The 71,405-nt window shown below is 49.3% G+C and overlaps 1 protein-coding gene and 1 pseudogene across 1 annotated transcript; both read right to left on the reverse strand.

Annotated features, from left to right (window-relative positions):
- Positions 1-23,725: 23,725 nt before the first annotated feature.
- Positions 23,726-25,940, reverse strand: LOC127215274 (E3 ubiquitin-protein ligase TRIM56-like; annotated as a pseudogene).
- Positions 25,941-45,164: 19,224 nt separating this feature from the next.
- Positions 45,165-54,354, reverse strand: LOC127215275 (mucin-17-like). Its single transcript, XM_051175649.1, has 9 exons — positions 54,168-54,354; positions 51,212-51,333; positions 50,902-50,960; positions 49,947-50,098; positions 48,873-48,913; positions 48,573-48,772; positions 46,430-46,591; positions 46,151-46,245; positions 45,165-45,238 (listed from the first exon to the last, which is right to left on the reverse strand). The coding sequence occupies exons 1-9, from the start codon at positions 54,352-54,354 to the stop codon at positions 45,165-45,167; spliced, it is 1,092 nt and encodes a 363-aa protein (XP_051031606.1).
- Between the last annotated feature and the right edge of the window lie 17,051 nt (positions 54,355-71,405).

The following is a 71,405-nucleotide window of genomic DNA, read 5'->3' on the forward strand; positions in this document are numbered from 1 at the left end:
GGGTGGAGGGATGGAGGGGGTAGAGGAATGAGGATGGAGGGGTGAGGGATGGAGGGGTGAGGATGGAGGGTGGAGGATAGGGTGAGGGATGGAGGGATGGAGTGGGGGGGGGGTGGGGGGGGTGAGGGTGGAGGGGATGGAGGTGAGGGATGGAGGGATGAGGGATGAGTGGATGGAGGGGTGAAGGATGGAGGGGTGAGGGATGGAGGGGAGGGATGGAGGGATGGAGGTGAAGGGGTGAAGGGATGGAGGGGTGGAGGGATGAGGGATGAGGGTGAGGGATGGAGGGGTGAGGAATGGAGGGATGAGGGGATGGAGGGATGGAGGGGAGAGGGATTGAGGATGGAGGGATGGAGGGATGAGTGGATGGAGAGGGTGGAGGATGGAGGGGTGAGGGTGAGGGATGGAGGGATGGAGGGGGTAGTGGGTTGAAGGATGGAGGGGGGAGGGATGGAGGGATGGAGGGAGGAGGTGGAGGGGTGGAGGGTGGAGGGGTTGAGGGATAGAGGGATGGAGGGGGTGGAGGGATGGAGGATGGAAGGATGAGGGATGAGGGATGGAGGGGGGTGGAGGATGGAGGGATGAGGGGATGGAGGGGTGGAGGTGGAGGGGTGGAGGGATGGAGGGGTGAAGGATGGAGGATGAGGATTGAAGGAGGGGGTGAGGGATGGAGGATTGATGGATGGAGAGGATGGAGGGATGGAGGGGTGGAGGGATGGAGGTGTTGAGGGATGAAGGGAATGAGGGGTGAGTGGGTGGAGGGATGGAGGGGTGGAGGGATGGAGGGGTGGAGGATGGGAGGGGTGGGAGGGATGGGAGGGATGGGAGGGGATGGAGGGGTGGAGGGATGGAGGGATGGAGGGGGTGGAGGATGGAGGAAGGAGGGGTGGAGGGATGGAGGATGAGGGATGGAGGGGTGAGGGGGTGGGAGGGATGGAGGGATGGAGGGGGTGGAGGGCTGAGGGATGGAGGGGTGGAGGGATGGAGGGATGGGAGGGATGGAGGGGTGGAGGGGTGGAGGAGTGGGGTGGAGGATGGAGGGGGTGGAGGATGGAGGGGTGGGAGGGGGTGGAGGGATGGAGGGATGGACTGAAGAGTAAGAGAATGAAAGAGCAAGAGAGAGTGTGAAAGAGGGGGAGAGAGGGGGAGGGGAGGGGAGGAAGAGAGAGGAAGAGAGAGAGAGAGAGAGAGAGAGAGAGAGAGAGAGACAACAGGGGTATACTTATGGGAGTTTGGTAATGTAAGGCAGACCCACTTCTCTGTTTGAGTGTGTGGCCATCTCCTTCAGCTGGAGGGTTCTCCACCAAATTAATAGCAGACCATGGAAGAATGAAGCCTGAAGTGGGTAGGGCTCAACTCCCTCTGTGTGTGTGTGCATTTCCCCACTTCTGCCCACCCTGGTCTTGGCCCCGCCACACTTTCCCGCTGCAGAAGGGGATGACTTTCGGCTCAGGGGAACACACCGCCCAAGGTGGACAGCAAAGGGAGGCTGTGAGTTGCAGCCCATCCTGCTTCAAACTCTTCACTGTCTTCAGCACCAGGTTGCTCTGCCAATGGTCAAGACTCTGGCTCTTTGCACAAACTCTTGTCTGGACAGGAGGAAATGGAGATATGAGGAGTCGCATAATCGTGTCCTCAAGAGCAGAAATCTCCACCGCAGAAACATTGCCGAGGAGAGTCATGTTCCAGAGAGTAGAGGTCCAGGACACAGTAGGACCTTCCTGCCTCGGCAGGGTAAACAAGCCCACTGGGAAAGCTCCCAGCTGCCATACCTCACTCCTCGGTGTGCCCATGGAGTCTGGAGCAGGGGGGTGGTTGCTTGACACCGTGGGGAGAAGTTCTCTCTTGCACTGCATTCTAGCCATTAGGGAGATGAACTAGCAGGAGAGGTAAGATCAGAGGGGCCAGTGAGATGGCTCAGCCAGTACGAGTGCTTGTGCCAAGCCGCGCACAACCTGAGTTGGATCCCGAAATCCACACGGCTATAGGAGAGTTCAGCTCCCTCAGAATTGTTCTCTGACTTCTACATGCATGCTGTGGCACACATCCCTTTCCCCACACAGAATGTAAACATACTTGTTGAAGTAAAGTTGTGTTCAGGAAGATTAGAGTAAAGGACAAGCAAGACCAAAGGATTGTCTGGTGACAGTCTCAAGTGTGGAAGCCAGGCAAGTCATAGACCTCAGTTGACAGGTGCCTTTTAAGGACCAAGACCTAGGTTTTAAAGAGGGAATTCAGATAACTCTATGGGTAGAAGGGGTAGATGGATAGATGAGTTTTGCCCAGAGTCACTAATCTGGGGAACCAAAAGGACAACTAACTTTCTGTCTCCCCTCTGTCCCCCTCTTTCTCTCTAGACAAGGCCTAGCCATGTAGCCCAGGTAGACCTTGAATGCCTCCGCGCCTGGCCTGCGATGGCACTACAGGGTTACAGGCATGTCACCATGCCAACTTTTTCTTCCCAAAGCCGTTCCGCAGGAAGAAAGAAAGATCCTCGAAACTGAAGAAGCCAGCATGGAAGGGGCAGAAGAAGTCTACAGGGTACACTGTCCCAGGATTCCCAACCCAGCTGGACATGTCCAGCAAGACTGGAAAAGAGAGGCTTAGGGCCTGGATCGGTAGTAGAGCACCTGCCTAGAATCCCCCAGTGAGCCTCCACTTCCTTTTTTGGAGACATGGTCTTCACTGAACCTGGAGTTTCTTGATTTGGTTTGGGTTGGCTGGCCAGCATACTCTGTGAGACGTCTGTCTGCTTGCCCAGAAAGTGTGAGTATGTGTGTGCCATTTCACCTGCTCTTTAGGTGGGTGCCAGATCATCAAATCCAGGTCATCACGTGTGGATAGCAAGTGAGCATTTTACAGACTCAAGCCATCTCCCCATAACTGTTTACAAGAGCTCTTTATATCTGGAGCCCCGAGCAACTGTCTCACATCAGGATCTAGGGACACGGGTGTTTGGGTTTTGATTTTGTTTTTTATTAGTTGCTCAGACGCATCTAGGATAGAGATGACGGCAAACGGTTTGGTATTTTTGTGTCCCAAGGCCTGAGGCAGGTGTTGAAGTCAGAGTCCTCTGTCACACCGGGAGGCCCAGGGCCAGGTTCAGCTTAGGACCTCAAGGTACTGAAAGAATTCAGTCAATTTCATAGGAATGTCAGAGCTGGGGACACGCTAGGAAGTAGACCTGGGACAACACGTGGTCATTAGTGCGTGATTTCATCCGGCAAAATTTCCCTTCGCCTTGGGGCCCAGAGAAAACAGACGCCAATCTGTGGAGGGAGACAGATAGGCATTTAGATTAGATATATTGCTTTTATTTTTTAAAACTTGTTACTCTTTTTCTTTTAGTATCTATTCCTGTTAGTGTGTGTTTGCCATACATGTGTACAAAAGAATGTAAAGCCCAGAGGGTGACACTGGTGTTTCTCTAGCACTGAACACCTTAACCTTACTTAGTATATTTATACTTAGTATATTTTTAAACTGATTAGTGTGTATGCCTGCATGTATAAAAGGGAGGTGAGGTTGGTTGTCATTGATCAGCCTCCATCTTACAGAATCTCTCATTTGAATCCAGATGTTGCTAATTTTGATAATCTAGCCAGCCAGCTCACTCCAGGGATTACCTGTTCTTCAGCGGTGCTGGGGATCTGACCCCTAACCCTCACATTTGTGCCAGGCAACGTTTTACTGGCTGAGGCCTCTCCCCCAACCATCCATCTTATTTTTTGACACAGGATGTCTGATATGGTCTCCGAACTCACTGCTTTACTATGCTGGCTAAGAAGCCCAGGATACTCTTTACTCCTCCTCGGAACAGGGGTTATAGGCTCCCATATACTACTGTGCACAGTTTCCCCGTTGGTCCTCGGAATTGAACTCAGTCCTCCTTACTTTAATGACAGTGTTCTCTAATCCACCCTACCAGCTGCCTGCCAGCTCCCAAACAGAAATTTTAAAAAGGGAAGAGGCTTCTCAGCGGAGTCTATGACAGTTGCCTCTTAAAACTGGGGATCCAGCAAGGAATATATGGGGTTTGGAGCAAGCAAGAAAAGTCTAAGACTTGACCTATGGGTAATAAGAGTGTGGCATGTGAAGAGCAGAAAAGGAATAGAAGGGCTTGGAAACAGGGTGGGGGGGAACCCTACTGGAGGATTGGCACACCCAGGAGCTTGCTGAAGCCTCTCTGTTCCCTGCCTGTCACTCACCTGCCCCGACCTGCTGTATGAGTCAACATCAGCACCAGGTGCTTCCTCCCCTGCAGTTCCAGGGCAGCCGATGAGGCCCCCGTATTCACAGACTGAACCTGGACTCCCAGGGTGCAGCCTGGCCTGCCAGCTCACTGGCCCCAGCTCCAGACAGCCCAGGGTGTGCCCAGGTCAGGCCCTGAAGACAGAGCCCTCAGCTGGCAAGAGCTAATGTCCTGAAAGAACAGGACCTGTCTGAGGAAGCTGAGGAGGATAACTGTTTCTGAGGCCTAGCTACCTCCTTCAGAGTGATCCCCAAGGCAATCGCAGAAACCAGTAAAAGCAGACTTCGAGGTTCAGGAAATATAGAGTCTTCCTTCTCATTATGAGTCCTGCTTTTAAAAAAAATTATTCATTATTAAGTGTTTATGCATTGTACAAAATTCTATTTCTTTTAATTTAATGTTATTTACACGTGTATAGGGTGTTTGCCTGCATGTATGCCTATATACCACATGTGTGTAGTTCCTACAGAAGAGGGCACTAGATCCCCTGGAACTGGAATTACAGACAGTTGTGAGCTGCCAGCCATATGGGGGCTGGGACTCAAACCCCAGCCTCTGGAAGAGCAGCCAGTGCTCTTAACCACGGGAGCCATCTCTCCAGTCTCTGTTGGTGGTTTTTCTTTTTTGAGATAAAGTCTTACGGAATCCGAAATGGCTTTTAATTCACTGTATAGCAGAGAACAACCTGAACTTACGACCCCATCTCTCCAAGTGGTTGGAGGTTACAGGCTTGTATAGTCACATCCACGTTTTGCAGGATTGGGGACCGGATCCATGAATCATGCATGCGAAAGGGAGCACTCTACCAACTGAGCCACATCCCCAGCTGCACCCTGACGGGGGTGGTGGGTGTGTGTGTGTGTGTGAGTTTCATCATGACATTTTCATATGTGTATCATGTGCTTTGGCCAGTTACTATTACTCCTTGTTCCCCCTACACTGAGCCCTTTTCTTGCCAAGCATCCTCCTGTTGTCGTGTTTGATCTAAAAAGCACCTGGATTCCACATCTGTGGAAAACCACATAGCCTTGGTCTTCCGAGACGGCCCTCCTTCACTTCAATAGTACTCTCTAGCCCCACCCCTATTCCTGAAAATGGCATGGTTTTGCTCTGTCATGTGTCCTTTCAAGACAGGGACTTGCTATGTAGCATAGGTTGGCTTTGAAACCATAATCCTCCCGCCTACTCTCCGAAAAACTGGGACGATAGGAATGCACCACCCCACCTGACTTATTTTTCTTTCTTAAAACAATTATGTATTACATTACTGTGTGTATTGGGGGGAGCACACTGTGGAGGTCAGGGGGCAACTTTGGGGGAGTTGGTTCTTTCCTGTCACCATGTGGGTCCCAGAGAGTGAACTCTGTTTGTCAGGCTGCCATCAAACACCTCCAGCCACTGAACCAACCCTTCATACCTTCATAAAACTCCACTGTGTAGATACAATGAGTTCTACTGTGGACTAGCACAGTAAACTACTGACCACAGATCTCAAAGCACTTTAGTTCCCAGCAGTTATTTCTTCAGGAAATGGCTTGCCAAACTTTGTTTTGCTCTTTTGTCTGGTGTTGGAAGGTCAGAGTGGCTGCGCTCGTGGTGTGGGGTGAATGAGGCCATGGGAGGAGGGCTTGAGCTCGAAGAAAGTTCTGGAAACCCCAGTTACTCTTCTGAGAATCCTGATGGGGTTACAGTGGGAGAGGTTATGTTGTGTCTAGTACCTGACTGCCTTTCTGAGTTGATTCAGGGCCACGGTCAGCGGCCTCGCAGCAGGTGAAGGCCATAAGGATTTGGCTGACAAAGCTTTCCCACCCTGCAGAGGCAGTTCCAGTAGCTGTACAGATGTGTGTGTGTGTGTGTGTGTGTGTGTGTGTGTGTGTGTGTGTGTTGAGAGAGAGAGAGAGAGAGAGAGAGAGAGAGAGAGAGAGAGAGAGACGAGCCATGCTGGCTCCGGTTTTCTGTTTTTGTTTTTATGAGACAGGATCTGACTTCATACCCAGGCTGGCTATAACTCATGATCTCCTGCCTCAGCCTCCCGAGTGCTGGGATTACAATTCCAGGTGTGTGCCGTGTTAATTATAGGGAATCCCTTGAGTAGGACAAGGTTCTTGGAAATAAATATGGCGGTGGTGGTGCAGTAATAGGGACTGAACTGAAGGACTTCCACAGGCTACAAAAGCACTCAGAGTATTGTATGTATGAGCATGGACACACATGTTCCTTGCATGCGTCATGAGTCAGAGGAAAACTTCAGGGAGCAATTTCTCTCCTTCCACTGTGGATTACAGGGATGTACTTTTGCCTGATGAGTTTGCTTGTCAGCCAGCATAAAGACATTCTTAATGTTCGTTTGCTCCCTGAGTCTCATTATATGTCTAACAGTGTTCGCTGACAAATGTAGCACAGTTCTGTAGAGGTTAACACCCCTAGTTCATAGCGGGGTGAGTAGTGAGTCAGAACTCAGGCCAGTTGTTCTCTATGCTCTCCCTCCAAAGAGAAGAGGGAGGGTATTAGTGTTGCATCACATCACTAAGACAAAACACCAGACGTGGCAATTTAAAGGAGAGAATATTATTTTAACTCACGGTTGCAGGGAGATGTCATCCATGGTGGGTGGAAGCAGGGAAACGAGGCCAGCCAATCACATTTCATCTGAAAACAGTCAGCGGAGACAGGAAGTGGGGGCTGGGTTAGAAAATCTCAAACTGCAGGGCAGTGGTGGCACAGGCCTTTAATCCCAGCATTCAGGAGGCCGAGGCAGGCAGATCTCTGTGAGTCCAGCCTGGTCTATAGAATGAGGTCCAGCGACAGCCAGGGCTACCCAGAGAAACCCTGTCTCAAAAAAAAACAGAACATACAAACAAACAAACAACACAAAACAAAACAAAACAAAAACACAAAAAAAAAAACACCAAACCCCAGCTAGGTTCCATCTCCCTAAGGTTCTGTAACCATCTCAAACAGCACCGCTACCTTGGCACTAAGTGTTGAAACACATGAGCCCATGGCATTCTTTTCTAAACCATCGGCAACACTGCCTTCTATGTCGGGACTGAAGTGTGGGAGAGCGATGGCTAAGATCAGCTTGAAGGGACCTAGAATGTCCTGGAAGGCAACCCTCTGACATGCCTGTGGTGATGATCTAGGTGAGACTGAGGTGGGAAGACCCCCCACAACTGGGGGTGGTTCCAAGTCATGGGCTAGGGGAATGGATTGCATAAAAAAGAGCAAGACCTACCTTCCCAACTCAGGGTGCAGTGTGGCCAGCTGCCCGAGGCTTCTTCTGCCATGGTGTCCCTGCCACAGTGACCTGGACCCTGGAACTGTGAGCCCTTCCACTCTGGTCAGGCATTTATTATATTTTTGCTATGTCTTATTTATTTTTGTGTGAATGAGTTTATGTGTCTGTGTGTATGTGTCATATTAAATGACAGCTTTCTACCAAGTGGGTTCCAGGGATCAAACTTGGGTCATTAGGCTCAGCATCTTGCTGGCCCTTGGTCAGGTATTTTGTTGTAGTAACAGAATAAGTAATTACTACTTATGGGGACAAGACAGGAGATGCTGTGGAGGAGCCCTGCTCCTGGCGCATACCCAGTAATCTGCCTCGGAAGCTGACCTGGCAGCTGTGGCCCTTAGCTGGATGAAATGGTAGGAAATGAGTTTTAGGGGAAATTCCAGTCTTGTTTATTTGAAGAGGTGAGATCTGGCATCGTGCCCTGACTAGGAGTACTCTCATAGTCCAAGTTTCATTTCTGTGGCTGTGAGATAACAAACAGAAGGCAACTTCAGGGCTAAGGATGTTAAAAAGCTGGCTACATCACATCCACAATCAAGAGTAAAGAAATGAATGCAGGCAAGCTTACAGCCAGGTTCTCTTGCCTAGGGAATGGTGCTTACAGCCAGGGTCTCCTGCTTAGGGAATGGTGCTTACAGTCTAGGGTCTCCTGTTTAGGGAATGGTGCTCATAGCCAGGGTCTCTTGTCTAGGGGATGGTACCACCCATGGTGGGCTGGGCTATGTCTCCCACATCCACTAACATAAAAGGAAGTCCCCCACTGATATGCCCAACTTGATTTAGACAATCCCTTGTTGAGACTCTCATTGTTAATCTCACGCCAAGAATTAAGATCACCACTATAATTTGAGCCCAAATTTGAAGCAGCTTGATTTGTAATTGGGATGACCTCAAGAGCGGCCAGGGACTGCCTCCTAAATCAGGTTACAGAGAGTAACCCAAATCCACCTCTTGGGCCCCTTTTTTTAAGTGGGTAAAACTATGAGAAGTTTTACAGGAGAGAGACAATGGGGGGAGACTCTCCCAGCCTAGGATAATTGGGGAGGAAAGAGGGCCTAGGCCCTTCCCCAATGATGTGGCAGACTTTGATGATCCCCCATGGGTGCCCCCACCCCTCTGGGGAGTGGGATGGGGAGTTGGGGGGCTTGTGGGGGGGATGGGAGGATGGGAGGGAGAGGGAACTGGGATTGATATGTAAAATAAGATTGTTTCTAATTTAAATAAGAAACCATAAAAGAAGAAAAGAAAGAACAGCCTTTACTGGTTGAGCCATCTCGCTATCCCCACCTTATTTATTTAAACAATTTATTTATTTGTTTTTATATGTGTGTTTTGCCTGCACATCTGTCTAGGCACCGCTTATCGTCCCGTGTTTGCAGTCATATATTATTGTGAGCCACCATGTGGGTGCTGAGAATCAAACCTTGGTCCTCTGGAAGAGTAGCCAGGGCTCTAACCACTGAGCCACCTCTTCAATGCCCACCTGATTTTTGGAGGCCTGGTCCCTCACTAAACCTGGAACTCATTGATTTTGACAGATGAGGTTGGCCCCTGTGAGCTCCAAGGAGCCACCTGGTTTTAGACAGTACTGATGTTACGGGTACACTGCCTCGCCTGGCTTTTACTCAGGTTCTGGGATTTGAACCATGTCTTCATGTTTGTGTGGAAAGCCTGTAACCAGTGGGGCCATCTCCTAGCTCCTCTTCTTCCTTTTGAAACAGGGGACTCACTATGTAGACCAGGCTGGCCTTCACATTGCAGCTATCCTCCTGCCTCTGCCTCCTCTGAATGCTGGAGGCTAGAAACCAGTGTGGTTGGTCAATGTTGTCCTGGTTTTTTTTTTTTTTTTTTTTTTTTTTGCTTGCTTGTTTGTTTTTTGTTTTTCCTTTCCCAGAACTGTAACACATAACCGAAAATCACCTGTAAAAAGTTTACCTTTACCTTGATGTGCAACTTTCCTTTAGCTGCAGGGATTGTGTTTTTCTCTCCCAATCCAGAAGATAAAAGCTGACTGGTGGGTGGGGGCGGGTAGGGGTTGAAGAGACACTGTAAACTTAACTGTTTGGCCCATGTATTGACGTCTGGAAAGGAAGCTGAGGGAGGAAATATTAGATGGCATCTTAAGGGTGGGGCCACCGCCCACTTCTTAGAAGACGAGAGACATGACACAGGCTTGCTTTGTCCCATCATAAGGCATCTTCTTCACGCCAATGTAGCAAGAAGACATGGTCTGATGTCAGTGACATGTCCTTGGACTTCCTCTCTATGGAACTGTGAGCCAAGCAAACCCATTATTCTGTCGGTATCTTTTGAGACAGGGTCTGTGTGTAGCTGCCTTGGAACTCAGTACATAGCCCAAATTGGTCTGAAACTCATTATAATCCAGCCAAACCCATCTTTATAAACAAGCCAGCCAGTCTCAGGCATTTTGTTATAGCAACGGAAAAGAGATCGTTAGTTGCATGACTTTGTGTTGTAGACATAAACATCTATTCATTTCAGACAGACAGAGTCCCAACAAACCAAATAAAGGATTCTCTCCAAATCCAGCTTGCTGAACCAGTAAACTTATTGGGGGTAACTGTTAGGGGCATGGGGTGACTCACGGGTGGCTACATCCCTGGAAAGTCCTGTAAATGACGTATAGATAGCTACAGCATGGAAATGTCCCACCCCACTCCCTTATCTCTCCTGTACCGAATGGGATTGGAATGTCCAGGAGGGAGGAGCTCATGAAGGGCCTCATCTCCTGATCTTATGAGGTCATCATAATGCCTCAGCTTTATTATGGTGGAGGTCATGTTCACCTTAGAGGAAAGCTATGTTACACAGGTTAAGGTCTCTGCAGGGATGAGGCAGCCAGAGCTCGTGGGTTTGCATTCAGACTGGCTGGAGGCATGTGGGCCTAAGGATCTCCTGCCCTTAAGCCCCAGTACTGGGGCAAGATGCAAGCACACCTCCAGAGTGTACCCCTAACCCTGATCCCTGCCCTGGACAGACTGCTTGTGTGCAGCCCAAGTACAGGGAAGAGAAACCCACCCCAAACCAGTTTTCTGTGTGTTTCCTGCTTGGGGAGCTGAACTCCAGCACTGGCAAAGCCCTGCTGATCATAAAACACCAGGGAGCCTGGAAGAAGGGTGTAGTGCAGAGGACCCCTCATACAGTGACGTGTTTGCCTTGCAAGTGTGAGGACCTGGCTTAGAGCCCCAGAACCTATATGAAAAGCTAAGCATTGGTGGAGCACACTTGCAATCCCAATCCTGGGGAGACAGAGACAGGAGACTCCCTGGGCCTGGCTGGCCAGCCAGTTCAGCCTAATTGGTGAGCTTCCAGGCCATGGGAGATTTTGTCTCAAAGGGGGTGATCAATGTTCCGGAGGACAACTTCCAAGGATGGCTCACACCAGGTGACTGCAACTCCAGCCCTAGGGAATTCAGTGCTCTCTTCTGGCTGCCATGGACACCGAACATGCAGATGCCCCCTCCCCCACACACACACACAGAGGGATCATTTAAAAAAAAGAATAAACCTTAAAACAAACAAACCCAGAAATCACCACCACCAATCAGCTCCAGGACCCCAGGTCCTCTTGTCTCTGCAGGTGGAGGGCAGGGAGCAAACTGAAGTTTCAGGCTAGCGAAGGCAGATCCCCTTCCCCATCATCTGCCAATGCCCTCCCACCCATCAACTCCTATTACTCCCCAGATGAAGGGAATCTGGATATCAGAGCAGAGAAATATGGAAGGAGCTGGAATGGTAGCCCATGAGAAGCTGGAAAGACACACACACTCTCACTCTCTCTTTCTCTCATGCATGTACATGCACTGGCAGAGAGAGAGAGAGGTTGGGCAGATCAGATACGGGGTGTGGCTTTTCTTCGGGAAGGTCTCCAGTGTAGCTTTCCCTTATTTGGGTGTGGCAGCAGCTGGCATCAGTAGGCCCTGGAGGGCTCTGGTCTCTGATGATTTGGTGTGTGTTACATAATTCTGTATCTCACCTTTCTTAGCATGGAAATAGACATGGCAGTAAGGCCAGCCTTGAAGAACCAGGAAGGAGAGAATTTAGAGAACACTCACAGTGTTCTCTAAAATAGGCCTGGCCTGGCTTAGACTTGGTGCTCCTGGGTACCATCCATCCATCCATCCATCCATCCATCCATCCATCCATCCATCCAATATATGCTATGTATATGTCAGGACCATTCTTTGTACATTTTAACTTGTTTCAATTACTTGTGTGTGTGTGTGTGTGTGTGTGTGTGTGTGTGTGTGTGTGTGTGTGAGATGTATGAACACATGCATCTGTGAGATGTATGTGCACACAAAAGGAAAATGTCTGTGTCCTGCTCTACCGATCTGTCTTATTATTCCTTGTGATGGTGTCTCTCACTGCACCTGGCAGAAATCGATAGCGACCCCTCTCGTCTCTGCCTCCCGCATCCCCACAGCACTGGGGTTCCAGGTTTGTGTATATGCCTGGCTTTTTAGGTGGGTATTGGGGAATCGAACTCATGCCTTTGTGCTTGTGCCCTATGTTTCTCTTACCCCACCCCACCATCTCCTCAGCCTCTTAGGAGCTATTCTAAGGCGTTACCATCTCTCCAAGAGTGAACAAAGTGCCCAGCTGGTGTGGTGGGACATAGCTACAATTCTAACATTCAGGAGGCAGCCACCGGAAGATCTTGAGTTTGAGTCTATCTCAGGCTGGCCCTGATTCACAAAGCCCAAACAAACCAGCTGTGGTGGCTCCTGAAAACACTCCCAATACATGGGAAGCTGAGGCAGGAGGAAGCCAGCCTGGGCTACAGAATGAGACTCTGCCTCAGGAAATAATAGCAACCAACCGAAAAAAACCCAAATCAAACAAAACAAGAAAACACAACTACCCCACAAAACAAAACCAACCCAGGCAGGGCTGGGGCTGTACCTCAGTTGGTTCTGTGCTTGCCTGGCATTGTCCCCAGCACCACATCAACTGTCTATGGGGCACACTCCCATATCAACTTGGGAGGCAGAAGCAGGAAGCCCAAGGTCATCCCCAGCTACACGGTGAGTTTGAAGCCAGCCTGAGCTATCTGAAATGTTTCAAATGTAAGTCAAACACTCAGGAGAAAACTCTCCTGGGCGAGCTTGCTGTCTCTTTTCCCCAGACTTGAGCGACCTCACACTTACTCACGCCTCCTAAGGAAAAGGGGTCCCTATGCGGCCCCAGGGTCCTCACCCTAACTGCAGAGTTGCCAGTAACTAGTCAGGTCGGGCTTAGGTTGGACAAAGCAGATAGGTTTTCCACAAACTCCCTCATGTTTTTCTCAGCCTGCAGATCCCTAAAGAGTACCTGCCCATGGCTGAGTCAGAGTCCTTACCCTGCTATGCATAGAAAGAAGCCTGTCCGGGGATGCCAGCAGGGACCAAGGTTAGAGGGAGAATGGGTGTGGCCTTCTCTTTGAATGACCCTGCCACAGCCATGGCTTCTCTCTCTCTGAGACTGCCGTTGACCTTCTCGGTCTTTCCCTCCTTTTACTTCCTTCCTTCTCCTCTCCCTTCCCCTATTCATGTGTGTTGTTTCGTTTGAGACAGTCTTGCTGGATAGCCCAGGCTGCCCCTTAAACTCCATAACCCTCCTACCTCTGCCTCCTAGGTGCCATCATGCCTAGCTGGAGATGCTACCTCCCACTCCCCAGATAGTTCATCCCTACGACTCTGGGGAGGAGGAAACTGATATTGGTACTTCTGAAACTGGCGGGATGCCAGAGTTGGCCTCTGAGAAAAGTCAAGCTTGATGAACTCCTCCCTAGCTCCTCAATACAGACAGGAAGCTAGGATCATCTGCTTAGCATGTCCCCGGCCTGGGATGAGTCCCTCCACCCCCATCTTTCTCTGAGTTTCTCCTGCCCTCTGGGACCTAGCCTCTCCCTGTAACAAGGCTTTTCACCAGAGCTGTGGGTGGCAGAGGTGGCCTAGTGCACAGCAGGGTGAGCCGGCTTGGAGGGAGGAGGCTCGTGGCCACATGGCTTGCAGCACGAGCCCCCCGTGGGTCTGACCACAGAGGCAGGCGCTCTGCCTTGGGGTTTGAAGCTGGGAACTGGTTGTCCTCTCTGTAATCTTGGCTCACATGGACTGAGGCAGGCTCCTGTCACCAGGCCCCCTCAGCTTGCTGCTGAGTCACGTTCCCTGGGCTTCGGCCTGGGCGCCCAGGTCTAGGCTTAGTCATCGGAGAATGAAGTGCAGAATTCTTCTGTAGGCTGCCACTGCAGCAATGAGGCCTTGTTCCTGAGCCGGGCCATTCACAGGGTCCCCCCTCCCTAGGCTGTCATTCTTTCTCCTTGTTGGGGGTCCTGGCTGGGGAGAACAAGACTATAGAAGGAGCCCGGAGTGGGAAATGTCTCAGAACTATCTTCCTATACCTCCATGTCAGCTTCTTCAGGGTCTCATTCTTCTTTTGTTCACTGTATCTTCCTGTTTTGTGTGTAGGTGTTCCTGGGCACGTGTGTGCCAGCATGAGGTAACTGAGACCAGAGGACAGCCATGGCTGTCAGCCCTCAGGAACCATTCACCTGGATTTTTGAGACAGGTTCTCTCATTGGCCTGGGACTCTAAAGCTAGGGTTATAAGTGCATGCTACCATGTCTCTCTTCAAAAAAGAAAATAATAATTATTTATTTAGAATATTGTGTGTGTGTGTGTCTGTCTATCTGTGTGCCAGTGCATATGTGTAGAGGTCAGAGGACAGCCTGAGGGAGTTACTTCTTTCCCTTCCACCCTGTGGGCTTCAGAAATTGAGCTTATGTCATTGGCAGCAAACATCTTTACCTGCTGACCCATCTTGCCGGCTCAGTGCCTGGCTTTCAGGGAGGCTTAGATCAGAAGTGGCTCCATTTGCTGCCCTACAGAAGAAGCTGAGCTGAGAGCAGGCTGGATCATAGGTAGTCATCATGTTGGTCCTTCTGGCTGAAACGTCTCCAAGGACTCTGCGTGGCTACCCTGGGAGTGACCACCAGACAGCCACCACAATCTGACTTTCAGCTTCTCAGGTCCTGGTGTGGAACACTCTTCACACCTGTGAACTTATCTGCCTTAGTTTCAACCTGAAATGTCTCCCACAGGCTCATGTTTTGAGGTTTTAATTATTAATTTTCAATTATGTGTATATGTGTGTATGTGTTTGGGTATGTACCCTTGCATGCAGTACCCACAGAAGCCAAAAGATGGCATCAGACTCCCTGGAGCTATAGTTTATGGAAGTTATGTGCAGGTGGGTGCTGGAAACTAAATTCAGGTCCTCTGCAAGAGCAGTACATGCTCTTAGCTGCTGAACCTTTTCTCCAGCTCCAAGCTTGTGTCCTTGGCTTGTGATACTATTCTGAAGGGCTTGGAAGGATCTGGGGGCCTTTTGGGATGGGGCCTTAGTGAAGAATGTCACCCAGGGTGGACTTTGGAGGGTAACACCTGCTCCAGGCCACAAGTCTGCACTCACATACTCCCATTGCCGTGGTAGACTGACACCCTCTGAAACTGTGAGCTGACACGTACCACTCCCTCCCTGTTTCTTTAGGGTTACTGCGTGTTTGTGTGTCTGTGTGGGGTGCATATACACTGTAGGTCAGAAGTCAGCATTGGGTGTTTTTCTCAATTGGTCTTTCACACTCTCGCACACACACACACACACAAAATTGATTTATTTTCTGTCATTTTGTATTTATGTGTGTGGGGGTATGGATGCCATGGTGGACATGTGATAGCCAGAAGACAGCTTGCAGGAGCTGTCCTTTCCTTCTATCACGTGGATCCCAGGTATGAAACTCAGGTCATTAAGTCATTAGGTTTGACGGCAAGCAAGCGCCCTTATCTGCTGGAGCTATCTTGTCACTGTATGTTTGAGAGAGGGCCTCTCATGTAACTCCAATCTCACTGATTCAGCTAGGCTAGCTAACAGTGAACTACAGGGAGCTACCTGTTTCTACTCCCCAGCACTCGGGATCACAGGCATGCATCAGCAAGCCAGGTTTTTTTTTTGTTTTTGTTTTTGTTTTTTTGTTTTTTTGGTGGGTGCTGGGGATCTGAATTCAGTCCCTCCTGTTTGTTTGAACAAGTGCTTTATTCACTGAGCCATCTTTCCAGCCCCATGAGGTAATTTTAATCACAGCCACTGTGTTGGGTAGGTTTTTTTGTTTGTTTTGTTTTTGTCAACTCGACACAAACCAGAGTCATTTAGGAAAAGGGAATGCCAGTTGAGGAACAGCTTCCATCAGACTGGCCAGCCTCTAGGGCATTTTCTTGATTGACAATGATGTAGGAAGATCCAGCCCACTGTGGATGGTACCACCTGTGGGCAGATGAGCCTGAGTTGCACAAAAACAGCAAGCTGAGGGCCTGGAGAGATGGTTCAGTGGCTAAGAACACTGACCACTTTCCCAGAGGACCCAGTTTCAATTCCTAGCACTCACATGGCAGCTTACAAACAGCTGTAACTAGTCCCAGGGGCCCTGGCTTCTGGCCTCTGAGGGCACTGTATACCCAGTGTTGCACAGGCTTACATGCAAGACAAATATCCACATATATAAAATTAAAAAAAGTGTGTTAAAAAAAAGCAAACTGACATTTAAAAAATTTTTTTATGTGTGTGGATAGGACTCCAAAACTACACAGAGAAATCCTGTCTTGAAAAACAAAGAAACAACAACAACAACCAAAAAAAAAAAAAAAAAAAAGCAAACTGAAAAGCCAGGGACAGCGAGTCAGTAAGCAGCTTCCTTCCATGGTCTCCATACCAGGCTCCCGCCTTGGCTTCCCCTGATGAGGGAGGACAAGCTGTAGAGTGCAGTTTCTCCCCTGACTGCTCGTGGTCATGGCGTCTCTCTCACAGGCACAGAGAGCAAACACAAGGCTAGACACACAAAAGTCATTACTACAGAAATGGTTCCAGAGAACTTTATTGAGAAACAGAAGGTATGACCGACATATGCAACTGTAAGGGTTCATAGCACTGGCGCTTACTTGGTCCCATGGCAACAGAGAGAAGTGAACAAGGCTGACCTCCAGGCCTTGTCTCATTCCACTCTCTCCTGGCCCCTAAGATCACCAGCTACAACTTCCTCTGGAGACACGTTGTGTTAACTCCCCAAAGTTACAGCTTCTTCTGGTCCTCTTCCCTAAACTCTCCTCTACTTGGTCACCAAGAGACCTCACCCAGCACGTCACAAGAGGAACTATCTGATGTCCATGACGGGCTCTGCTCCTCCAATCCAGGTGTCTGGAAGTCCCTGCAGATCTAATCCCTTTCTTCCTCCCTGGTACATTTTGATAAATTAAGTCCCAGAGTCAATTGGATGGGCTGATTCCAGTACTATAAATCCAGCCCACGTCTGAACGGCTTCCAGGTGCTCTCTCTGGCAGCTTTACCATTTCATGGGTCCACATCCCTTCTCCAGTCTCCAGTTAGAAGGCTGTTTCCACCTGCAATGTCCCTGCCAAAGAGAGATGGCCAGGCACCCTGACCCTGACACCCTTCAATCAGACTGCCTAGTTCAGATCTCCAGCATCGCCCATTTCCTTAACAACACTTTTTAAAAACTCCCTTTGACCACCTGTACCTCCAGAATGTGCCCCTAGGGACTGAGGAAATAATGTTACTACTTCACAGATAGAACAGGTCCACAGGGAAAGGGCACCATCTTGCCCCAGATCATATTTTCTCTAAACTATACAAAGATGGACCACTCTTGCCATTTTTAAAAACTTTTCCAAAATGACAGTAATTGGTCCTCAATCAGAATAGCAATTCCCAGCTAGTTTTAAGAGCGGCCCTGACCCTTAGCCAACTGGACTGTTGGTCCCTAGTGCTTCTGTGGTCACTTGTGTCCCGATTTGGTGAGTGGCTTGTTTGTATAACTTCTGGAAATGAAAGAAGCATTATCCTTCAGGAGAAGGAGGTTCACAATGTAGCTTTAGCCAGATTTTCTTAGGCATGTTGCTTTTCTAAACATTTATATTTAATTATGTCTATGTGTGTGGCTATGTGTACATAAGCGCAGGTGTCCTCAGAGGCCAGAAGATGGCGCTAGATCTCCTGGAGCTTGAATTAAAGGCTGTTGTGAGCCACCTGATGTGAGTGCTGGGAATTGAACCCAGGTACTCTGTGTGAGCAGCAAGCACTCTTAACCACTGAGCTATCTCTCCAGCCCTTGTTTTGCAGCTCAGGTCTCACCCTGTAGCTCAGGCTGGCATGGTCATCATGCTTCAGCCTTCCCAGCATCAGGGTTACAGGTATATGCCTTAATGCCCAGCTCTTGGGTATGTATGTCACAACACATGCTCACAACTTCTCTCATTCAGTCTTACTGCAATAAAGGAGCTCAGAGTCAAATGAATATAAAACCTACAGACATGCTTTCTGTTGCCTTAAGCCCCTTCCCCAAACATCTGCTTGCCCCAAATCCATATACAACCTGGATTGTTTCAACCAGGAAAGGAATACTTGGTCAATTGTTGCTCTGTGGTTACAGTATTGGCACACAAAGAATGGGGTTGAGTCTGAGTGGGATTCACTAGGATTCTTAGGTCAGTTAAGGTGCAAAATTCTATTTCCAAATTATGCTCAAGGCCACCCCTCCCATCACCCTCCACATTCTGGTGCCTTCCAACCCACACCCCTTTATGAGTTTAGCATTTCCCTTCATCTTCCAAGGTCCCTGAGAAGCCCTTGGGTCTCTGTCTCTTGAGGGCATTTGTGGGGATTCTCTTCAGAATCCCTCCCTCTTTCTGGTGCTGGGTATTGAATCCAGGACCACATGCATACTAGGCAACCCTACCACTGAGTCAGACCCCCAGACCCTCACTGGGGGATTCTAGGCAGGTACCCTACCACTGAGCCACACCCCAGCCCTCACTGGGGGATTCTGGGCAAGCTCTCTATTCCTAAGCTCCAGCCCAAGCCCAAAATTATTTCTAATTTTGAAATATGGTCTCCCCAGTTTACTGAGGCAGGACTTCAATCTGCTATCCTTCTGCCTCAGTGTCCCAACTTGCTGGGACCAAAGCCTGCACTACCAGGCTCAGCTTCTTTCTGAAGGTCTCTCAATGAATTAGCCCCCTGCTCCTGGTTCCCGCGGATCTCTGCAGGGCTGCTGCTAGCCAAACAAAAAAAGGGCACAGGAGCCCCTAGAGTCTTGTTTGTCCCTTACTCTTAAAAAGAAGCGGACAACCCTAACCTCTTGTTTTTGAAGTCTCACTTTAGGAGGCGCAACAGTGCCCCCTCCTGGAGACTTCCCGCCAGCCAAGATTTCTGCACACTTTTAAAGGTTGTGGCATGCTTAGATGTCAGAACAGTCTGATCACCTCTCTATGCGTGAATTCACTTCACAGACGTTTATTGAGCACTTACGATTGGCTATCACGCTACCTGTTGCAGACGCAGGACACACACACACTATCTGGGCCTTCACACAACAACCCGGTTCCCACTTAGTTCCGTAGCCCCTCCCCCACTCCACTTGGTCTGGACCGATCTGGACTTCCCTAATGCTGGGGACTTCACAGCCAACCTATCACCTGTGGAGACCACCTGCTGTCAAAATAACAATCCTCCGGCCTCATCCTCCGTGGAAGCACAGAGTGCACCACCACCACCACCACATCTGGCCCAGTAATTATCCTTAAATATTATTTATAGAAGTATATTTTCTTGAAGTATCCAAGCATATAATACTAACTGAGACAGGAATGTGCAGATGTGAGTACCAGCTCAAAATAACTCAAAAAGTCATAACCTCCGAAATCACTGGCTATTTACAGATTAGCAATCCATTGTCTGCTTTGCAGCTATTTAGACGGTCCCACCTGTTGCTGACATTATGCTATCAGAATGCCCCAATCAATCACTGTGTGAGCATGCGTGAACAGGTCTAGAGGACATCAAGTGTCCACCTATAACCTGGAGCTAGCCTGGCAGCAGCAACCAAGCTCCTGACTCTTAACAACCCCCACCTTTATAGTTCTGGTACATGTGACCACACCTGGCTTTTTATATGGTTGCTGGGGATCCTAACTCAGGTCCTCACGCTTGTAGAGTGAGCATTCTTACTCACTGAGCCATCTCCCAGCCCCTCACTTATTCTCTTCACTCCCACTCATGACTATATCACATACCGTCTCTTCCAAAAGTAGTTCATAGTTGTTATCCACATAAATTCATTCTTCTAACAGACCACAATCTACTCAGCCGCCACGTCACCCCACCATGGGGCAGTTTCCAGTTAATGACAGTCATACATAAGGCAGCTGTAAAGGTCCTTGCAAATATCTTTCTGCTACTGAATTATTTTTCCAGGATGCATTCCCCCAAAGTGGGATAACATCACCCTCCCTCCCCAGAGCTAGAGATGGAAAAAAACATCAAGGAAGCCCTCTCCCACTGAGACACTCACTGGGGAATTCTAGGCAGACCCTCCAACCCTCAGCCCCTGGTGGATTTTAGGCAGGCTGGGATTAACGTAGTTTTACAATCACAGTGCCAGGAATCCACATGTTTCTCCAGAACACATTTTTATCTTTATCTTTGGCACATGCCAGTGGTTTTATTTAGTGGATTCTTTATCACTTTAGCCGTCCTTGCTGGTAGATTCTTCCCCTGGGTGCGTGAACTATATTTTTCTTTGTCCAAACTGCTCGCTCTCTCTCTCTCTCTCTCTCTCTCTCTCTCTCTCTCTCTCTCTCAACAGGGGTACACTAGTGATTCAGCTTCCCCTTATCAAATCAAAATTCCATGTGTCTTGTAATCGCATTGACTTCTATGTCTTCCTTTATGCTTTGCTGTATATATATATATATACTTATACTAATTTTAGATTTGTTTGTTTGTTTTTAGAGCCAAGGTCTCAGGTAGCCTAGGCTGGCAATCTGGATTTGCTATGTAGCCAAGGATAACCTCAAGCTTCGGACTTCCCTGCCTCCACCTAGCTGCTAGGATTACAGGTACGCACCGTACCTGTTTTTATTCAGTGCAGGGGAATCAAACCAGGGCTTCGAGTGTGCTAGACAAGCACTCCACCAACTGAGACTACACCCCACCTGCTTTTTGTTTTTGAGGGTCTCTGGAGCCCAGGCTGGCCTCCAGCTCACAATTCTGCTTCTACTTCCTGAGTCCTGAGAGCACAGCCTTGCACCACCACGGCCAGCACTTACAATTTATCATGGAAACTGATTATCTGGGCATCGGGATTTCCTGCACCGGTTTCTACAAACAGGGAACGTGTCCCCCAGAAATAGACATCCTCTTTTAGCCCCTAAAATTCCATCTGGGCTTGTCCCAAAGCCCCCTGGGTCCCACAAGCACTCTTCAGTGCCATTCTCCACAGCTCCCAGTCAAACACGTGCCCCACAATCACCTCTTTCATTTCTGTTCCAAAGCTGCCACCACACATCAAAAGGACAACAGTGGCTGCTGCTTGCCTCCAACTGAATCCGTCTCTAGATTTTGACACCCCCTCCCATCCTAGACCCCAACCCCATGGTCACTTTCCAAATTCCGCTTGGCACTACAATCCCATCTTGGCCTTTAGGCTTTGGGCAAACATTTCTGAAAAGTAATTTTGCCAAGAAAGCTAAGGAAAAGCAATAAATAAGTAAGACCCTAGGGAACATATAGAAAACACAAGAAAGGTATCGGGCTACAGAGATTCCAAATCCTACTTAAACGTCACTTCTGATGGGCTAAACCATGTTTAGTTTTGTTTTTTGGCCTCTAACATTATATATTAAAGACATCCATTATTTTGTGTATAAAATTCCACTCTTTGCATCCAAGCATCAGTACTGATTCCCCACTGAGCCCCATAAAGGCCTTAAAGAAATACGGTGTTTCATCTTATTGGAGAGTAAGGAAACATGGCTGAGTTTTTATGGATCTTGAAATATGGGGACACTGTTCCTCCCTTAATCTCTGCCTCCCAGGCCCCAGCTCACCTGGGCAGGTACAGAGATGGTGGGAAGGATGAGTCAGTGGCTCTGGGGATCATCTGGGCCTCTGCTTAAAAGGTGAGGTGAGGTGAGGCGCTGGGACAGATCTGAGGGTGGTGCCAGTCCTCCAGCTTCACATGGTAAGGTGGTTGGCCAGCGCTGTTAGGCAAGCTGGAATTCACCATCTTTCTTGGTGTTGGTGCCCTTGACCTGGCAGTTGATGGCAGGGAAAGGGCTGGGGTATGTGTATGTGTATCTTATAAGTAGTCCTGTCCTTGCCAGGCACCTACTAGATATCATTCATGCTCTCATTGTAGCCATGCCCAAAGGGCCCATTCATAGTCCCATTGAGATCGCCACCCTTCACAGCCTACAAGGGGAGTCACAGGGAGCACTCCAGACCCCCCTTACCATCATCCAGGTGATGTTACTGCCAGCACACCATCCACAATGTCCGGCATCTTGGACTCCAAGGCCTGAAACTTGCTAAAGTCCTGGGTCTTTGGAGTCCCTGCATTTCCCGAAGGCCCAGGACAATGACCAGGAAGGATCTGATGCTCCCTTACCATCTTCAGACACTTACTGTCTCCCAGAGACACTGGACATCTTTTTGAAGGGATGGAAAATGCAGGCATGGACCTCTGCCAGCCTGGCCACCCACTGGGTCACTGGGCGTTCTGAGGGTGGCGTTTCAGGGCAGACCAGTAGCTTTAAAAGGATTCTGTTCTCCTGCCTCGAAGACTTCCGGTTGCCAGACCAGAACCAGTTGATAAAGACTTGGACCACCTTGGGGGTGTCAATGGGCTTCAGCAACCCCCGCGCCATCAGCTGCTGTGTCTCAATCCAGTGAGTCTTAGCACAACACTTGCCATTGTCTCTGAGGGTCTGAAAACTCAGGAGATGTCTGGCTTGTTGTGGGTATTGAAGGGGAGGACGATGTGGTCCATGCACTTGGTGGAGCACTCAAGGATGATCACAAACAAGGTCACAACCCTGAAGATGCACCCCTCCTCCCTGGACAGGATGGATCCCTCTCAGCCACCATCTGGGAGGGTTGCCCTCTTATGGTGAGCGCCCTCGCTGACCCACCTGAGCGTGTGGCCACAGATGGAACATCTGTGGGACAGGCTGGTGCTTGAGAGTTAGGAGAGAGTCCAACTTTCTTACACACGGTCTCTGTACGTAGCCCAGGCTTCGGCTCAAAGGTGTGATCCTCCTGCCTCAGCTTCTCAAGTGCTGGGATATAGGTGTGTTGTGATGCCACATCTGGATTTAATCTCACATCTGTGGCCTCTGTGCCTGCACTCCCAGACCTCTGACATCTTGGAACCCACTCCATACTTCATTGAGAGAGTCTCTACTCCCCGGTGGTTAACAGTCATGGCAACATTATCACCATTCTGAGATCTCTAGCATCTTCTGACCCCATGTGCCCCTGTGAGAATGGCCAGTTTTCACCCCATTTCCACAATGCCCATCGTGTCTTGACATATACTGGGACTCTTTACTTGGAGAATGACACAAGTCATCTCCCTAGGACTCTCTTTCATCTGCTCTACAAACACCCCCACCCCACCCCCCATCCCAGGGAGGAGGGTATGCCTAGAAATTGAACTCAGGACTTCCTGCAGGCTGGACAAGTCCTCTAACACTGAGCTGTACCTGAGCCTTTCACTGGGGAATTCTAGGCAGGTGTTCTACCACTGAGCCACACCCCAGCCCCTCACTGGGGAATTCTAGGCAGCTCTACCCCTGAGCCACACCCCAGCCCCTTACTGGGGGATTCTAGACAGATCCTATACCACTGAGCCATACCCCCACTTCTTATTGGTGGATTCTAGGTAGATGCTCTACTATTGAGCCACCCCCTCCCCCAAGACCCTTATTTCTGAGTTCTAGCCAGGTGCTCTACAGGAGTCATGACCCCATCCCAGGAATGGTTTTGAAGAATGCAAATCAAGAATCACATATAAATCTCAAGACACATAAACTATACAGCAGTAGCCACAGCTGTAAGAATCAGTCAAAAGGAAGCAGTTTGGCTGACTTCCGGCACCTGCCTCGTGTGCCTGATTGTGGTCACACCACTACTGCTCTTGGTTTCTCCTGTCCCTATACATCACAAAAGGAGCATGCATTTGCCAGCTGGGAAAATACCCTTGGTCCTGTAATCTCATGGGTGCCCTCCTCCCTTCCCACCTGTCCCCCATCCCAGCCCTGAGCCCTTTAACTATCAGGAAACCTGACCCTAAACACATGGATAGTCCCGTTACTGAGGGATACCACTAGGTATTTGCCATCTACCATGGTGGTTACCCGGGGCTTTTCCAGGCCATGATATGCTGTTAGGAAGTCACCAAGAAGGGACCCCTTGGGATCCAGGATCACTACCTTGTTCACCTCTCGAAGGGTCAGAAATATGTAGCCTTTCTTATCCACAGATACAGAACCTGGCTGGCAGCCGTGTAAACCAGGGCCCTTGTACTCCCAGATCACCTGGCCTAGCCCATCACAGAAAACCACGCTATTTTGCTGCCAATCTGACCCTACAAAATTGCCCTGGGGGCTGGTGGTCAGGAACACCAAGGCCAGCTGGCCCCGGCTAGCCTTGCCTCCAGGGATAAACCGGGTAGCCAGACTGCCTTCCTTCTTGTACACCTCCACGTGGCCTGCCACACTGACAGCTACCCGGTCTCCACACGGCATCGCGGCTACAGCGTGGCTGGACTGGGTGAGGCTCAGCGATCTTCGCCATTGAACTTCCCCCTCGGGATTAACGAGATAGAGCCTGGCATTGGCGGAGAAAGCCACTGCATTCTGCAAGGCAGCCACACTGCATGGGGAACAGCCTTCAGGAACCGGCACTGTGCCCTTGTAGTCGCCATTGAGGGAGAAACGTTTCAAGACCCTGTTCTGCTCATCCGCCACCAAGATCTCCTGGGGGCCGTAGGGACAGAGCCCGGTGATGCGAGGGGAACGTTTGTCTCCAGGCATCCTCGTGGGGAAACTCCAGGAAAAAACAGGCCGAGGGAGGAGGGTTGCACCTTCTAGGTTTGGCCTCAGGATGGGGCTGGGCTCCCGGGAAACGGGCTTGCCCCTCCCTTTGCATTTCTTTTCTTGTTAGCTCTGTTACCCCTTTCGATTTGGACTTCGCCGTCTTCTTGGGGGTTCTGGGCTTTGCCTTCTTTGGGAGTTAGGGCTCCATCATTACATAGGAACTGGGCTCCACCCTGCTTCCCTACCTTGGTTCTGTCCTCACCTTGGCTTTGAGCTTCATCTCCTCCGTGGGTACCAGCCCAGCCTTTCTCATTGTCCTTCTGGGATTGTTTTGGTTCTTCAAAGGGAGGCGAAGCAGGTGGCAGTTCTTGTCCTGGAGCCCAGGGTGGAGCTGCAGCTTGGGCAGCACACAGCGGGTAGGCCCTGGTGTCCAGGGAGAGTCTTGAAGCTGGCGAGGCGCTGTGTGATTGCTCCCTCCAGAGAAAGGATCTCAGCCTCCAGACCTGCTGAGCACTCTACGGGCGAAGGCAGCAGCCGCCTTGGCCACTTGCTCCTGGCTCTCTATCTTGGTCAGCCTGTCCCTGGTGGCCTCCTCAGCAGTCTCTACTAGGGCCCGGGTTGTCCCAACACTTCCTGCTTCTGGGCCAGCAGAGACTTGAGGATACGTTCAGCGGCCTCCTCCACCTGCGTCCCCACACTGGCTGCCTGCTCTCGCAGCTGGGCTAAGGCTTCCTTTTCCGCCACCCGGGTGGCCTCTAGCTCCACCAGATTGCTATCCACACCTGCCAATAACTCCTCGAGGCCCGGCTTCCGGGGATCGCACTGCTTCCGCCAGGGGCAAGCAGGGGGGATCGAGATGAGGTCCCAGACGGCAGTCCTTACAGAGTAGCTGTGAACACGGTTGGCACAGGAAGCAGAGGGCTTCCCTGGGTGCTGGGGACACTGGGATGCCTGGCGCTCGCGAGCCTCTTCATCATACCACCCGGCTCTGTAACCCACCAAATCAACTACACGGTGCTTATGGGTCTGGCGGGAGCAGCGATGCCCATCGGCACAGGCCTGGCATAAGTCATCTGCACAGTCCAGGCACCTGGCTGTGGCGGGCCCCCAGAGCTCTTGCCCTCCCACCAGAGGGCACAGCGCACAGGTTGGCTTCCCCGAATGCATGTCTCCAGGAGCCCTGGCCTTGACAAGGTCCAAGAGACCATTGACAAAGAAGTTGGTCTTGAAGGCAGCCACACCCTCCGGCGGTACAGGCACAGTCTCCCGACACTCGGGCAGCGGACCTGGCCACCGATAACCAGTTGAGCCAGACAGTCCTGGCAATAGGTATGTAGGCATGGCAGCGTCTTGGGCATGTGTAACTGCTCCAGGCAGATTTTACAGGCTAGGAAATGCTGCTCAGAGCCTCGAGCAGAGTAGGGGAGGAGATGTTGGAGACCATACTATAAGGAAAGGGTCAGAGGTCAGAGGTTAGAGGCAACCTGGCCACGCCCTGTCTTGGTTCCCCCTTCAGCCTGGCTCCTCCCTTACTCTTTGCTGGTGTCCCCACACACCTGGATGGCTGGGAAATTCTGGCTTCTGGGAGGCACTGGATACTAGGGGAAGGTGGCTTTTCTTCCACGTCGTCCTCTTTACAGACACCAAAATGTAAACATGCAAAAGCCGTTGGTAGTGCTGAGCCTGTGAGAAAAAACGAGACCAGGAAGCCCCCAGGCCTCAGCAGGCCTCAGAGCCGGAGTAATCGAATTAATTAACATATCAGGTCATGGGCCAAAGGCAGGGTAGCCAAAGCCTTTCTGGTCTCCCGTAGCCCAGACTGGCCCCAAACTTGCTATGTAACCGGATGACCTTGAACTCTGAACTTCCTGCTTCCGTGGGATTACAGGTGGGTGAAGTTTATGTAGCACCAGGATGGAATTTAGGGCTTCTTGTATTTTCGGCAAGCGCTCCCTACCAAGTAAGCTGCACCCTCAGGTGCCGGCCTGGAGCCCATGCTCTCCTGCCTCAGCCTCCTGAGTGCTGAAATACAGGCACGCATCACCCCGTTTATCGTTGTATAGGTATCATGGATACTGGGGCTCAAGGGATAGCCAGTGAGGACACCAGAGAGTCAGGCACACAGGAGCAGCCGGCTTTTTGATGTTGGGACAGGGTCTATGTCTTAGTAGCCTTTGTTTGTCCAAATGTCTGGGAGGGTGGGGGCCCTACTTCCCACACCAAGTATTTTTGAAAGCATTTTCAGGACAAGACAAAGGCTCAAGGGAAAGGTTCACCTCCTTGCGGTCCACTAGTTCTCGTTCTGGCCTTGCCTCCTGGAGTCCTCGAATTTTACCCTCTCCTATCAAATGCATTCTAGAAACTTCTGGAGGGAAGGGATTGCAAGTCCCTAGCACGGAGGGGACTTAAAAAAACAAAACAAAACAAAAACAAAAAACGCCACCGGAACCCTAGTCCTCAGGAGAAGGCTAGCCTTGGTTACAAAGTGAGTTTCAGGACAGCTTGGGGCTACAATAGTGATTTCTGGCTGAGCTGAGCTACAGAGCCAGACCCAGCCTTAAGAAAGAGAGAGAAGTAAATAAAGACTGATTGACTGCACTTTCCCTTTCCCGCAGGGTTGGAAGAGGAAGCTCGGGGGTGGGGGGTGCGGTTGTCTGTACTCAGGGAGTGTAGGACTCTGGGGACACAGGGTGGGAGGTCGAGGGGCAGGGCCTGCCACCTGGCTAAGTCCCCTCGGCCTTCCAGGTCCCCCCTGCCCTTTCTCCCCTCCCTTCCTTTTCCTCTCCCGGGCTTTCTCACTTCCCTCTCCCCCCCCCCCCCGCCTTGTCTTTCTGCGTCCCGGCTCTTTCTCCCGTCTCTCCTTACCCAGCCACAGCCGACTTTAGACTCTCCCAGCAGGGCTCGGGGAGCCCCGAAATGCCGCTACCGCCGACAGTTGACTACCTGCAAGAGAAACAAAACTGAAAGTAGTCGTACCTGTGGTGCAACTTCCGTCCCCGGCCCGGGACAGCCACTCCAGGGCGCAAGCCCCGCCTTCCTCCCCCACCCCACCCCTGGAACGCTCCCTTCCAGGGCCGGCCTAGGCAGTAAGGGGGAGACCCCTTCCAGAAGAAAGGTCTGGGGGGACCACAGGCCAGGATGCCCCGTGGCTCAAGCTGTCAGCTGTGTGTGTGTGTGTGTGTTGCAAACAAGGCAGTGCCCCAGGGTAGGTTCTCTGATCGTGTCTTTTGGGTCAGGATGTTTATGTGTGGGAAGGAATGACAGATGGGTGATAGGGCCAGTGGGCGAGGCTCCTCCGTTGCTCCTTTGCTAACCACAGTTGAAGGTGTGCGCCCCAGATAAGAACACCCTTTCCAGGGCTTAGCGCAGGCTTCCTGGAGGAGGTTCTATCTAGAGATATGTTTGAGGATGTCTCAGAACTTTGGGGTTCCCGGGCAAGGGCTTTCTGAGAGCAGCAAGTGTGCCTGCGGGGTGAGGTGGGTGGGGTGGGAACAGACACTGACCAGAGGAATGAGTTCCAAACTCCTTAGCCAGGTGTGGTGGGCCAGGCTGTAATCCCAGCACTTGGGAGGCGAGGATTAAGAAGGGGTGTCCTTTAGAGAAGTTCCTTGGAGGGAGCCACCAAGTAGCAGGCTCATACAGATCTACAGGGGGAACGGCTAGACTTCCCAGATTTTGTTCTTTCCTCTTTTACCCCTTTCTCCTTTTCTCTCCTCACCTCCCCCCCCTTCCTCCTCTCCCCCTCCCCTTTCCTTACTTTTCCCATTCTTATTCTTTCCTGATGGTCTAGCCCAGTCTAGCATGAAATTCAGGGTGTTTTCCAGGCCTAAGCTAAGAAGTCTCCTGCTTCAGCCTCCCAAGTTTCTGGTGTTATGGTACGTAGTAGCTCCAACCAGGCTTAGTTTGGGTTTAATTTGCCCTTCTTTGAGTTTCTTGAGGTGAAAGCTTAGATTATTGACCTTAGATCTTTCTTTTCTTGTTATTTAAAAATTTCTTATGTTTATGTATTCATTCGTTTGTTTGTTTATCTGTGCTCAAACATGTTGCAGTGTGTGTGTGTGTGTGTGTGTGTGTGTGTGTGTGTGTGTGGCTTCAGAAGACAACTTCTTTCCTTCCACCACGGGTGGGAAGGGTTAGGAGCATCGAACTCAGGTTGTTGGGCTTGGTGGCAATCACCTTTATCTGCTGAGCCAGCTCATCCGTCCTTATCTGAAATAAGGTTTTAAAGCTGTATGCTGACCTTGGAGCATTGCTTGATTTGCCTGCAGTCTATGCTGGTCAGTGTTCACTGTCTAGCTCTCTAGAAGACAAAAATAAAATGAAATCATCACTTAGTGCATTTACAAATTCTGATTTATTTTTTGAGTTAGGCTCTCCTGGGCCCAGACTGACCTCATATTTCACTGGATAGCAGAGGCTAGCCTCGAACTCCCAATCTTCCTATCTCCAACTTTTGGAGTGCTGGGGCTACAAGTGTGCAGGACAGCTCTTGGCGTCATTTACATTGCTTCATTCTGTGGTATAAATATCCCTACCCTGGTGGGTTTGAAGATGTCATTGTGAAATTACAAAACATAAATTTGGTAAGAGACTGGAAGAACTTCCCAGAGCCAGTACAAACAGACCCAACCTGTCGCTTCCTGTAACCTATTTTTAGCCGTATTTCTCTTTTCTTTTTAAAAAGGGATTTCTTTGTCACAGTTATTTATCTCAAGTGTGTATGTGAGTGTGGGGGTGTCACTGTACGTGTATGCTGATCAGAGGACAAAGTGCTCAAGGTGATCCCCTTCCTCCACCACGGTGTGGGGCCCAGGCTTGGTAGCAAGCTCCTTTACTGCTGAGCCTTATTTTTGGCTCTTTATTTCAATGAAAATAAAAAATACTTTGTAATTTACTTGTAACTATCTTTTTTCATTAATCCATGATTTATTTAGAAATTTGTTAGTCAGACTTTGTAGTGTGTGTGTGTGTGTGTGTGTGTATGTGTGTGCTACAGAGTGCTGCTTGCAACTACCTGTTTGTTTTCAAGACAGGGTCTTAAATAGCCCAGGCTGGCCTCATCATTTCTATGTAGCCAAGGCTGGCCTTGAACTCTGATCCTTCTGCCTTCACATGTCAAGTTCTGAGATTACAGGCACATGTCACCATGCCTAACTTACTGTTTTTCTTAGACAGTAAAAAATCATTTCCAAGTGGGGCAGTGGTGGCACACACCTTTAATCCCAGCACTCTGGTGCAGAGGCAGGAGGGTCTCTCAGTTTGAGGCCAGCCTGGTCTACAGAGTGAGTTCCAGGACAGCCAAAGCTACACAGAGAAACCCTGTCTTGGCGTGGGGTAAAAAGAAAACAAAACAGCAACAATGAAACAAAACAATTGGATTGATGCAAAAGAATGGTACCCAAAGTTGAATTTTGACTTCCACATGAATGCCCCCAGAGGTCCTGAGTTCAATTCCCAGCAACCGCATGGTGGCTCACAACCATCTGTAATGGGATCTGGTGCCCTCTTCTGGCCTGCAGGCAAACATGCAGACAGAACACTATACATAATAAATAAATACATCTTTAAAGAATCTGCTATTCTAAAACAGGTTTCCATTAGTTCACTAAGTGGCATACACTGCAATATTTTTGTTTTCACTGTGTATTTGCTTGCTTATTCTCTTTTATATATGTTGTACTTGATTTTGTAGGTAGGCCTTAGGCTCTGTTTATTTTTATATTACTGGGTTTCACGGAGCCCAGGCTGGCCTTGAACTCACTATGTAGTCAAAGATGCTCCTAAATTCCTGATCTTTCTGCCTCCACCTTCCCACTGTGTACGCCACAACAAGGGTACACCATCACGTCCAAGGCTGTGTGGTGCCAGGGGTGTAACCCGGGGCTTCATAAATGCTAGATAAGCACTCCATCTGCTGAGCTACAATCACATCACTTCCCAGTTTTGGCACACTGTGTTGTGTTGCCTTGTACCGTACCTTGCTGTGTTTTGTTTGTATGGGAAAGGGTATTGTATACCCTAAGTCAGCCTTAAACTCACTATGTTGTTGTGGGCTAACCTTTTGTGCACTGTGAAGTTGTGCCGCTGTTATTGGTTTAATAAAAAGCTGAATGGCCAATAGCTAGGCAGGATTTCCAGGCACAGGGGACGCCAGGAAGAAGAAGGTCAGAGACGTCAGGAGTCGCCAGCCGGATGGAGAAGAAGCAAGGGATGCAGAAGGAAAGGTAAAGCCATGAGTCACATGGCAGCATGCAGATGAATAGAAATGGATTGATCTGAGTTATAAGAGCTGGTTATAAACAAGCCTGAGCTACCGGCTGAGCTTTCTTAATTAGTAAGAAGTCGCTGTGTGATTATTGGGGGGCTGGTGGCCCTAGGGAAAATCTGTCTACACTATGTAGCTGACAATGGGTTACAGGAGGTGCGAACACACCCAGCCTGCGTGTTGTTCTTCACACTGTTTTCTTCTGTGTGCATACTGTCTTGGAGTTCATTCATTCTTCTGCCACCTCGAAGCTGTTAATGGATTCTTGTCTCACGGAGTTCAGGCTGACCTTGAACTCCCTAAGCAGCCAAGGATGACTCTGAGCTCCTGATCCACCTGTCTCCACCTCCTGAGCACTGGGATTATAAATTCCAGTGCGCCTGGCTTGTGCACTGCTTCATGCTTGCTAGGCCCGCATCCCACCCGCTGAGCTACACCACCACCAGCCCTACTATTTATTGCTTTTGGCATGACTTCAGTATTGTGTTTTGTCTCACTCATCGTGTGTGGCTTCTGATATCTCTGCTTGGGTTTTGTGTGCGTGTGCTTGCATGTTTGTGCCTGTGCAGGTACATGTGCACATATATTCGTGTGTGTGTGTGTGTGTGTGTGTGTGTGTGTGTGCATGCTCATGCTTGCGCAGGTAAAGAAGTTTGCTGCCAAGCCTGACAATCTGAGTTCAATCTCCAGGACTCACACTGTGGAAGGAGAGAACCAGTCCCTGAAAATTGTCCTCTGGTGTCTGTGTGTGTGTGGTGACACAAGCATGGCCCTGTCCCATAAATAAATGTAATATAAAATAATAAAACATTTAAGAAAGAATGATTGCATTCTTGGGGATATTTATACTGGAAATAGCACAGAATAAAATGACCTCATAATGCCCATTTAAGGGCTTTAAAATTGCATTTTATTTATTTTTATTTTGTGTACTGGTTGGAGGCACATGTGGTTGTCTGAGGACAGCTACTGGGAGTTGGTTTTCTCCCTCAACCATGAGTGCATCGGCCACCATGCGGTCCAGGGGCTGGAGCTCAGGTTGCCAGTCTTGCTGGCAAGCACCTTTACCTCTTGGCCCATGATGCTCATTTGAAAGTGTAACTGAGGTCTGGTGTGTGGTACAGGCCTACAATCTCGACACTTGGAAGACTGATCAATAAGAGGAGCACAAGGCTATCCTGGGCTTAGGGAAAAAAAAAAAAAAAAAAAAAAAAAAAATCAGGTCCAGGGCTAGTAGATCAAAACAAAACAGCTGAAAAGCCTTTTATTACCCTTGCCCACCAGAGGGCGCTAGGCCCTCTCCAAAGCTGATCTTAAACGCTAAGGACAGACTGCTTTCCAGGCCCCATAAAAGCCACCCCTCTTCCTTTCTGAACTTCAAGGGTCCTTATTTCTGTGCCTCCCAGGGATTTGCAGTACTCCAACTAACAAATCATAATGTTGTCATGGCAACTCTGCCTTCGTTGTTTTTCTCAGCCAATTGGCTAGGGATAGACGATACCCCTGTGAGAGGCTCCTTCGGGGGATACTCACTGAGGTTCTGAGAAAATTCCAAGACAATGCACTTGGGGTGTGGCTCAGAGGGTCGAGTGCACAGAGCCAGGATTCCCACCTCAGCACCACATACACCTGGCATCGGGTCCACGCCTGCAAATCCTCTCATTGGAGCGGCAAGGGCGGGAAGATCAGAAAAATCCAAGGTCATCCTCAGCTACAGATCAAGTTCAAGGGCCAGCCAGAGCGGCCAGAGATCCTGTTTAATCTTAGAATTCAGCACTCCGGAGGCTGAGGTAGATCAACACAAATCCAAGGATAACCAGGAGATTACATAGTGACTTCCAGGCTATCCAAGGCTCAGAGTTAGACCTTGTCGTAAAAACAAACAAACAGAAAAAGTTATTTTCCTAGTGCCCCTGCCATGTTCAGACGTTGAGGCTATGGGTTAGGTTCTGATGTGCCTGTCTGCTAGAAGCCCCATTCTCTATCATGTTTGTCTGCATTTTCAGAATGGGGATGTGGCTCGGCTGGTAACATGCTTATCTAGCATCTGTTGAGCCACGGGTTCTAGTCCAGCGCTGCCTAAAACCAGGGAAGGTAGAGCAAGCCTGCGATTCCAGCACTCAGGAGGTGCTAGTGTGAAGACCACGAGTTCAAGGTCATCCTCCACTATGTGGAGTCTTTGAGGCAGCCTGGGCTACACAAGACTGTGTCAAACAACAACAATAACAACAGAAACAAAACAAAAACAATGAAATATTCCATTTAACTCTTTTAACCTCTCTGCCTCAGATATGAACCTAAAGGTATACCTACGCCTCAGTCATCATTACAATGAATTTCACCACCACTGTGAGGACTAGGAGGCACCTCCGGGCAAGCCTGAGAGGAGTTTCTAAGCCAGATTCACTGAGGTGGGAGGAGTAACCTGAATATGGGCGGCATCATCCCACAGGCTTGGGCCCGGAACTGTAGCTGCAATGTGCCAGGCGGCTGCATGCTCTTGCTCCATGTTTCCTCACCATGATGGACACCCCCTCAAATTGTGGACCACAAGAAACCCTTCCTTCCTGAATTGCTTTTGTCGGGCAGTGAGGGAGGTGCTGAGTCACAACAAAATGTAAAGACATGTGTGATGAAAAACACTCCTGTAAATTACATTGTGTCCCTGTGTGTGTGTGTCTGTGTGTATCTATGTGTGTGTGTGCGTGTGTGTCTTGCATGCTTAAAGGTCAGAGGACAGTTCGCAGAAGTCTCTCCCTGGATGGAACTCAGGCTTGCCAGCAAGAGCCTTTGCCACCTTCTCACTGTACTAAAACTCATTAATGTACTGTATGCTTATTTTCATATTCATTGATGGGGTTCAAGAGATGGCTCAATGGCTAAAATACTTGAGTGTGGACCAGACTTGGGGATCCCTAGCATCCACATAAATACCCAGGTGGGCATTAATGTTTGGACTATAACCCCAGGACTCAGGAAACAGAGACGGGGTCCCCAGAGCAAGTTGGCTAGGTATGTTAGCTGAATAAGGGAGCTCAGGTCTCAGTGTATAAGAACCCGGAGCCATCGAAGACACGTGATGTTAACCTCTTGTCTCTATATACACACACACAAACACATGCAATTTTAAAAATGATTATTTCTTTAACGGACAGGATTGGTATTAGCGGCTCTGCTGGGTCTCTGCTGGGTGTCCTTCCATGCCACTCTCTTGAGGGCTCTCTTCTCTACCCCCCCCCCATTCTCTTGCAATATCTCCGTTCCTTTCGCTTATCTTGCTTCTTAAAATAGAAGACAGCCAATTGCTTCGTGACCTCCATTTCCCGTGCTAACATTTCCTGTCTCACATAGCTGAAAGCGGAAGATGACTTTCAACTTCTGCTCCTCCTGACTCAAGACTTTCTGACTACACTTGGTCTGCACAGTTTGCTGGGAAACAGAGCCCGGGTCAGGCAAGTACTCTAAACTGAGCCACATCCCCAGTTTTATCATCTTGACCCTGAAGTTCACTGTATTTTTATCTCCTTTCTCTTCATACTTCCTCCCCAAATGAGCCTATCCGGTTTTATAGTCTAGTTATGACGTATCATATATAAAACGGTCTATTAGTCTGCTTTGCATGACTGTAGCAGAATACACAAGGCAGGATAGCCTTATAAGGGAAAGAGAGGTTAGTTTGGCTCATGGTTCTGGAGGCACGAGGTTGAAGGGCTGCATCGGGTCATCAGCAGAGTGCCAAGAGGGCACAGGTCATCACAGACCAAGAGGGCCTGGACATGTGTCTTCGGGTCCCCTCTTCCTACAAAGCCGCTAGCATTAAAGCATGGGGACTGATAATGGATCCAGCCCTAATCACCTCTGAAGGTCTACCCTTAAAGGCCACAGTCAGGTTGGGTTTTTGTCACCACTGCTGAAGGCTTCGGAGGATCCACAGGAGAGAAAAGACAGAGACCTCTCATCACGGCTTTCCAGATTCCTAACTCCACCAAAGAAAAGGATTCCCTAGCTGAGGAGAGGGGCTGCTCAGTGGGGAAAGGTGCTTTCCATTCATGCCTGATAGCCAGAGTGCCCACCCCACCCCCAAACCCCATAAGGGCATCAGCTGTAACCTCAGCACTTCTACAGTGAGGGGGGCGGAGGCAGAGACGGGAGGATCATGGAAGCTTCTGGGCCAGCTAGCCTGCACAAAGCAGGGTGGCAGGAAAGGACAAGGGTCTCAACAAGGGTGAGGGGAGAACCCTCCTGAAAGTTGTCTTCTACAGGCCTCCTGAGTGTGCATGAGCACACACACACACACATATGTCACACATACACACACATACACTGCACACACCACACACACATACATCACACACACATACACACACTGTACAAACATACACTATGAGTACACACACACAGGCACATACTGTACACAGTGTATAAACACATATACACACACTGTTGAAATACACGCTGTACAAACACACACCACACACATCCATACATCTCTCTCTCTCTCTCTCACACACACACCACACATACCCCCCACATCTACCACGTACACACATACACACACACACCACACACACACACATGCCATATATGCACACATACATGTCGTCTAAACACATACACACCACATACTCACACACACATCACACATACATATACCACATACACAAACACACACACACATACCAAGCACACATATTACAGACATACCATACAAACTCATACACTACACTGTACAAACACATGCCCACACACACTCTACCATATATACACACACCCACACAAACACACACACTGTTCAAATACACACACATACACCAAACACACACACTGTACAAACATACACACCACACACACATAATCACACATCTATATACACTCACTACACACTGTGTACACACACACACACCACACACACTACACACACACACACACTGTACACATACCCACACATACATCCACTACATACACACACTGTCCAAACACACACACCACATACACATCACACACACACACACACATACATCACACATACATATACATCATACACACACACACCACACATACATGCACACACACATGCATCACAAACACACACATACACGCATACACTCCTAACACTAGAAGCAGCCATCATCCATTATTCTCTGACTTGATGTAGGAACCCCCTCGTGGGCTGGAGTGTTTGTCTTCCTTCCCTGGTATTCACTAGGATGCATGCTAGGGACCAGTAAGTGCTGGAGTCTTACAAAGGTCTCATCTGCATTTGAGGGCAATGTCTGTTCTTTAAATTGTTGGGGTTCAGGTGGCAGAGATGGCTCAGTGAGTAAAGCAATTGCATGAGGACCCGGGTTTGGATTCTGAGAACCAGTGTGGAGCTGGACATGGTAGACACACACCTGCAATCCCAGCATTCCCTCAGTGAGAGGGGCGGTAGAGACAGAACCCTGGAAACTCACAGGCCTACTAGCCTGCAGAGTGCAGCCAGCAACAACAAAAGAGAGTCCCATCTCAAAAAGGTAGGAGGTGAGGAATGACATCAGAGTTGCCTTCTGACATCTACACACTCACCGTGGCATGCACACACTCACATGCTCTCTCTTCCCTCTCTCACACACACACACTGCTCCTAGCAATTTCTTATTTACTATTCACTAAGCCTTTGTATGTATATATGGGTGTGTGTGTGTGTGTGTGTGTGTGTGTGTGTGAGAGACAGAGAGTATGCAGTGCACCTGTGGGTCATGCATGTGGAGGCTGGAGGTCAACCTTGGGTGCCAGCCTTCAGGATGTCACTCACCTTAGGTTTTGTTTTGTTATTTGTGTCAGCCTCTACTAGTCTTGTCTTAGGGTTTTTTGTTGTTGTTGTTGTTTTGTTTTTCCTGTAGCTGTGATAAAACACCCTGACAAGAGCAACTTAAGGGACAAAGGGCTTACTCTGGGTGACAGGTCAAGGGTATAGTCCACCACAGTGAGGAATTTTCATGGTGGCAGGAGCTTGAAGCAGCTGGCCGAGTCCCCCACAATCAGGAAGCAGACAACAATGAGCCCGCGATGTGCTCCTTTTCTCCACCAGTACAGCCCAGGACCCCAGCCAGGGAATGGCGCCACCCACAGTGGGCAGGCCTTTCCACTTCAAATAATGTAGCCAAGACAATCCCTGCTGGGCATGCCCAGAGGCCCATCTTGGTCCAGTTGACAGCCTGTGCTAACCCTCACAGACCTCACTGTTTCTGCTAAACTGGGTGACCCCCTCGCTCCAGGGACCTCTCTGTCTCCCCATCTCTCTTGTCAAAGCAAATGTCACATGCTTTCTTTCAAGGTCTCTAGAAACGGGACTCCACCTACAGCCATCTTCTCATCACCTTTCCCCTTCCCCCTTCCAGAATAGTCCTCTCTAGACTCTGAACCCAGCCCACTTCTTCAAGGAAGCCCTCTGGCGTAGCCTTTCCCAGACAAATCTCTTACCCATCTCCAATGCTGTGATAGGCACTTAGAGCACCCACTCACCCTTTTCTCCTTCCCATCTGGGCGAGAGTAGGGTCTTCCTTCCCCCCAACCCCCACTTGGTGCCTTGTGTATGCAAGATGCGGTTGTGGCTTGTTAAGCTTAATCGAATCTCCGCTTCCTCGTGAGCAGGGCCAGACCTCCCTCCCTCTGGAAGGAAACTAAGCAAAAAGAATGTCCAGCCTGGTTACTTTCTCCCATCCCAGGGGACCTAGGCTCTGTAAATCCTGCCTCTCCCTTTCTGGATCTTTTCCGGTGACATTCTGTCTCTAAAGACGAAAGGGGCAGGGAGGACAAAAGTATGAAATTAAAGCCGCAGGGTCAAACTTTATCCTGTAATAAATAAACCACAAGGAATGCTGGCGGCCTACCTCCAGAGCCTGCAGGGCCTGGGGGACATTTGGGGGAGAGGGTCAGATCTCCGAGTCCATTAACAGTGTGGTATTTTGGATAACTGTGGCTTTTAGACCCCCCTGCAGGGGAATCCTGCATAACCCATGAAAGTGGTGTGACTCTGTAGATGGAGTTTAAGTGACCCCCCCCCCAGGTGGGGCAGGTCTGACTCATCTGTGATGGTTCAGCAGGTGGGGGGTGGGGAGGCAGCAGCCTAGGCTGAGCGGCCAGACAGGAGGCTGCTCTCACAGGGGAGCCCAACAGCGAAGGAAATTTACTGCCTGTGTGGGAGCCAGAGAAAGTGGAATTGAACTTGGGCGATAATCAGGCTGATTAGGTTTGTGCCTCCTGGAGGGAGCCGAAGGGAGGGGAGTGAAGGAAGCCAAAGGGGCCGTGGGGTGGGGGAGCCAAGCTAGCCAGCTAGCGTGGAGGTGGAAGTCCCAGAGGTCGCCTGAGGTCAAGAGCAACTGGAGGGCTGGGAGGCAGGAGCATCACTTAAAGTCCCAGGCCAGCCTGGGCTACACGGTGAGTTCTGCACCAGTTGGGAGGGCTTAGAAAGAGCTGGCTTCCCTCTGCCCCACCCCAAGAACAAAAGAACAATGGTTTGGGAGGCTGTGCAGATGAGCAAACCCCGAACGGACAAGGAGGGACGGAGTGCAGAGGGGTTATCAGGCCACAGACTGGGCATACGGTAAAAAAGCCCGGAGCTGGGGGAAAGCTGTGGGCAGAGCTGGAGTGTCTGCTTACAAGGCAGGTCTGACATGATGGAAGACTCAGGAAGGTCTGATGGTACAGGCCTGCTGAGATCCTACTTGGGAGACTGGAGGCAAGAGGATGGAAGAAAGTTCAAGGCCAGCCTGGCTGCTTAGTGAGCCCTTGTCTCAAAAAGCAAAGAGAGGGCTGGGGTGTGGCTCAGAGGTAGAGCACCTGCCTAGAATCCCCCAGTGAGGGGCTGGGGTGTGGCTCAGTGGTAGAGCACCTGCCTAGAATCCCTCAGTGAGGGGCTGGGGTGTGGCTCCATGTTAAAGTGTTTGGCTAGAAACCCCCAATGAAGGCATCAGGGCTGACTTATCTTAGTGGTTAACATGCTCAGCATACAGGAGACCCTAGTTTCAATCCCGGTACAGGGGAAAAACACAAACAAACAAGCAAACACCTCCATAAGCAGTCTCCCCTTCATCTTGCCGGCCTTTGTTGTCTAATTCTCAGAGACAGGGTCCCACAGTGACACCCAGGTGGTCCTTGAACTTACGGTCCCCTTGCCTCAGCCTGCCAAGTCTCCTTAGGATTATTGCTTTAGAACTGTGGGCAAATCACTGGTCTTTACCTCCAGTGCTCTCATTTATGAGATATTGGTCACTCCGTTTTCCCATTTAATTAACCCATGACTAGTTTTTGTGCACATGTCTGAGTGCATGTGTGGAAGTCAAACAACAGCTACCGTGGTGGGTCTCAGGCATCGACTCTCAGCTTGTCAGGGTTGACCCGAGCCTTTGCCTGCAGAGCCATCTTGCCTGCTCTGGTCACTCACTCCATTTTTACGAGTGAGACAACAGGATTTGGCGGGAGACGTGACCTTTGCTCACTCACCCAGGCAGCCAGTGTGTGCTTGTGGGGACGGTGGCTGCTTGACGACTGAGCAGAGGGAAATGCGCTGACATGGGGAGTGGGAAGCAGAGCCCTTAGCCCTGTCAAAGTCCTCCTTTTGGTGCGTGCTCCACGCCTGGAATCTCAGCACTCAGGAGGCAGAGGCAGGAGAACCAGAAGTTCAAGGCTATTCTCAATTACATCTCAGGTGGGAAACCAGCCTGGCCCACGAGAGACTGTGTCTCAGCCAGGCGGTGGTGGGGCATGCCTTTAATCCCTGCACTTGAGAGGCAGAGGCGGGTGGGTCTTTATGAGTTTAAGGCCTACAGAGCAAGTTCCTGGACAGCCAGAGCTACACAGAGAAACACTGTCTTATAGAAAATAAAAACAAATAAACAAAAGTCACTAGTTTTATTTATGTGCATGTATCGTGTGCCTGTGCATGTATGTGCATGTGTGTGCATGTGGGCATGAGTATGTGTGTGTGTGCATGTGCATATGCACATGCTAGTGTGCTCAAACTCCTCAAGCTCACCTGCCATGGCAAGCAAGGCCAGAAGCAACTTGTAGGAGGAGTTGGTTTCCTCCCCTGCCCTGTGGCTCCCAGGACTCAAACTCAAGCCATCAGGCTATGCAGCACGTGCCTTTACCAGTTGGTCCATCTTGCCATCTCCCTGAGAGGCAATTCTTAAAGTGAAGACATCTAGATTCAGCTAGCCAAGGATTTTCAGGGTAAATGAAAAAATGAACCAAGTGTAGGCTACAGGTTTTCTAAGGGAATGGTTGAGAAAGTGACCAATGCCTGCAGATGCTGAGGATGCCCACAAGGGGGTGGCAGAGTCCAGGCTGTCTTAAATTTAGGCAGCATGGTGGCTTGAAGTTTAAGAGCAAAATGGATGGGAAGCATAGAAAATAAGCATCCCTTTCTTGCTGGGCCACGCCTTTAATCCCAGCACTTAGATGGCAGGTGGATTTCTGTAAGTTAGGGCCAGCCTGTTCGACATAGCGAGTTCCAGGCCCATCATAGTGAGACTTTGTCTAAAAAACAAACAAGCAAGCAAGCACACAAACAAGTAAGGGGCTGGAGAGATGGTTTAGTGGTTAAGAGCACTGGCTGTTCTTCCAGAGGACCTGGATTCAATTCCCACCAACCATATGGCAGCTCACAACTGTCTGTAACTCCAGTTCCAGGGGACCCGGCACCCTCACACAGACATATGCCAGCAAAGCAACAATGCACATACAATTAAGAATAAATAAAGTAAAAATAAAAGGGAAACCATCCCCAAGGGCTGGAGGGAGGACTCCATGGGAAAGTGCTTGCTGCACACGCGTGAAGACTTGAGCAGGACCCACAGAATCACATGTAGAGGGGGTCAGCAGCGTGCACCGTGTGTTCCTTCGGTGAGATAGGAGTCAGCGGTTGAAGAATGCCTGGACACTGTGGGCTCAGCTGGTCTGGCATAGGCAGCAGAGAACAAGATGGACATCTTGTCTCAAGCCAGGTGGAAAGAAAGTCAGAGGACACCAGAGGTTATCCTCATGTTCTGTGGCACACATGTGACCGAACTCTCACACACGCACACACAGGCACACATGCGCACACATGCAAAGATGAAAAGAATAAAATTTAAAACGTATACCCAACAGGCCAGCAAAGATGTCTCCGCAGATAAAGGTGCTTGCTGCCAAGCTTGACAACTGAGTTCAGTGCCAGACCCACACGATGGAAGGAGAGGATCAACTCCCACAAGTTGCCCTCTGACCTCCTCACTAATGCAGTAGAGTTCACTGTGTGCTCGCTGCACACATACAAACACATGTGAAATAAGACATCTCCAAAATGTTCAGACTTGTGGTAGCAAAGTGGACTTGAGGCATGATCTCATTCTCATTTGGCAGAAGGTTGGACTAGGTCCAAATGGTCACATGATTTCCCCCAGAGTTGATGGGAGAGCTGGAGCTGCAAATAAAGTTTAGAGCGCCCATCGCTTAGGGACTCTGCAAAGAAACATGAACTTTGTCCTAGGGGGAAGCAGGGGACTATGTTCTTTTTTTTTTTAAAATGTGTTATTATTGTGTGTATGTAGGATGAGTGTGCTTGTGTGCCTGTGTGAATATATGTGCATATGTATCCCTGTGTGTGTGTGCCTGTGTGTGTGTGCTTGTGCCTGTGTGCCTCTACGTGTGTGCATGTGTGTGTGTGTGCGTGTGTATGTACATATGTGTGTACATATATGTGTGTGTTTGTGTGTGTATGTGTGTGTATATGTGTGTATGTATGTGTGTGTATCTGTGTGTGCATGTGTGTGTGTGTGTATGTGAGTCACACATGGAGACTGGAGGAGAAAGTCAGGGTTCCTGTACTTTCACTCTGTTTAATTTCTTTCAGATAGGACCCTGAATCTGCAGCGAGGCTGGCAGCTGGGGTTATAGACCCACCCGTGTGAGGAACCATCCATGCACAGCTTCTAGGGTTTTTTATTTTTATTTTTTTGAGACAGGGTTACATCACATGGCTTTGACTGGTCTGGACCATGCTGGCCTTGAACTCGCAAAGATCTACTTGCCTCTGTTTCCCGAGAGCTAGGATTGAAGTTGTGAACCACCACACCTGGCAATCACAGCTTCTGAAAACACTTAGTACATTTTAATTACTTATTTTGTGTATGTATACGTATACTCCCGTGTGCGCACACATGTGAAGGTCAGAGGATAGCTCGCTGGAGTTGATTCTCTCCTTCTCTCAGGTTTGGCTTGACAGAGACCCCGCAAGCCATTAAACTATTTCACCAATTTTCTGACTCTTAACCTGGCTTCTGGGGATTTGAACTCAGGTCTTCATGCTTGCCCAAAAGCTGTTGTTATTCACTGAGCCATCTGTCCAGCCCCTAAAAGAGCTTTCTCTTTCTGCCTCCTGTGTGTGAACAGTTGTGATCTTGCCTCATGACATCCCCAGAGATCAGCAAATGATGCTGGGGAAAGGTGTGGGTTTTACCTTTCTTGGGTGAAGATATTCCCTCTCCTGGTATTGAGGAATGAATTACATCCTGGAGGGAAGGGGATGACAGACAGCCTAGTAGATGTGGCCCAGGAGCCAGGATAATGTGGCAAGGAGAGAAAGTTCTAGAATCTGTAGAACTTGCAACAAATTTGCTTTTGTTGCTTTTAGTTATTATAAGCACACATGAAAGATAGAGAGCTGGTTAAGAATGTGACTGCTCTTACAGGGGAACTTGAGTTCACTTCTCAGAATCAAATACTCATAATAGCCTGTTACTCCCAGAGGATCTGATGCCCACTTCTGGCCATCACTGGCAATTGTACTCATGTTCACATACACACAGATACACACGTACACGTAATTAAAAACAAAATAAATCTTAAAAAAGTATGTAATTGTATTTACATAGGAAAAATTAGAATGCACCAAAATAAAAGCTTTAATTATACCCAGTCTCAGAAAGAAATTCAAGATTAATCATGACCTTGTGAAGACAGATAGTCTATTAAAGACAGTATTTTCTGTGGAAATGGGATGTAATCTTTCTTAGAAGAGTGTTTTGCAGATGATAAAATGCAAATCCAGTGTCAAAGCAATCATCAGCAATGGGTACAGGGCACTGTCCTTGGTGCTGAATCAGACTTGGGGCTAGAAGAACATCTCTGGACATGGGGTTCCGGGAGCTGTCTCCTGCCATCATGACATGCCCACTGCAGTTTCCATACTTTGAGTTCCCAGCACTGCTGTCTCTCTGTTATTCATCCTTGCTAACTACAGGATCTATTTCTCAGTAAGTCCCCAATGGGGAGTTCTCAATGGAGGGTGTGTTCCCCCACACTCAACACAGCAGGGGTTCTCAGTCCTCAGCTCCAAGGACCCATGCCAGACGCTGTTGTGTTAGTGTTACAGTGATGTCATGACTATCTCTGGCCTCTGAATCTGGATCTGAAAAGAGAAACAGAAGCGAGTGAGGGTTGAGCCCAGGAGAAATCTAGTGTTGGAAGCACTTAAGACTCAGATTTATAACCCTGCAACTTCCCTGGCCTAGAACTAGGGTTATCGGTTGGCCCACCCCATTGTCCATCCCATCTGTGGTCTGCTGGAGCATGTGAGGGGACCTGGTCCTGAATACCCAAAGCTGCAGGATCTCCACAACACAGAGCAACAGCAGGCTAACCAAGAGGAGTCCTAGTGAGGGCCCAGCATGACTGTGTAGCAGAAACCAGAGGCTTTGAACCAGACCAATGACTCTTTGCAACTAACATTTGCCAGTAAAGATTGTGTGGATTAAAAAGGTTTACTTCGTGATTCACAACAGCTTCCATGATGAGATTCCCCTCCCCCTTTTTCTTTTCTCTTAAATTTTATGGGGGGGGTGTCGCAAGGGTGGGGACAGGAAATGAATGGGATCGAGATGCAAGATGTGAAAGACTCAGAGAAAAGAAAGTTAAAAAAAAAAAAAAAAAAGGACAGGTCTATAGAAGCACAGGTGAAGCTTGTATCTAAAAAAATTATCACATATTCTTTCTTTCTTTCTTTTTTTTTTTTGGAGTCAGGGTTTCACTGTGTAGCCCTAGAACTCACTCTGTAGACCAGGCTGGCTTCAAATTCACAGCGATCCACCTGCCTCTGCCTCCCAAGTGCTGGGATTAAAGATGTGGGTCACCGTGTTGGGCCTACAATTTATTTTTGGGGGGGGACATGCATGTGTGCCAGGGCATGCATACGGAGATCCAAGAACAATAAGTGGAAATCACTTTCCTCCTTCTACTGTGTGGGTCCTGGGGATTGAAATCAGGTCATCAGGCTTGACGGTAAGCATCTTTACCCACTGATCCATTTCGCCAACACTGGAATTTATCCATTTCTTGAAGTCTGGTACAAACAAGTTGCATCCTCCCTTCCCAGCCAGTTGGATTTAGTAATAATTTGTCCAATGGTTGATCTCTTTCCACCCCACAAGGTTTTTCCTATCCTCAAATATTCTGCATATTTGAAAAGAAATGTTTGGGGACAGTCTCAAGTAGCCCAGACTAGCCCTAAACTCAAACCAAGGAGGACCACGAATTTTTGATCCTTTTGCTTCTACCTCCCCAGTGCTGGAAAGACAGGTGTGCACCCCCAGCTTATGAAAAGGTGGATTGGAACCCAGGGATTTGTACACTGATAAGCAGCCACTCTACCAACTGAGCCACATGCCCAACAACCAACTGACTTCAAAGAGTCTAATGACTTGGTGACACACACCCATCTCCCAGCACTCAGGTGACACACACCCATCTCCCAGCACTCAGGTGACACACACCCATCTCCCAGCACTCAGGTGACACACACCCATCTCCCAGCACTCAAGAGGTTGGGGCTGCAGGAGCACAAGTTTGATGCTGCCAGTAAGACCCTGTCTCAAAAGTTCTTAAATTTGTTTTTAAAAAGAGACGTATTCATTTTATATTTCACATGTATGGGTGTTTGCCTACATGGATGTAAATGCACCACGCACATGCCTGGTGCCTGTGGGGGCTCAATGAGGGTGTCAGATCCCCTGGGACTAGAGTAGTGGATGGTTGTGAGCCATGATGTTTTGGGAACTACATACGGTCCCTGTAGGAGCAGCAAGTACTGTTTCTCACTGCACCACTCTCCAGACCCTCCCCCACAAAATTAACTCTTCAGTAACTAGGACACCAAGGATGCATCTAAGGCACAGAAAGAAACGGAGTCTGAAGCCTGGGAAAGTGTGGGCTTCCTGTCCCCTAGTTCCTGCCTTACTGTTGTGTGTTCTGGAGACCACTGCCTGGATCCCTGGCCATAGACACTATGGCTTTGCTTGCCTGAGGGTCCTACCAGGTAGGAAGGATGATAGAGGACTCAGGGCACAGGAGGTGGGTGGTTCTTCTGGCTCATTCTTACCTTTTTCTTCAGGGTTTATATGGCGTAGGGAGGCCCTCGAAGTTGCTGTACATGGAGTCCAAATGAACATAATTTTCTCCTTCTAAGGGAGGAGGAAGCCCAACGAAACAGGTGGTTAGAAAATGTTCATCAGTCCCTCGAGCTCCACTGATGGGGGGGGGGTGTTCATCCCATGCCCACGAAACAAAAAAAAACAATGCGAGTTTGGTAAACTGCTTGAATAATTTGCTCCACAACAGCTCCCTAGTGTGAGCTCAGGTGTGTGTGTGTGGGGGGGGGGGAGCATGCCTGTAATAACAGCACTTGAGAGGCAGAGGCAGGAGGATGACAAGTTTGAAGTCATTTGGGCTACACAGAGAGACTATGTCTCAAAAATTACATAGGCAAGACCGGGTTTGAACTTCACAGATCCCCCTCCTTCAACCTTCCCTGGTGCTAGAATTAAAGGTAGCCACGACCAGGCTGGCCATAGTTTGCATTTGGAGACAGCCATCCTATGTGTCTTCGCTGGCCTCAAATTCACTATGTAGTCAAGGATGACTCTTCTGTATACTGGGATTACACATGTGAACCCATGTCTGATTTATGTGGTACCGGAGACCATACACGCTAAGCAAGCGCTCCCTCCACCCACTAACTCACACCCCCAGCCCATTCCTAGAAATTATAGTGCTTGCATCTAACAAACTGCAATGTTAGCCTCTGTCCTGAGATGTAAGTCACTTGTTGGTGAGCATACTCACCCCTGAGCCCTCATCTAGGTCCCTATAGGCAGAGTTTTATGTTCCAGAGGAACGTACACCATCCGTTTGCTCCATGCCTCCTCTAGGGTACAGTACCCATGTTATATCCCACTCAGGTTCCAGGGAAGCTTTTGAACCTGAAATGGGGTGCTCTGAGAGGGGAGACCATCCCAGTACCTTGCCCGGGTCTCCTGTATCCCCACCCCTATACCCATCATTCCAAGTCTGAGCTCCACAGAGATTGCCAATACCTTCGTTGTGGTCAAACCCGACATTGTGGACGGCTCCAGGAGTTTTGCCTTCCTCTTCATTCCACTTCTGCATCTGAGACACTTTGAACGTTTGCCTGTTGGTAGGAGACACCATGGGACCCAGTTATGACCACAGAGTAGCGACAAAGACCCAGGACGAGCTACATCTCTGCTTCCGGCAACTCACAGTCCACCGCGAGAACCGAGATTGCAGGACGGAGAGAGAAGGTAGAGCGGGAAGGATTAGGATGGTGAAGGAAGGGGGCACCAGCCACTTACCTTTTTGCCTCTCTTCTGAAGCGCATGGAGAACACACTGAGGACAACAAGGATCACCAACAACACTGCCACCCCAGCTCCCACGAGCCCATACACCAGGCTTTTCTGGATGCCCCGATCGCAGGTTTCCCCACTGTACCAGTGAGTGTCTGTGGTCAGGCAGCTGACGGGAGATGGGCAGAGGAGAAAGGAGTCAGTCATGCTCTGGCCTCATGGGAAAGTATTGAGAGGTGAGTAGAGCTCTGAGGAGATGAACGGACAGCAGACCCAAGTGCAGCCTCTAAGCTGGTCCTAGCACGAGTCCAGGTCTAGGCCCTTTGCCCCCAGCAGCAGTCCAGGGCCCAAGGCAGTTGTTCAAACCCCGAGATTCCTTGGTCTGCACTCCAAGCTGGCCCATCTGCCTGCCCACCCAGTGTTTTCATTTTCAGCCCTATGTGCAAACACCCCCATCCCCATTTCTGATCCAGAACCTGTGCTCCCTGTCCTGAGTGCTCCTCACCCAAACTGCCCTCTCTATACCCACCACGTCTACAAATGCACCTTGAATCAGCTTGGGAACTTCTCCAAAAAGCCATCCCAGAATAAGCAGTCAGGCCTCTGCCTATGGATTGCTCCTTCCGTTATCCCTGATGTTTTGTGTGTGGAGACAAACCGCAGGCACTGTCCACATTTTTTTTTTTTTGGGACACGCTCTCCATGTGGTTGTAGTGGTTTGAGTGAAAATTGTCCCCCATAGTATTGAATATTTGGCCCCCGTTGGTGGTGCTGTGTTAGGGAGGTTTTGGGACCTGTAGGATGTGGAGAGCTTATGGCCTGTTCCCATTTCCAGATTGCTCCCTCAGCTTCCTTCTGCTCCGGCCACCTGCAACCATGCCTTCCTCAACCTTATGAGCCCACCCCCAGAACCATAAAGCAAAACAAACCCTCTTCTGCAAGTTTTATCACAGCAGCAAAAAGTAATTAATAATCTGGTTTGTAGCTTGTGTACCACATTCATGTAGTACCCATAGCAACCAGAAAAGGGCATGCTATTCCTTGGAACTGGAGTTACAGATGGTACACCACCAGGTGGGCGCTGAGTCCTCTTCAAGAATAGCAAGTGCCCAGAACTTCCAAGACAAGTTTCTAGCCCATGCCTGACTTTTACATGGGTTCTGGGATCCGAACTCAGGTCCTTATGCTTGCATGGCAAACACGTTACTAACTGAACCATCTTTCTAGCCCTTGATTTCTTTTTCTTTTTTTTAAAGGTCTATTTATCTATTATGTGTACAGTGTTCTGCCTGCATGTATGCCTTTGGGCCAGAAGAGGGCACCAGATCTCATTATATATGGTTGTATGCCACCATGAGATTGCTGGGAATTGAACTCAGGACCTCTGGGAGAGCAGCTGGTGCTTTTAACCAGCTGCTTTTGTTTATTTGTTTGTTTGCTTGATGATTGAGACAGAGCCTCTAAGGGCAGCTCAGACCGACTGAATTCATGATCTTCCTGGAGCCTTTGGCCTCCCACATGCTGGTATCACAGACATGCATCACCACACTCAGTGTTCAGTTTGCAATGCCTTTCTTCATTTTTCTATGTCTATGACTAGACTATTCAGGGTCCCTGTCCCCATGGAGACACGTAGAGCTTTCTTTACCTATTCAATTGCAGAGGACATTTAAAAATTATAAAATTACATTTACTTACTGTGTGTGTGTGTGTTTGTGTGTGTGTACTGTGGAGGTCAGAGAACAACTTGCAAATGTTGGTTCTCACCTTCTACCATGTGGATCCCAGGGATTGAACTCAGGTCATCAGGTTTAGGGGCAAGTGCCTTTATCCACTGAGACACCTCTCAGGCTGTGGGGCACATGTTCTTTCTCTGAGAAGGAGGCCCTGTGTTCTCTGCTATACTGGGAGCCTCCTGAAGCTGGAGCCGCCATCGCTCATTCTGTCTTGGAGGTTTTCCTACCAGTTTGGACATTTCCTGACCCACTTTAGTGCCCTCTGGACGTCATGCGTGTCCCATCCCTTTAACCCTGCAACCTGATTCTTTGACAACTGTATACTTTTAAGAGGTGCAGTGTAATGTATATGATAATCTCATGACCTTGGCCTCCAGGAGAGGAGCCACCCCACAGGCAGAGCGCCATACTCACATGCACTGAGGGCCACTTCGGCTGCAGTTGGCATTTGCCATAGTGGCAGTCCAAGGAGTTTTGTAGCCCGTTGAGCAGGCTGTGACACACTGCAGCTTATTGTCCTTGGACTCCAAGAAGACATACTTTGCATACTCCTCTCCAGCCTGTTTCTGGCATTGCTCTGAGGGGAACATGGAAGAGTTAAGAATCCAGGAGGTCTGGCTTTGCCATGCACTGCTCCCCTCCCTCCCCCCACCTTTCTGGCCTTTCCCAGAACCGGTCATATTACTTACCTTCAGGAGTGACAAAGTTGGAAACATTTTGCACATTGGTGGCAGAAGAGTTGAAACACAGTGACTCTGTAAAGGAAACACATTGACACTGTCATCATGGAGATCATGGAGGCTCCTTTAGCAGCTTCCTTTAGCAGCTTCCGGGTGTGTGGGAGAGGGGAAGGGCTGAGACAGTGCTGTGTGATGTGTTCTCAGCAGGCTTATGTGTTTGAACCCTTGGTTTCCAGATGATGACCCTGTTTGTGGAGACTGTGGGATCTTTATAGTCGGGGCTTCCCTGGTCAATGTAGGAGCCAGGCTGGAAGGCTAGGTAGGCTACTTCACTTTAACCTGAGCCTTCTAGTTTGAGGAATATTTTTTCTTTTTTAAGACAATGTCTCACTGTGTGGATAGCTCTGGCTGTCCTGGAATGCAATACATGATCAGGTTGGCCTGGAACTCAGAGACTGCCTGCCTCTGACTCTCCAAGGGCTGTGTTTAAGGACATATACCACCACATAGGCCAGCTAAGGACTTCATAAGGAACGGCACAGAGCAGGCTTCTGCTGCCACAGGGCTGCCTGAGCCATGCCTGCCCATCCAGGGGATACTGTATCCCCGAAAACCAGGAACCCAAATACATCCCTCCTCTTTTGTCTTGTTTTTTTTTTTTTTCTACCAGGTTTGGCCACAGCACTTAACTAGTGGGCATGGAAGCCAGAAATTGCAGGAGGAGATGCTAGGCTCTGATGGGCCACACTCAGAGGGTCATGTGTCTCAAAGGGCCTTAATGGGTCTCAGAGGGTCCACACACTACTCATTGTATTTAGAAGATTCACTATGTAGTCAGTCATGGGATGCCCCATCTGTCCCAACTCCGCTTAATATTGACACTTTAGAGGAATTCTCCATCTCTATACTGCTCTGTGTCTTCCCTTCCAAAACTTTCTTGGAGTATTAACAGGAGTGACAAGACCTAGCTCTGGTCAGAGATCCCAGTGTCCCATAATCTCCACCACCTTCCTTCACTGCACCCTATCTGTCCCAGGGTCAAAAACCAGGGAGGTGGGGAGATTAATGAATCACCCTATGAGGACACTTCCCTCCAGAAGTACTTTACCTGGGCAGCTGTTATTAGTAACTATATAATATTTGGTTGCATTCTCGATTTTTTCCCTCACAGTACTGCTGACGTTCTGTAACACACTTTCATATTTATCAGTGTACTTGGCCTTCAGGATTACATCATAATCCACCACGATACTGCCTTTCCTGGGGAGAGAGGATAGTACCCTTGAGCATCCTCCTATGGCCACCCCTGCTACTCATCTTTGACATCCCTTGCCTCCTCTACAATTCTTGGGAGGGATTCCAGGCAAGAGGATTGAGAGCTCATGGCTAACCTGGGCTATAATAATGAGTTCAAGCTAGCCTGGAGTACAGAGCAGGACTTTATCAGAAAAGACAGAGACAGAGGGAGATAGAGAGAGACAGAGACAGACACATGCATACACATACACGTATCTATCGGGGAACACTGGGGAGATATCTCAGCTAGTTAACAATGTCTTGGTTGCACAAACAGAATTCAGGTATTCAAGTAACCCTGGCACCAGGTAGAGCAGAGGCTGCTGGATCCCTTGATCTCCTTGGCCAGTGAGACTAGTTGAATTGGTGAATCCCTGGCTAAGTGAGAGACCTGGTCACTACAAATAGGGCAGAGACAGAAATTGAAGATGACACCCAGTATAGACCTCCAGTTTCCAAATACATTCTCACGTATGTGCACATGTACCTACACACACACACACACACACACACACACACACACACCACACAAATATGTATATATGACAAACACACAAGAATTTGGATAGACAGAGGACCCAGGAAAAAGACACCATCCCTTGATCTCCGGGCTCCAGAGATTTCTGTTGTTCAAGCTACAACCATTGGTGTTCCTGTGCACCACCCACAGTGGATTAATGCAGGTAGCCCCCATCCCCCAAATGATCTCTGTAATCATGACCATTTTTCCCATGCAAAAGACCTTCCTGCCAGACCCAGGTACTCACCTCAGCGAATTGATAACAACCCCTTCATACTCAGGGATTCCATCATAAATGTGCTCCATCTGAAAGGTGAGGGGCCAAGGCGTCATCCCAGAAGTCCCACCTGGGGGACGTTCTGTGGGACTTCAGTCCTCCCCAGTCCTCATCCCACCTGGCAGTGACACAGAGACACGGAACGCCCCCTTCCTCTTGCAGCTCCCAGGCCAATCGTGCTTTGCATCCCTCACCTGCCCTAGTAGCTGAGAAGCATGCAACATGCTCAGCTGCCCCCTTAACCGCTCCAGGTGCGGGGTGGGGGTTCTCGCAGGGTTACCTGTTCGGTGAATGTTTTATTGAACTCCTTGAATTCTTTGGATGTTTTGTTCTGTAGCTCTTCAGAGTAGTTGTGGTTGGTTACTGTCACACTCACTTCCACGGTTGCAGAGACTGTGTTATCTAAGAGGAACAGACAGAAGCACCCACCATTGGTTGAGAGGGACCTTTACCAATGAAATCCTCACCCCCGGAAGCCCCACACTGGAGGCAGGGGGTGACACAGGCCTCCTCCAGCATTCTGTCCCCTGGAGGAAGGGAGGCATACTGTCTCCTTAGGGCTTATGGATGACAACTTGATGGGACCTAGGATGCCCCCAAGCTTACGGTAGAGTGACATCCTGATAAGTCCACTACATATCAAACAGTTCATAAATGAAAATTGCATTTAACCTGGGCATTCATCTGGGGAGGGAACTCAGAGGTAGAATGTTTGCTTAGCAACGACAAAGCTTGGGTTTTGTCTCCAGCAACACATACACACACATACTCCTGCATGCAGTCATGTACACAGAGCATTCAATCCATCTTCAACGCATTCCTGTTTAGGAACACAACCCACTGTGAATGTCAGATGATTACTTCTGTTTTCTTTTTTTTTTGGGGGGGTGACTTTGTGGGGGAGACAGGGTCTATATATCCTTGGCTGTCCTGGAACTCACTATGTAGAGGAGGTCAAGCTCGAGCTCATAGAGATTCTCCTGCCTCTGCCTCCCAAGTCTTGGGATTAAAAGTGTGCACCACCATATCTAGTCTGATGGTTTTCTGTGCCCATGTGTCTGCCTGTGGGAGCTACACCAGCATTTAAAGAGAGGATAGCGTCACATGACTCAAGCCCAGGAGAAGACCTGTGTTCAAAATTTGAAGTAGGCATTCCACTGAACAGCTATTACTTTTTAAGCGTGATAAAGTAAAAATAAATTCTGAGCTGGGTGGTGATGGCACACGCCTTTAATCCCTGCACTGGGAAGGAAGAGGCAGGTGGATCTCAGTGAGTTTGAGGCCAGCCTGGTCTACAAATCAAGTTCCAGGATAGCCAGGACTGTTACATAGAGAAACCCTGTCTTGAAACCCACCCCTAAAATAAAATAAATTCCAACCCTGGGTGGGTGTGCACCTGTAGCTGTGTGTTGACGCCAGAGGACAGCATCCACTATTGCTACTCAGACACCATTGACTTTGTTTTCTGATATAGTGTCTCTCACTGCCATGGAAATGGGCAAGTAGGCAGGCTGGCTGGTCAGCTAGCCCCAGGGATCTGCTTGGCTCTGCCTCCCCCAGGGCTGGTACCACAAGGAGGCACAACCCCACGCCCCCTCTTTTTTTCTACATTAGGTTCTAGGGATTTAACTCAGGCCCTCACGCTTTTATGGCAAGCATGTTACCAACCAAGCTATCCTTCCAGCCCAAAGTAAAAAAGCTACAACTCCAGGGTGGTAAACCGGGGACCACCCCTCTGCAAATACATTGTGGTTATTTAGGTTGGAGTTTTTGTAGGATGCCTACCATTGGGGTATTCTGACTCTTTTGCATGCTCTTAGGACCCATTTCCTCCCACTGGGCTGCCTCTACTAGCCTTGATATGAGGGTGTGTGCCTAGTCTTATTGTAACTTGCTATGTTTTGTTTGGTTGATGTCCCTGGGAGGCCTGCTCTTTTTTTTTTTTTTCCCAGGGAAACAGAGGAGGAATGGATCTGGGGGAAAGGGGAGGTGTCAGGAGGGACTGGAAGGATTGAAGGGAGGGGAAGATATGGTCGGGATTTATTCTATGAGAGAAGAATAAATAAAAGGAAACAGTAACATGTTTGAGACAGGATGTTACAATGTAGCTCAGGCTGGTCTTGAACTTTTGACTATCCTGTCTCAGCCTCCCGAGTGCTGGATTTATAGGTCTAAGCCACTATGTCTACCTTTGTACTCATTTAACTACATTTCTGTTAAAATGCTGTGATGAATTTATATTTTGTTTCAAGACATACCTTCTTGATCGATTCTTATTTACTTTTATTAAGCATTTTGGGGGTTTATTTTATTTTACACATGTAGGTGTGCTGTGTGCATGTATATCTGTGCACCGTGCCTACACATGGTGCACATGGAGGCGAGAGAGAGTCTTGGATCTCCTGGAACTGGAGTTACAGATGATTGTTAACCACCATGTCGATGCTAGGAACTGAACCTGGGTCCTTTGCAAGAGCAGCCAGTGCTCTAACCACTGAGCCACCTCTCCAGCTCCTACTTATTTATTCTTGTGTGTGTACTGTTGGTGTGGTGTGTGCATGTGGTCCTGTGAGGATGTGAGCACCACGTGCACCTGCACCTGGAGGTCAGAGGTCAACATCAAGTATCTTTCTTCATCGATTTCCACCTTATTTTATAAGATAGGGTCTCATGGGACTTGGAGAGAGCCAGTTTGGGTAGGCTGGGTGGCCAATGAGCTCTAAGAACCCATTGTTCCCTGCCTTCCCCCATCTGGGATTAGGGGTGCACACTGCCACACCCAGCTTTTTGCTTGGGTGCTTGGGACTGAGCACTTTACCAACTGAGGTGTCTCTCCATATGTATGTATGTATATTTAGCTACTTTGTAAAAAATATTTTTAAAGCATTTTTACCACTAGGTGAAAGTGTGATATTTGGTGACCGGAGTGATAGATAGTTCAGTGATTAGCAGGGTATATTGCATTTGTGGGAGACTGGGGTTCAGTTCCCAGAAGCCTGGTGAGGCAGCTCACAATCACCTGTAACTCAAGTTTTAGGTGATCCAACACTTTGTTCTGGCCTCTGTGGGTGCTCACACATATGGCACATGCATGTGTGAACACACCCATACACACACACACACATGCTCACACACATAAATAGATATTTTTTAAAACCATAAGCCATAGAGGTAGGACAAGGACAGGTGCCTGCTGGGAGCCTGGCACTTTGTGGTTCTGTTGAATTTTCACTTACCTATCTCAATGCTATCCACCACCTCCTCACACCTTGGCCCATGGAAGAGGCTGGTGCACTGACATTTGAGCCCATCCCACATGCCTCCATTCTGGCAGGCGACAGTGGGGACTCTATTCTGACAGCGATCCCCTGTGAAGCCATTGGGGCAAAGACAGATTTCTCCATTCCAGGACCCTCCATTCATGCAGGTCACTGCAAGAGACCAAGGCAAGATGCAGCACACACATTTGGACAGTAAGCTACAACTTGACATGTTCCAGACACTGTTGCCTCTTACTCTTTCTTTCCTCTTTTTCTTTTTCCTTTATTCTCGTTTCTTTCTCCTTTTAAAAATTCCTTTCTTTCCCTTCCTCCCCTATTTTCTGAGACAGTTTCTCACTATGTAGCTTAGGTTGGCTTTGGACTTGCAACCCTCTTGCCTCCTAGGATGAGAGGTCAGGAATGTGCCACCATGTCTGGTTTACACCCAGCGATCTTGCAATGTCAGACATTCTGACCAGACCCTACATTCACAGGGCAGTCAGCGTTACCCTCACTTCACAGACAGAAGCAGAGTAGACAGAATCCTGTCCAAGCGTCCAGAGAGCTTGACTTGACCCTGTCCTGGCGTCCAGCCCCACCACATAATCTCAAAAGCACAGAGGAGAAAACAGTTGTGAAGTAAGTGACATTATATTGGAAGCAGAGACAGAGACTGGGTGAATCTGGGCTGCTGGACCAGTGGAGAGTTCCCCAAGGGTAAGAGAGGCATCAAGCTTCAACACCCTTCAACACCCAGGAAGAGTCTGGGCTGGAACGTTGGGCTGTTACAACTGCTTATAGTTTCTGCCAGCCAGAGACATAGAGCTTGATAGAGAGACAGTGTTAGATAGTTGGTAGTTACTTATACTCCACATGCTCTGTGCAGGTCAGCTTGAAATAGCTGAAATTCTCTTTGTCTAATTTATTTACTTAATGCTCTCTCTCTCTCTCTCTCTCTCTCTCTCTCTCTCTCTGTGTGTGTGTGTGTGTGTGTGTCTGTAGGTGTAGGTTAAGATGAAACACTGTTGGGTGGCCTGCTGATCAAAACAAAGGATCAGGAAAAGAGGCAGAAGAAAATAAGTTTATGTTAGGATTATATACCTGAAGTGGAAAAAATGAAATAAACAAATAACAAAAAACAAAAAACAAACCAAAAAAAAAAAAAAAACAAAACAAAACAAAAAACAAAGAAGACTGTGCCATAAAAATGGGGAGGAAAGAAAACAAAGAGGTGAAAGAAAAAAGTTCATATAACAGGGAGATATGAGATGAGGTAGTGAGTAGTAGGATTAAAAAGACAGAGAGAACCTAAAGAGGAGATAATTGATAAAAATAATAACACTAATAAAAAGATGCCTATAACAAAGAAAATACACACATCACGAAAAAACCTATGTAGAGTGAAAATATAAAATTAGAAAATGCTTTAACACACACACACACACACAAAGACAAAAGAGGAAAAAATGAACAAAAAGCTTACCTGCAGTAGTAGTGGAAACGGAAGTGGTGGTAGATTCCCTTGTAGTCGGGCTGTGAGTAGTGGTGCTGGGTTCAGGAGTATTTAAAGTCCTCGAGGTTGTTACAGTAGCAGGGGTGGTTTCAGTACTGGGGGTGGATTCAGTACTCGGGGTGGATTCAGTACTCGGGGTGGATTCAGTACTCGGGGTGGTTTCAGTACTCGGGGTGGATTCAGTACTCGGGGTGGATTCAGTACTCGGGGTGGTTTCAGTACTCGGGGTGGATTCAGTACTCGGGGTGGTTTCAGTACTCGGGGTGGTTTCAGTACTCGGGGTGGTTTCAGTATTCGGGGTGGATTCAGTACTCGGGGTAGTTTCAGTACTCGGGGTAGTTTCAGTACTCGGGGTGGTTACAGTAGCAGGGGTGGTTTCAGTACTGGGGGTGGATTCAGTACTCGGGGTGGTTTCAGTACTCGGGGTGGATTCAGTACTCGGGGTGGATTCAGTACTCGGGGTGGTTTCAGTACTCGGGGTGGATTCAGTACTCGGGGTGGATTCAGTACTCGGGGTGGTTTCAGTACTCGGGGTGGATTCAGTACTCGGGGTGGGTTCAGTACTCGGGGTGGTTTCAGTACTCGGGGTAGTTTCAGTACTCGGGGTGGATTCAGTACTCGGCGTAGTTTCAGTACTCGGGGTAGTTTCAGTACTCGGGGTGGTTACAGTAGCAGGGGTGGTTTCAGTACTTGGGGTGGATTCAGTATTAGGAGTGGATTCAGTACTCGGGGTGGTTTCAGTACTCGGGGTGGATTCAGTACTCAGGGTGGTTTCAGTACTCGGGGTGTATTCAGTACTGGGGGTGGATTCAGTACTCGGGGTGGTTTCAGTACTCGGGGTGGATTCAGTACTCGGGGTGGATTCAGTACTTGGGGTGGTTTCAGTACTCGGGGTGGATTCAGTACTCGGGGTGGGTTCAGTACTCGGGGTGGTTTCAGTACTCGGGGTGGATTCAGTATTCGGAGTGGATTCAGTACTAGGGGTGGTTTCAGTACTCGGGGTAGTTTCAGTACTCGGGGTAGTTTCAGTACTCGGGATGGTTACAGTAGCAGGGGTAGTTTCAGTACTCGGGGTGGTTTCAGTACGCGGGGTGGATTCAGTATTAGGAGTGGATTCAGTACTCGGGGTGGTTTCAGTACTCGGGGTGGATTCAGTACTCGGGGTGGTTTCAGTACTCGGGGTGGTTTCAGTACTCGGAGTGGATTCAGTACTCGGGGTGGTTACAGTAGCAGGGGTGGTTTCAGTACTCGGGGTGGGTTTTGTACTCGGGGTGGTTTCAGTACTCGGAGTGGATTCAGTACTAGGGGTGGTTTCAGTACTCGGGGTGGTTTCAGTACTCGGGGTGGATTCAGTACTCGGGGTAGTTTCAGTACTCGGGGTGGATTCAGTACTCGGGGTAGTTTCAGTACTCGGGGTGGTTACAGTAGCAGGGGTGGTTTCAGTACTCGGGGTGGTTTCAGTACTCGGGGTGGTTACAGTACTCGGGGTGGATTCAGTACTCGGGGTGGGTTTAGTACTCGGGGTGGTTTCAGTACTCAGGGTGGGTTTAGTACTCGGGGTGGATTCAGTACTCGGGGTGGTTTCAGTACTCGGGGTGGATTCAGTACTCGGGGTGGGTTTAGTACTCGGGGTGGTTTCAGTACTCAGGGTGGATTCAGTACTCGGGGTGGTTTCAGTACTTGGGGTAGTTACAGTAGCAGGGGTAGTTTCAGTACTGGGGGTGGTTTCAGTACTCGGGGTCGTTTCAGTACTCGGGGTGGATTCAGTACTCGGGGTGGATTCAGTACTCGGGGTGGTTACAGTAGCCGGGGTAGTTTCAGTACTCGGGGTGGATTCAGTACTCGGGGTGGTTACAGTAGCCGGGGTGGATTCAGTACTCGGGGAGGGTTCAGTACTGGGGGTAGTTTCAGTACTCGGGGTGGTTTCAGTACTCGGGGTGGTTTCAGTACTCGGGGTGGTTTCAGTACTCGGGGTGGATTCAGTACTCGGGGTGGTTCCAGTACTCGGGGTGGTTTCAGTACTCGGGGTGGGTTCAGTACTCGGGGTGGATTCAGTACTCGGGGTGGATTCAGTACTCGGGGTGGGTTCAGTACTCGGGGTAGTTTCAGTACTGGGGGTGGTTTCAGTACTCGGGGTGGATTCTGTATTTGGGGTAGTTTCAGTACTGGGGGTGGTTTCAGTACTCGGGGTGGGTTCAGTACTCGGGGTGGTTTCAGTACTCGGGGTGGATTCAGTACTCGGGGTAGTTTCAGTACTCGGGGTAGTTTCAGTCCTCGGGGTGGTTACAGTACTCGGGGTGGATTCAGTACTCGGGGTAGTTTCAGTCCTCGGGGTGGATTCAGTACTCGGGGTGGTTTCAGTACTCAGGGTGGGTTCAGTACTCGGGGTGTATTCAGTACTCGGGGTGGGTTCAGTACTCGGGGTGGGTTCAGTACTCGGGGTGGGTTCAGTACTCGGGGTGGGTTCAGTACTCGGGGTGGTTTCAGTACTCGGGGTGGTTTCAGTACTCGGGGTGGGTTCAGTACTCGGGGTGTATTCAGTACTCGGGGTGGGTTCAGTACTCGGGGTGGGTTCAGTACTCGGGGTGTATTCAGTACTCGGGGTGGGTTCAGTACTCGGGGTGGGTTCAGTACTCGGGGTGGGTTCAGTACTCGGGGTGGGTTCAGTACTCGGGGTGGGTTCAGTACTCGGGGGCAGTTTCAGTACTCGGGGTGGGTTTAGTACTCGGGGTGGATTCAGTACTCGGGGTGGTTTCAGTACTCGGGGTGGGTTCAGTATTCGGGGTGGGTTCAGTACTCGGGGTGGTTTCAGTACTCGGGGTGGGTTCAGTACTCGGGGTGGGTTTAGTACTCGGGGTAGTTTCAGTACTCGGGGTGGTTTCAGTACTCGGGGTGGTTTCAGTACTCGGGGTGGGTTCAGTACTCGGGGTAGTTTCAGTACTCGGGGTGGGTTTAGTACTCGGGGTGGATTCAGTACTCGGGGTGGGTTCAGTACTCGGGGTAGTTTCAGTACTCGGGGTGGGTTTAGTACTCGGGGTAGTTTCAGTACTCGGGGTGGTTTCAGTACTCGGGGTGGGTTCAGTATTCGGGGTGGGTTCAGTACTCGGGGTAGTTTCAGTACTCGGGGTGGGTTCAGTACTCGGGGTGGGTTCAGTATTCGGGGTGGGTTCAGTACTCGGGGTAGTTTCAGTACTCGGGGTGGGTTCAGTACTCTGGGTGGGTTCAGTACTCGGGGTGGTTTCAGTACTCGGGGTGGTTTCAGTACTCGGGATGGGTTCAGTACTCGGGGTGGGTTTAGTACTCGGGGTGGGTTCAGTACTCGGGGTGGGTTCAGTACTCGGGGTGGGTTCAGTACTCGGGGCAGTTTCAGTACTCGGGGTGGGTTTAGTAATCGGGGTGGATTCAGTACTCGGGGTGGTTTCAGTACTCGGGGTGGGTTCAGTATTCGGGGTGGGTTCAGTACTCGGGGTGGGTTTAGTACTCGGGGTGGGTTTAGTACTCGGGGTAGTTTCAGTACTCGGGGTGGTTTCAGTACTCGGGGTGGGTTTAGTACTCGGGGTGGATTCAGTACTCGGGGTAGTTTCAGTACTCGGGGTGGGTTTAGTACTCGGGGTAGTTTCAGTACTCGGGGTGGGTTCAGTATTCGGGGTGGGTTCAGTACTCGGGGTAGTTTCAGTACTCGGGGTGGGTTCAGTACTCTGGGTGGGTTCAGTACTCGGGGTGGTTTCAGTACTGGGGGTGGGTTCAGTACTCGGGGTGGGTTTAGTACTCTGGGTGGGTTCAGTACTCGGGGTGGTTACAGTACTCGGGGTGGGTTCAGTACTCGGGGTGGGTTTAGTATTCTGGGTGGGTTCAGTACTCGGGGTGGGTTCAGTACTCGGGGTAGTTTCAGTACTCGGGGTGGGTTCAGTACTCGGGGTAGTTTCAGTACTCGGGGTGGGTTCAGTACTCTGGGTGGGTTCAGTACTCGGGGTGGTTTCAGTACTCGGGGTGGGTTCAGTACTCGGGGTAGTTTCAGTACTCTGGGTGGGTTCAGTACTCGGGGTGGTTTCAGTACTCGGGGTGGATTCAGTACTCGGGGTAGTTTCAGTACTCTGGGTGGGTTCAGTACTCGGGGTGGTTTCAGTACTCGGGGTGGGTTCAGTACTCGGGGTAGTTTCAGTACTAGGGGTGGGTTCAGTACTCGGGGTAGTTTCAGTACTCGGGGTGGGTTCAGTACTCGGGGTAGTTTCAGTACTCTGGGTGGATTCAGTACTCGGGGTGGGTTCAGTACTCGGGGTAGTTTCAGTACTCGGGGTGGGTTTAGTACTCGGGGTAGTTTCAGTACTCGGGGTAGTTTCAGTACTCGGGGTGGGTTCAGTACTCGGGGTAGTTTCAGTACTCGGGGTGGGTTTAGTACTCGGGGTGGATTCAGTACTCGGGGTGGGTTTAGTACTCGGGGTAGTTTCAGTACTGGGGGTGGTTTCAGTACTCGGGGTGGGTTCAGTACTCGGGGTAGTTTCAGTACTGGGGGTGGTTTCAGTACTCGGGGTGGGTTTAGTACTCTGGGTGGGTTCAGTACTCGGGGTGGTTTCAGTACTCGGGGTGGGTTTAGTACTCGGGGTAGTTTCAGTACTCGGGGTGGGTTTAGTACTCAGGGTGGATTCAGTACTCGGGGTGGGTTCAGTACTCGGGGTGGGTTTAGTACTCTGGGTGGGTTCAGTACTCGGGGTGGTTTCAGTACTCGGGGTGGGTTTAGTACTCGGGGTGGATTCAGTACTCGGGGTGGGTTCAGTACTCGGGGTGGGTTTAGTACTCTGGGTGGGTTCAGTACTCGGGGTGGTTACAGTACTCGGGGTGGGTTCAGTACTCGGGGTGGATTCAGTACTCGGGGTGGGTTCAGTACTCGGGGTTGTTTCAGTACTCGGGGTGGGTTTAGTACTCGGGGTGGATTCAGTACTCGGGGTGGGTTTAGTACTCGGGGTGGTTTCAGTACTCGGGGTGGGTTTAGTACTCGGGGTGGATTCAGTACTTGGGGTGGATTCAGTACTCGGGGTGGGTTTAGTACTGGGGTGGATTCAGTACTCGGGGTGGGTTTAGTACTCGGGGTGGTTTCAGTACTCGGGGTGGGTTTAGTACTCGGGTGGATTCAGTACTCGGGGTGGGTTTAGTACTCGGGGTGGTTTCAGTACTCGGGGTGGGTTTATTACTGGGGTGGATTCAGTATTCGGGGGGATTCAGTACTCGGGGTGGATTCAGTATTCGGGGTGGATTCAGTACTCGGGGTGGATTCAGTACTCGGGGGGGATTCAGTACTTGGGGTGGATTCAGTACTCGGGGGGGATTCAGTACTCGGGGTGGATTCAGTACTTGGGGGGGATTCAGTACTCGGGGGGGATTCAGTACTTGGGGTGGTTTCAGTACTCGGGGGGGATTCAGTACTTGGGGTGGTTTCAGTACTCGGGGTAGTTTCAGTACTCGGGGGGGATTCAGTATTCCTAGGGTCAATGGAGGAGGCTTGGGAGCCAGTGCTGCCTGGCGCTCCTGCTGCATTTGTAGCAGTGTTGTCAGGGTTAGTGGCGCTATAGTCATGGATCATGCTGTCTTCGTCTGCTCCCAGCCTTTCATTGCCACTGCTCCTTCTGTGTCTATTCATCCTCTCTGCAAATATGTCACCAGTCTGTTGTTAACACCATTTTCTTTGGTTGGGACATCATTTCCCACATTGTATTCCTAGTCTGTTTCCTCCTCACCATGCTTGCTGTTTTTCATTTGTGCACAGTATTGAAATATCCAAATTGTTTAGTGCCTTTTTGTCCTTGTATTTGCTGCTGCTGTGTTATGTCCTTCTGTTTGTGTATCTCTAACTTTTCAGTACAGTCCCTGAAATTACCAGAATTAATTCTTGTTTTCTGGACGTTTGTCAGAAGACCTTCATCGTCTCTCTTTGATAGTGTCCCCCAGTCTCTATTGCTTTCCCTTAGCAGTCACTCTTAATCACTGGTCCATGTCGTTATGTGAAAAAATAATCTTTTGTTTTTCTGTTGTTACTTCTTGCTATTAAGTATGGTAGTTTTCATGTTCCACAGCAGTTTTATTGTAGCTGTGTTTTCATCTCCTGTAATCTTTCTTTCACATTTATGTACCTGAAGTTTCAGGAGGTGTTGCTATGTGTGCATGATCTTCATATTACAGTCAGAGGACCTCTTGGAAGAGGTTTTCCTGACCTCTACCCTTAGGTCCTATGGATTAATCGTGGGTTGCTTTCTTGACTGCAAACCCTCTGTTCTGCCTTCTTAGCCTATCAAGTTCCATGGGATCCTTTCCACCCTCCCTGTCTGTCTTTCTAGTCCCACATCTTTTCTTTGTCCTTTGCATGTTTCCAGCAGTCACACTGTGCAAACTGTGGTCTCTTTTGTCCCCTCTTGATTCCTCTGTTTTGGGGAATGGACCCCTTGCCTGCGTCTCTCTGCAATGGCCTTGCTCCATCTGCTTTCCTGGCTTGTTTTTTGTCAAGCTCACACATGCATGTCGGAATTATTTGGGAGGAGAAACTTGCATAATTCGTGCCTCTGTCACATTCTACATAGTAAGCAAGTGTGTCAGGCCTTTTCTTCCATTTTCACCCTTTCATTTTTCTTTTTCTTTTTTAAATTTGAGGCAGGGTCTTACCAAGTAATTCTATTTGTACTGGAACTCACAGCAACCCACCCGATTTTGCCCCTCAAGTGCTGTGATTAAAGAAACTGTCCACTGCAACTGGCTTGCAAGGTTTTTTTTTTTTTTTTTTTTTTTCCTTGTTTAATGATTGGTGTCCGAGGATCCAGCCCAGCATGGGTGGTCCCTCCCTTGGGAGAGTGATCCTGGGTAGCATAAGAAATCTGATGGAGCCACTGTCCTCCAGAAGCGCTGCTCCTGCTCCTGCCACCACATTCCTGCCTTGAAATCCTTGCTGGGGCTTCCCCAACTGACTGTGTCGAATGAGGGTCCCCCCCTTCCTGTGCTTCAATGCCTCTTCTCCTTGCTGGTCACAGTAGTGGGACTATTTGGGAAGGGGTCAGAGGTGTGCCTTGTTGAAGGAGGTGTGCCCCTGGGGATGGGCTTGGAGGTTTCAAGAGACAGACATCATTCCCAGGGTGTGTCTCTCTGCCTCGTGGTTGTGTCTGACGATGTGAACCCTCAACTCTTGCTCCAGTGCCTGCCTGCTGCCTGCCTGCCGCCATGCTCCCTGTGATGACAGGCATGGATCCCAACCCTCTGACACCACAGCCACATATTAATTACAACTGGAAGTGTGTGCCAAATAAATCATTTCCTCCCCAAGTTGCTGCTGGCGGTGATATTTATCGTAGCAATAGGAAGCACATTAAAATACCTTTGTGTTCACTCTTCATCGTCGTCTGGCACTGAGTGTTCTGGCCGTCCTCTTGGGAGCTGCATCCTCCTCCATCCCACACATCCCTGCTTCCGGTGATCTCTGAAAGAGAGACAGGGTTGTTGGTCCTCCTGAATCACCAACCTCCTTTCTTTACTGAGTCCTTCTCGCTTTCACTCCCGCTGAGCTCTTACTTCCTACTCCAGAAAAAGAGTTAACCATGGGGCCAGGGAGTCAGGAAATATGCACTGACCTTGTCCACCAAAGAAGCCTATCTAGAACAAAGTCTTAATTTATGAATCACCAAAAATTGACCTTTACGTGTTTCTAAACAAGTAATGACCAAAAAGTTATTCAAAATCAAAGCGTAATAACCCTGAAACGTTTGTGGCAACTCACTCCTGTAGCCTTGGATGTGAGCACAGACCTCTTTGTGCCCTGTGTGCCGTTGTCTGTCTAACAACAATGCTGTCTGCAACACCTCAGCCCCGATTCACCACATTCTAGCCTATAAATCGTAGCATTTTTACTATGCATTTGAAGCTTTTGCTCTTGGAACTTGGAGAGATGTCCTAGGTGGTAAAAGTACTTGCTGTGCAAGCATGAGGACCTGAGTTCAATCCCTAGGACCCACATGAAAACCTGGACCCTTTACAGGGCGGTGCTGACTCCCCTGCCCCGGAAAATGATGTTTCAGTATCACCGGACAGAAAAGGACAATGGTTCCTGGGAGATGCGAAGAGAACCTACGATCACCTCAGGATTTCCTGGAAGTGATGGGAGAGGTGAACACAGGTTGGAGCATGAAGATTCCCTGAGCTGGGGAGATGCTATGGCAAGCGTCTTGAGAGATGCAGCCACCTAGAGCTCATGATGCAGAGCTTCCTCAACAGAGAGAGCTTGCTGGCTAGAGAAGATGCCTCCTTAACAGTGGTTCTCAACCTTCCTAATGCTGTGACCCTGTAATGCAGTTCATCGTGTTGTGGCGAGCCCCAACCATAAAACTTTCGTTACTACTTCATAACTGTGAGTTTGCTCCTGTTATGAATCGTAATGTAAATATCTGTGTTTTTCCGATGGTCATAGGTGACCCTTGATAGGGTCTTTCAACTCCCAAAGAGGTTGTGACCCACAGTTGAGGACTTTGTTGTATAAGCTCAGGCTGTAGGCAAGCGTGTAGAGTATTTTCTTAATTAGAGATTGATGTGGGAAGGGTGGAGCCATCCCTGCTGTTGTCCTGGGTTCTATAAGAAAGCAGGCTGAGTAAGCCAGGGAACAAGCCAGTAAGCAGCATCTCTCCTGCCTCAGCTCCTGCCTCCAGGTTCCTGCCCTGCTTGAGTTTCTACCCTGATCTCCTTCCACAATGGACAGTGATTTGGAAATGTAAGCCAAATCAGCTTTTTCCTCCCCAAGTTTCTTTGGTCATGGTGTTTCATCACAGCAAGAGAAACTCTAAGTAGGGCAGAGAGATACAGAGACTGTAGAGATGAGCACTGGCTTCTCCTTGTGGATGATTAAGCTCAGTGCTAGTTAGTACACAACTCTGAACAAAGTGCCCGAGGCCAGAGAGACTGTGTAGGAGGAGATGAGAAGGAACAGGAGCTTGAGCTCACTGTCACATAGGAAAGAGTACTGCTCCTAGGGGTCAGGCTAGAGAAGCCTGAAGCTCACAGGACACTGAAGAAAGGACATGTGATGGTTTTGCTTCACTAAAAGAAAATGACAGCAGGGCGTGGTGACTTGGAACATCAATCCTCAATACACAACAGGCTGAGGCAGGAGGATCACATAAGTTTGAAGCTAGCATGGACTATCCTATCTGAAAATAGAGGTTAGAAGAGTTAGGGGAAGCAGAATGAGGGTAGGGGGACATGGCTCAGTGGTAGAGCACCTGCCTAGAATCCCCCAGTGAGGGGCTGGGGTGTGGCTCAGTGGTAGAGCACCTGCCTAGAATCCCCCAGTGAGGGGCTGGGCTGTGGCTCAGTGGTAGAGCACCTGCCTAGAATCCCCCAGTGAGGGGGCTGGGCTGTGGCTCAGTGGTAGAGCTCTGGCTTAGAATCTCCCAGTGAGGGGCTGGGATGTGGCTCAGTGGTAGAGCACTGCCTAGAATCACCTAGTGAGGGGCTGGGGTATGGCTCAGTGGTAGAGCACCTGCCTAGAATCCCCCAGTGAGGGGTTGGGGTGTGGCTCAGGGAGAAAGAGTTCTTGCTTGCTTAGCATGTGCTAAGGTCCCCAGGGTTCAATCTCCAACACCGCACAAAAATTTATTAGTTATGATAATTCTTTTGGACAACTTTAAACAGCATAATGCACATGAAATAATTTGAATTCAAGAAAAGTAAGGGAACCAAAAAGTATGTAAAAAATAATGTCCCTGAAATAACAAACACAAAATAACTCTAAGTTCACTCGTTCAAGGAGTTCAACCCCCTCCAAACACAAAACACACAGAGGAAATGTCTTCCTATTCCATCCAAAATGTTCCTATTCTATAGCTATTAACAGCTGTCTCCAGTACATTTTACAGCTTAGACTAAATGAACAGATACCCTGAAATATAAACAACAAAAGCTCACTAAAAAAGAATCAGATTAGGGAACAGCAAGATGGCTCATTACCTAAAGGTGATTGCCTCCAAGACTTAACAATCCAAGTTCAGCCCTTGGGAGGTGGAGACAAGGCAATCTTAAGTTCAAGGTGAACCTTGAGTACATGATTGGTTTGAGGGCAGGTGAGAGTTCCCAGACTTGTTATCTGAAGACTGTGAACTTATTGAGGTCTCTCAGTGCAAAGGACACTGTTGGACAGGTCAGGGCATGGTCCTATCAGCTCCCAGAACTAATTGTTTTTATAGCAGAGATGGACCAAAGGAGTTTCTAGTCCCACCCAGTGTGTCCGTGCCTGACACTTAAAAGGAAGCTGTGTCAGATACCAGAGTCCAAGTGTTCACATCCAGTCACCCCTGCACCATCCTCAGTAGCCCTGACCCTGCTGACTCCTCAGTGGGGGAAGAGCACAAGGAAGTGCCAGCTGGTAGGACAAAGGGGACAGGGATGGTGGAGCAAGGAGATTGGACCAGGCTGTGGACAGGTGCGGGAGGCTGATGCACGGGAAGACCCTGCCAGTTCATTTACACACACACACACACACACACACACACACACACACACACACGCACACGCCTGTGGAGGCCAGAGGACAAACTTGACTATCATTCCTCAGGTGCCATGCATTTTGGTTTTTTGAGACAGGGACTCCCATTGGTCTAAAATTGCCAAGTAGGCTGAGCTGTCTAAGTCAGGAACCCTGGGGTCCCCCTGACTCTGCCTTTCTGATTATAAGCTGCACCACCGAGTCTGACTTTTATTTTTAAAGATGCTATCTATTTTTGTGTATGTGGCTACGAGTCCATGGGTGTCCAGGTACCCGAGGAGGCCAGAAGAGGGCAGTGGATTCCCCTTGCACCTCAAGCTACAGGTGATGGTGAGCCTCCCAATGTGGAAGCTCTTACCCACTTGAGCTCTCCCTTCAGCCCCCTCCCCAGCTTTTTTCTGTGGCTTCTGAGAAGCAAGCTTAGGTTCACTGTGTTTGCCTTTCCTGACTCAGCTACCTACCTCCCTGTTTTGCTTTCTTTTTTGTTTTTTGTATATAATAAAGTCACCTTATTATATAGAACTCACAAATAAAAAGATCACACAGCCACTTTAAGGAAGCTACTCAAACATCTGCCAGGTCTAAGGGCTATGTATTGTATGTATCTCAGTGAACATCTGCCTCTCTCCACCACCAGCTCACCTCCCCCAAATTTATTCATTCATTCACACATTCATTCATTAATTCATTCTCTCTCTCTCAATTCCTTTCTTTTTTTTTTTTTTTTTTTTTTTTTTTTTTTTTTTGAGACAGGGTTTCTCTGTGTAGCTCTGACTGTCCTGGTACTCACTCTGTAGAGCAGGCTGGTCTCTAACTCATAGAGATCCACCTGCCTATGCCTTCCTAGTGCTGGGATTAAAGGTGTAGCTCTCCACGTCCATCTTCCCAATGTTATTTCTGGCTAACAACAATTATTTTCATCTCTATTTATTTATGACTTATTTATTTATTTGGGGATGGTCTCATGTGCCCCCCACACGTGGGTGGAAGTCCGAGGACAACTTTCAGAAGTTGGTTCCCTCCTTCCATCGTGTAGGACCCAGGGATCAGACTCAGGTGGTCAGGCTTGAGCAAATGCCTTTACCTGTTGAGCCATCTCACTGGCTCAGCAATTGCTACTGTAAAGGAAGCCCTTGAACTGGGGCTGCAGCTCAGTGTAAAATGCTTGCCTAGCTAGCATGAGGCCCTGAGTTGGAACCCAGCACCACAGGAGAAAAAAAAGAAAGAAAATAAGGGAGGGAGGAAGGAAGGAAAGAAAGGAGAAAGGGGGAGGGGGGGGGAGGAAATCGGGGAAGAATCAAACCCAGCTACCTCATCTGCCCACCTCCCCTCATTTTTCTGTTATTTGCATTGAAGCCCTAACCCCCAGCACCTCGGGAGATCCCTGTCTGTTAAGTTTTGTTTTGCTGTGGCAACCTTGCAAGGCATCGTGTCAAACAGGTCATTCACGTGATCCCTAACCCAGCATCATCACGTGATCCCTAACCCAGCATCACCAGTGTCCTTATTCTTGGGAAGATACCTGGACCCAACACAGGTGTGAATGTGGGGAGAATGTCACGGAGACGAAGAACGCAGAGATTTGCCAGCAGCCATCAGGCTCTCGGGGACAGACCCTTGCAGAGTGCCTTCTAAATGAATGAGGTGGGCTGGTGAAATGGCTCGGCAGGTAAAGACACTTGGCAACTAATATGATGGCCTGAGTCGCATCCCTGGATCCCAGCCCTCTGACCATCCCTTCAACACACACAAAATAAATTAAAGCAACAGTAACAACAAAGATGGCCACCCTGCTTGACCCCTCCAACCAGAAATGTGAGATGAGAATTCTCTGCCATTCTAAGCCACCCAGGTTGTGGATTGTCACTATGGCAACTCGGGGGTGGGACAGTGATAGTAATAAAAGATGGGTCAAGTGTCTGGGACTAGTGAAAGGTAGTGAGTGAGATGGCACTTATGGACGGGAGACTCTGAGCCTTAGTCACTGTCATCATGGATGCGGGGACAGGAGGGTGTGATTGCTAAGGCTGAATAGTTGTAGGCAAGCCCAGAGGAAACTGTGTCTCATTGATACCTAAGAAGATAAGAGGGCATCTTCCAGGCAGGGCTTAGCTGAGTTCACTGGGTTTTTTCTGTAGCTACACCCTACCCTGTCATAGCCAAGTCCAGTGGCCTTGAAGAGGCGTAGTGCCCTGGGTCCCTGGATAAGGATCATAGTAGGAACCAGATGCTAATGGACTCTGATCAGGATCCTAGAGACCAGGCCTCGAGGAGGAGGGAGTGTATAAAACTCAGCAGAGCAGAAAGAATCTGGAAATTTCCATTCTACAGAGGGGGAAATCGAGAATAGAGATGAATGGGTCATATATAGCATAGGGGGTAGACCAAGGTGGGGGTAAGAAAGTCGTGGAGAGGAGATACAGAAAGAGGAGAGAGGGTAGAGGAGAGAGAGAATGGGGTGGATGGAAGACAGGACCCTGGGAAGCTCCTGCCCTGCTGGGACCCTATAGGAGTTTAAATGCTACCAGCGAAAGAGCTGCCCTCATCTGTCCTGCCCCTCCATGCCAAGTCCTCACAGAGAAGAGCTGGCGGGGGCATGGCCCAAGGGGCAGTCCCTGGCAAAGCGAGTTCCAAGGCAGAACAAAGTCTAAAGCAGGTCTTTATAAAGATGGCATCTTAACAAGGGAACTCCGCTCGCTCGTTACTGTAAGATCTCTTCTGTCCCCTCTGACCCTCCCTAGGTGTCATCTAATCGGGGGAGGAGTGAGTGCTGGGGTCTGTGGCTTTTGTTTCTGCTTCAGCTTCTCTTCCTTCTCTGGGGCCAGGCAGAGAGGCAGTCTGGCTGCGAGCCTCTCTCATGTCTTTGAGGAGTTCTTAGCAACTAAATTAGAAATCCCAAATGCTAGGGGCTGGAGAGATGGCTCTGGGGTTAGGAGCATTTGCTGTTCTGTTGGAGACTGGAGTTCAGATCCCAGCGTCCCACATCAGGGCAATTCACAAACGTCTGTAATTGCAACTCAAGGAATCCAACATCCCCTGTGCTGTCTGGGGTACCCATGTGCAGACACACATACACATGTGTAAAATGAGTTTAAAAAGGGCTTCCCACATGTTAAGCAAGCACTCTACATCATAGCAGCCTGGCCCTTCGGTGCCACACTACTGCTGAGTCAGCTAGCCTCTCTAGAGAATTCTAGGCAAGCACAGCCCCCCCCTTTTTTGCTTTATCTTGTTATTTGTTTTTTAATGGTTTTTTGAGATGGAATCTCACTGTGTAGCCCTGGCTGCTATGAAACTCACTCACTAGATCCGCCTCTGCCTCCTGAGTGCTGGGACTAAAAGTACTTGCTACCATGCCCAGCTTCCCAGTCTTTGCTGGTTTGTCTGATTTGTTTTAGGGTCTCTCTAAGTAACCCAGGCTGGCCTGGAACTCACGATGTAGATCAGGATGGCCTCAAACTCATAGAGAACCACCTGTCTCTGCCTCCCAAGTCCTAAAGGCTCATGCCACCCTATCCGGCTCCCAGTCCTATTTAAAATTTTTATTTTGGGACAGGCTCTCACTAAGTTGTCGAGGCTGTCCTTGAACTCACTCTGTAGCAGTCTTGAACTTTCAATTCTTTCTGAGTGACAGGGGTGGTAGGCTTTTCCCACCTAGGACAGACTAACCCTTGTCTTTTCCGAGGAGAAAGCTGAGACCAGAGGAGTTGAACAGATTACTGACACAGTTTGTGATAAAGATCTGGGGTTCCTGACATCCCACACTTTGCTGTGGTCCTATGGCTTCCTCTGCTTGTAGGTGCACACACACACACACACACACACACACACACACACACACACACACACGTCAGGACAGAAGTTAGAGAGGAACAAGGAAGCATGTGTTGTATGTTATGTGAAGACAACCCTACCAACCCAGTCTCGGGAGGCTGAGGGAGGAGGATCAGAAATGGTCACATGGTGAGTGTTAGGTGAGCTTGGCCTAAATCATGAGCAGACTCTATCTTCACACCCTCTCCTCACTCACAAAGACCTTGGGGGCAATCGGCATAGAGACGGGGGATAAGAGAGTCTGACAGGGACACTCCGAAGATAAACACTAAACACGGGCTCTGTTTAACATGGCTGGGTGTCTACCCCTCTTCAAAGGGATGATTCTGCTTAATCCAAGCAGCCGGGTCAACTGACACCTGTTCCTGCACTCCCGCTAGTGCTGGCAGCCCAGAGAGGAAACTGGTCCTTCCCCAAATGAGCTTTAGGGAAGGAAAGATATTCAGGGGAAGTCTAAAGCTGAGAGCCGAGAGAGTGGAAGATGTCTCAGCTGCCGTGGAAGGCAAAGGGAGCTCTGCACGGAGCCTGGCAGCTCACAGATGCAGGCTTGTAGGGAAGGGGCAGTGGGACTGGGAAGCTACTTACCCTCCTCAGCAGCAGTGGACTGGGGCTGGAAGTGGAGGATGAGAGCCAGCAGGCAGAGCGCCACAGTTTTTCTCATCTTCCCCGACATCGCGCACAGGGCAGGTAGTCCTCCTGACTGCTGGCAAAATGAATGTGAGCCACGGAACCCCAGAAATAAAAAAGGCCAAGAGACCTTTGACCTCTGAGATACTGAGAGTGCCAGGGGGTTAGTGTGAATAGGAGTCAATCTGGCAGCTTCCCATATGATGAAGGGTGGGGGCTGGCCACTCTGGGCCAAAGAGCAAAGGGAGCGGTCCCCATTCCCAGCCAGACAAGTGTATAGGTGTTCAGGTAGGTAATGAGATTTATCACCCCAGCAGAAGGGTGGTGCTCTTGGCCCTTCCACAGAGAGAATATCTACAGAACATCCCTCAAGCTGACCCTCTTTCTGTCCTATAGGCACCCCAGAAGGACATGGGGTTTAAGTTATGACACCCTGAGATGATCAGGAATATGTATATCCCTGAGATGATCAGGAATATGTATATACATATTTAACATCCTGGCCACAGATTTCCCTCCTTCCTCTCCTTCCAGTCCCCCTTGCTTAGTCCCCTCTCTTCCCAACCCCCAACCCACTCCCCCATTAGGAAAGGGCAGGTCTCCCATGAGTATCAAAACAGCACAGCATATCAAGTTGCAGTAAGACTAAGCACCTCCCCATGTATTAAGGCTGGGCAAGGCCACCCAGTATGAGGAGTAGGGTCCCAAAACCAGCAAAACAGTCAAAGACAGC

Source organism: Phodopus roborovskii, unplaced genomic scaffold (assembly GCF_943737965.1).
Source record: "Phodopus roborovskii unplaced genomic scaffold, PHOROB, whole genome shotgun sequence".
Taxonomy (NCBI): domain Eukaryota; kingdom Metazoa; phylum Chordata; class Mammalia; order Rodentia; family Cricetidae; genus Phodopus; species Phodopus roborovskii.

Bases quoted from the DNA above. Each gene is read 5' to 3' on its own strand.
- LOC127215275 (XM_051175649.1), bottom strand. From the start codon at position 54,354: ATGAATGGAGGGTCCTGGAATGGAGAAATCTGTCTTTGCCCCAATGGC. The intron at 50,099-50,901 runs GTGAGTACCTGG...CTCTCTCCCCAG, and splicing joins GTTGTTATCAATTCGCTGAG to GAAAGGCAGTATCGTGGTGG. The intron at 48,914-49,946 runs GTAAAGTACTTC...TTTCCTTTACAG, and splicing joins TACTAATAACAGCTGCCCAG to AGTCACTGTGTTTCAACTCT.